This window comes from Mustela lutreola, chromosome 1, assembly GCF_030435805.1.
Source record: "Mustela lutreola isolate mMusLut2 chromosome 1, mMusLut2.pri, whole genome shotgun sequence".
NCBI classification, from domain to species: domain Eukaryota; kingdom Metazoa; phylum Chordata; class Mammalia; order Carnivora; family Mustelidae; genus Mustela; species Mustela lutreola.
The window spans coordinates 7,809,460-7,881,548 of record NC_081290.1 but is presented as its reverse complement, the minus strand read 5'-3'; the positions used below and the strand labels follow the sequence as shown (position 1 = coordinate 7,881,548).

Here is a 72,089-nt window from a genome sequence, read left to right as displayed (position 1 = left end):
GAAATCAATGAGCTCACACGTGTGCTGTTCCTTCCCTCCTTTTTTTCTATTCAGAATATACAGGCGATAAGAGGTGAATTGCAGGGGCGCCTGGGTGGCTCAGTGGGTTAAGCCACTGCCTTCGGCTCAGGTTATGATCTCAGGGTCCTGAGATCAAGCCCTGCATCAGGCTCTGTGCTCAGCAGGGAGCCTGCTTCCTCCTCTCTCTCTCTCTCTACCTGCCTCTCTGCCTGCTTGTCATCTCTCTCTGTCAAATAAATAAATAAAATCTTAAAAAAAAAAAAAAAGAGGTGAATTGCAAGAAACCCATTCCCATGATCAACACCTCTATTTTCCCCACGTAATTTAATATTTTTTTCTCAATTCCAAACCCCTTACATATTTTACTACTTTCTCCTTCTCAAGTAACTTAGGACACATTCTCCCAGGACTTATTCAGGAAACCACTCCCTAGTTTAATGCCCTTCACTAAATAAGAATCAGTGACCTAAACCAAATCCCTACATAACACAAATTCTTCTGTTTGTTCAAGGCCCATTCATTCCAAAAAGATGTCTGTTGCGCCTTCTCTGTGGCAGGCACAGAGACAGGCCCCACCCCCACGGGTGTCTCCTCTGTGTCCCTGGAAGTACCACCAGTCTTCTGGTCATCATGTCAGGAGCCTTAATGCTGACTTCCAGGAGCCAAACAATCAAGTCCAAAGCTGCCCTTCATACCTCCCCAGCAGGCCCTTGGGTTCTCCTCACAGAGTTAAATTAGTGGGATGCTTATTGAGCCATTGATCTTGTAAGTCAGTCACCAAGTAGCATTGCCGTCCAAAACAGCATTCAGAAGCAAAAAGGAGTTTTGAAGTAATTGGATTTCGCAAATCATGGGGAGGGAATACTGAACCATGTTTCTTTCTTCCTTTGTTTCTTTCTTTCTTTGGTTGTTTCCTTCTTTCTTTTTAAAAGATTTATTTATTTATTTGACAGACAGAGATCACAAGTAGGCAGAGGGGGGGGGGGAGGCAGGCTCCCTGCTCAGGGGCTCAATCCCAGGACCCCAGAATCATGAGCTAAGCCAAAGGCAGAGGCTTAACCCACTGAGCCACCCAGGCGCCCCAACCATGTTTCTTAGCGCACCTTTTCTCAGAGCCGCATCTGTCCGCGGTTCTCTCTGCTGTGCCTCTCTTACCCAGACTCCCTGGAAAATTCCTTCCACGGCTTAACCCCATCCCACTCTCCTTCTCCTGCCTCACATTCTCTCTGTTCTTCACCACAAAGACCAAACAACCTAGAGATGCCAGGAGGGGGAGAAGACCCAGGTGACGAGGAGAACAAAGGCCAAAGAAATGTAGACAAAATTTTATTCCTAACAGCCCACAGCCCATAGACAAATATTAGAGACAGGCAGAGTAGGACATTCCTTAAGGAACTCACAGCTGCCTTAACGTTAACGCTTTGCTAGCAACCTCCTTTGACAATAGCCAGACCTCCAGGATCCTATTAGTCTTCTTTCTTTTGGAAACTTCCTTTATCTCTAGCCTTCCCCACCCCAGCCAGCTTAGAAGTTACAACCCATGCTCTTCACAGTCCCAGTGCATGCAGGTTTTCCTGCCCGGGGGTCCTGTCCCTGCGCTTTAATAAAAACACTTTTTGCATGGAAAACGTCTCAAGAATTCTTTCTTGACCATTGGCCGCTGGCCCACCTCTCATTGTAGAAAACATCTATGAGTTAATCACATCACCACATCATGAAAATACAGATTTTTGCCACCTTCTTATATGTCACATTCTGAAGAGGGACATTCCCATCTGTTTGATTTTTTTTTCTTCCTGGAATATAGCTATCTAGCTAGATAGATAATAGAGGGATAGATAGATCTACTAATATGGATCGATCCCAAGAGGAGAAACACATGTTGATATTTAATATACTTACTATTAAATAGATTAATGGTAATATAATTATTATCTATAAACATAAGTGTATAATTATATTTAAACATACAAAACAAATATTTCTGTACTTATTCCCTATATCTTTATATAGATCTCTCCGTAGAGATGGAGATATATAGAATAGATAGAAATAGATATGTAGGGGTTCCTGGGTGGCTCAGGGGTTTAAGCCTCTGCTTTCAGCGCGGGTCATGGTCTCAGGGTCTGAGATAGAGCCCCGCATTGGGCTCTCTGCTCAGCAGGGAGCCTGCTTCCCCCTCCCTCTCTGCCTGCCTCTCTGCCTACTTGTGATCTTGCTCTCTCTGTCAAAAAAAAAAAAAAAAAAAAAAAAAGAAAAGAAATAGATATGTATACATACATAGACCTACAAATATAGAGAGAGGATCTGCTTCCAAATTCTATTTAACAACCTCTTCTCTCTCTCTCTCTCTCACACACATACACACACACACAGCCCTCTGGTATGTGGCCATGACAGGAAATAACACCTCTTGAGACGCCACCTCTTTTCCAGCTTACAGGAGCAAGCCAGCTCTGCAGACCTGAGCACTCCATTTATGAAATGGCCTTCAGTAGATCATCAAATAAGTCACAAGTGTGAATAGAGAATGACCTGAAACTCCTTCCTAGTTCAAATAGCTAAGTATTCTGTGGGATGTCTGGGTGGTTCAGTCTGTTAAGCTTCTTCCTTTCGTATCAGGTCATGATTCCAGGGTCCTGGGATCAAGCCGCGCATCTGGCTCCCTGCTCAGTGAAGTCTACTTCTTCCTCTCCCTCTGCCTCTTCCCTGGTTTGTGCTCTCACTTTCTTTTATTCACTCCTCTCAAATAAATAAATAAAATCTTAAAAAAAAAACAAAAAACTAAGTATACCCCTTTTATCACAAACAGTGGGTATATATGTCCAAATAGTATGACAAGCCACCAGGAAAAAAAAAAAAAAAAAAAAAAAGCATGTATCAGAATAGCTATCTGCCCTCAGGCTCACTGCTTTTCAAAGCAAAACCCTCAAGGAACTCCATTATTACTTCCTGGGGGTACCTGTTAACAGGCAGAATCCTAACCTACAACTTCCTTTGCCTAAAAAAATCAAACTGTTGGCTGGCCATTTTAACAAGCTCTCCAGTTTATTCTTTTCCACACTAACATTTGAGAACCACTGGCTAGCTAGGCTCCAAGGAGAATTAATTTACCTTCAAATCGCAAAATTTGAGATCATATATTCTTTCCTATTTTCAGATCACAATGAATAAGGAAATAAAAAAGAGAAGGGAGTGGAAAAGAGAGGGAGGGAGGCAAAGAGGGCTGGGGACAGAAACACAATCACCAAAATTTGTCTTCCAGAAACTTCAGAACAGACAAAAGACCCCACAATGATGGAAATATGTTAAAGGGACACAAGTGTCAACTGAAAGAGCTCCCATGGCCAGAGTGGAGACAATATAAGCAGTAAATAATTAGCATTGGACTAGAACACAAAGCATAAAATCAATATTCATAAATCCATACTAACATAAATAAATGCTAAAAGGAAAGAAGGAAGGAAGAGAAAGGGGGAAAAAATCTCCCATGCAGAAGAATTTCAAACAATTTGACATTCTACCCTCTAGTTGATGGAGCATAATTTCCCAGTCTTTATGTGTGGAATACACATAGTAACTTCCTTCTACAAAATACATCATGAAAAAGGTAGGGAAAAAAAAAAAAGAGAGTCCCTTTACTGTGGAGAAAGCTGACAAACACTACCTAGGCCAGATGATCAAGGTCAACATCAAGACTGATAATTCAGGTTGATAGTATGTATCCTTGACATGATATAATAAAAATGTCTGTATACTTCCGTGGTTGTCTTCCTAATAACCCACAATCACAGTCTAATCATGAGAAAAACAATGGACATATCCCAACAAAGGGACATTTCACAAAATACTCCTTGAAGTATTCCAGGTCAACAACAAGGAAAGGCTGAAAAACTATCCCAAACAAGAGGAGCCTAAGAAACTGTGAGGACAAAATATAGTGTGGTATCCTGGATGGGAACCTGGCAAAAACTAAGGAAATCTGAATAAAGTATGGTCTTTGGTTAATAAGAACATTTTAATATTGGTTCATTAATTTTAACAACTATACCATGCTAACATAAGACGTTAATAATAAAAGAAACTGAGTGTGAGTGCATGAGAATTCTCTGGACTATTTTTGCAATTTCCTTATGAATCTGTTTTGTTCTAAGAAATAAAGTTTATTTTAAAAAGTGACTTAAATGCAGCCAGTGCGCGTGGGCCGGTTGCACGCCACACTCTTTCTGCCCCCAGAACCAGGACCCTTTCCTGGGATTGTGGACATTTATGGAGTTGGAAGTGACCTTCTGGAACATCGAGCTAGTCTGCTGGCTGGCAAGGGTTTTGCTGTGATGGCTCTGGCTTATCATAACTATGAAGACCTCCCCAAAGGCCTGGAGATCCTCCACCTGGAGTACTTTGAAGAAGCTGTCAACTATCTGCTGGATCACCCTCAGGTAAAGGGTCCAGGAGTCAGGCTGCTTGGCAGCTCCAAAGGAGGTGACCTCTGCCTCTCTATGGTGTCGTTCCTGAAGGGCATCACCGCCACGGTCTTAGTCAATGGCTCCGTGGCCAATGTCGGGGGAGCCTTACACTACAAAGATGAGATCTTGCCCCCTCTGGGCTTAGACCCAAATCGAGTAAGGCTGACCAAAGATGGCTTGGCAGACATTGTGGATGTCCTGAACAGCCCTTTGGAAGGAGCTGACCAGAAGAGTTTCATTCCCGTAGACAAAGCTGAGAGTGCCTTCCTGTTCCTTGTAGGTCAGGATGACCACAACTGGAAGAGTGAATTCTATGCTAATGAGGCCTCTAAGCGCTTGCAGGCCCATGGTAGGAAGAAGCCCGAGATCATCTGTTACCCTGAGACAGGACACTACATTGAGCCTCCTTACTTCCCCCTGTGCTGGGCTTCCCTACACACCTTGGTGGGTGGCCCTGTCATCTGGGGTGGGGAGCCCAGGGCTCATGCCATGGCCCAGGTGGATGCTTGGAAGCTGCTTCCACAAACACTTGGTGGGGAAAAGTTAGGGGGACTCTCCTGAAAATATAGCCCACTATATGAAGGTTAGGAGAGTGAGACTAACATACGCTAGCAGCAACAGCTAAAGACAGTTCACCTGGGGTGCCTGGGTGGCTCAGTGGGTTAAAGTTTTGGCTCGGGTCGTAATCCCAGAGTCCTGGAATTGAGCCCCACATCGGGCTCTCTGCTCGGCGGGGAGCCTGCTTCCCTTCCTCTCTCTCTGCTTGCCTCTCTGCCTACTTGTGATCTCCCAAGAACCCTTGCTTCAAGCAAGACCAAATTAAGGGACATTCTGCAAAATACCTAACCACAATACTCACAACTGTCAAGGTCATTAAAAACAAAAAGTCTGAGAAACTGTCAGAGCCAAGAAGAGCCTAAGGAGACCTGACTAACTGTAATATGATATCCTAGATGGGATCCTTGAACAGAAAAAGGACAATGGGGGAAACTAAGGAAACAGGACGGAATATGGAATTTAGTTAATACTAATATATCAGTATTGGCTCATTAGTTGTGACAAATGTGCCATACTAATATAAGATACTAACAAAAGGGGAAAGTGGGTGCTGGGTATACAGAAACTGTAATTTTGCAACTTCTCTGTAAACTGAAAACTATTTTAAAATAAAAGGTTTGGGGCATCAAAAAAAAAAAGTGACTTAAATGAATCAGACTCTAAATGCAGAGACATTTTAAGAATAGTTTAATTAATTAATTTTTGCCTTATTCTTAAAGAGCTCCTTCAGTAGGAACAAAGTAAGGATTTTATATTAGAAGGTAAGAAAGAAGCTTCTGAACAACAATAATACCTCCTCAACCTAAAAAGCAGGAAAGGATAATAAATTGAAAAAAATCAGATAAAAGTACGTCCTTTATATTAGACACCATATTGTAAGTGCATTTAAAATTAGCTATGCATAACATTTATTCCCTTGACATTTGTCTTCCAAAGAGTTCACCGTGTTTGAGTGTCAATTAAAAAATGATTCATGTGAAATTTTTATTAAACCAAATTTACTGTGAAATTACTGCCCAGATAATACTTTATTCCAATTTTATTGAGTTCCTTCTTAATCACTGAGCCTTTTAGTTAGAGCTCTCAAGTATAGCAAATGCCTTAGAAAGCTGATTTTTAAGTTGCGATTACAATCCCCTAATGGAATCTCAGATCATTTTCCTTCGCTCAGATATGGCGCACAGTAGGCACCTGGTGAAAGACTGAATGGACAAAATTGCTTTCATCATTTCATTTGGCAATTTCATTCTTCTCTTTGTCCATTTCATGCACTGATGTTTATCAACATCAACCCAAGGAAGTTGGGGATGGATTAATTTATTAAATATTTGGTGCAGACCAAGTGTATACAAGGTGCTAGGAATGCCTTTCCAGCCAGACATAGAGGCAGCCCCTGTCCTTTCTGGTGGGAGAGATAGAAACTTTGTGTCAAATAGCGACATAAAGACACCTGAACAAGATTATGGTCACCACGACAAAGGTTAACACACAGCTTATTACAAGTCTATATACAAGAAAGCTCAGCCTACAGGGACCTCAGGGAAGATGACCAGAAGAAGCAACACTGATATTGAGACTTAGAGAAAGGAGAAGGTAAGTGGTAGAAGGAGAATATTATGAGGGGAAGGAACGTTTCTCCCTGGGAATAGTAGGGCTTTGGGTAATTCCGTTGGGCTTAAGCTCTGTATCTACTTCCTTCTCTGCCCAGTGGGGACAGTAGTAGTGCCTGTGTCATAGACTTCGAATGAGCAATGAGCACTTTATTTATAAAGTGCTTAGCCCAGTACCTAGGACATTAGTAAGTGCTTAATAAATATTTTCTGGTGACCGTAACAGCCCAGAGCCACACTTCCCAAGTTTGAATCCTGGCTTGGCCACTTAACTAGCTGTGTGACCTTGGACAGGACCTTCCCTTCCTGTCCTTCTGTTTGTTTATCATGATACTACTATGTACCTGCCTGTAGGGTTGTTGGAGGATCCCATGAGTTCTTATGTGAAGCATGACACAATTCTTGGTACAGAATATGGTACATGTACTAAGCTACATGAATGTTAGCTTCTATTAGGAATAAAGAAATCTCACAGCAGTCCAAAGAGGCATTTAAGAAATTATTTTATGGCTTTTAGAGAGATTGAGACTCAAAAAAAGGTAAGTACAGGCCAAGGTTTACTTAGCTAACCAATTTCATGAACAAACTCAAGCACACAATTTTTTATTTTAACCTCACTCCATGAGGCCTCCCCAAGCCTGAGCAAAAAATCGCCTTTTTGGAATCTCAAGGAAGAATGCTTGACATAATAATATGACTATTGGTAATAATGTCCCTTGGTTCTTTCCAAATCCACAAAGATGCATTTCCTGACAAGTGTCTGAGCCGTGAAGAAACAGATGGGAATTCTCGTCCCTCTGAATGACTTGTGTCAGGATATTTTAACGATAGCACTAATGAAAGTATCCTTATTAACAGAAAATACAGTCTCAGATTTGAATCCGAGCAGTAAGATGTGCGGAGGAAAAACACTTTGACCCCCTCTTCACCTCTTAAAGACAGACAAGAGCTTTTCTAGTCAAAAAATTAGTTGTCACAATCGCCCTATGGAATATGAATCTGCAGGGTCGAAATGCTGCTGGGAAAACACCAGCGCCCAGAGGGGACGCGCACACCCCAGGTCTGTCTGATTCCAAATCCCCTGGCCTGTTGGTCACGCCACTCCCGCCAAAACGTGCAGCCACCAGAGGTCATTTGCCATCGCTCTTTGATGAGAAAGGGGGCAAAGAGGTATAGGAGTGACTGGTGGAAGATGCTAAAATCTCAGGAACTTATTAGGGATGCCTTTAGTATTCATTTAGTCTATCTCGGAAAGGGACCTGTGTGGTTTATGTTTTCATAGATCGAACAATTTCAGATCTGGGGGAGAAAAAGTCACTGAGGCCAAACAAATCCTTAATATTCAGCCTTATCTTTCTATTCTCTTTTGGCTCGGTTTCCATGACAACTCATATTTATTGGGCAATTCTGTGTGTATTCGCTGAAGGCAGGTGATTGCTTTTGCTCAGCCCAGGGGTTGGGGAAGGCAATCTAGAGAGAGGTCTTTTAGGAGAATGTATCTTGTTTTATTTTGTGGGAACTCTCAGGCTAAATTCTTTAAAAATGACTTGAATAAATTTCTTAAAACTTTGTGGTAGATTATCTGAAAGATGAATTAAACTAAAACCAAATCAATTATAAGTGGAGGAGGAGGAGGAGGGAGAGAGATGAGAGGGGTGGGGAAGGGAAGGAGGAAGGGAATAAACACAAGCATGGTGTGTGGACTTCCTCTGATAACACCGGCTCAATTATTTCTTATTATTATTATTTTATTTATGTATTTGAGAGAGAGAGAGAAAGCACGAGCAGGGGGAGAAACGGGAAGTGGCAAGGGGAGAGGCAGGCTCCCTGCTGCGTGGAAAGTTCCATGTGGGACTCGAACCCGGGATCCTGAGATCATGACCTGAGCTGAAGGCAAACAATTAACCTGACTGAGCCACCCAGGTGCCCCAACACCAGGTCCATTCTGGCCAGTTTCATGCTTGCCTTCATACTCCCTGGGCATTTTGCCAACATCCACACCTCTTTCATCTTTCTGCATTTGGATTTCTGCTCCTGTCGCTGCAGCAAAGCAGAAGAGAGAGGCTGGATGACTTAATAGGGAAGCCAGGTGCTGACACGGCCACGGCCACTGGACAACAGGGCCACGGATTTAGAAACACTACCTTCCCCTTCCTTGGAGCTTCCAAATCTCTGCTTCTTGGCCCGAGGGCTTTCTCTATCCTAAGCGAGGGTTTCTCTACTTCTCTGCCCAAAAGTACAGAGGATGTAATGCCATTTCCAGAGGGGACCTTCTGTCAGTGGAGGACCACTGACTGTGGATAAGAGATTCTATCTTGACCCAAATCCTGGTGGAACCCTTCTGAGGGGCATTCTATGGCGTTCTTCAAATGGACACAAGTAGGGTTAAGCTCAGTTGTCTACAGCAATAATTCCCTCACTGACATGCCATTCTGGAGCTTCTCTCAATTCCTGCCTCAGCTGCCTCACTTCTGCACTTGTGTATCCTGAAGCTAGTTCCCAAGTAGACAGGTGCTCCCAAGCTCTCCTGTGAAAGTCTGCTTTTAGGTGAGTTGGACCTAAGGTGCTCAGGTATCCCCTTCTTGGAATCAATGTATCTGGGAAGTAATAGCACTAATTTAAATTATTATTAGTATTCATAATTAAAGCAAAAGGAAGTTGAAGCTCTTTCTTTGGTTCCATCAGAGAAATAGAACCTCCCCCGGGGTTTCACACAGAGAGTTTCACTGTAGGGAATTAGAGGCCTACACAGCCATCGAAAGAGCTGGGGAGTCAGAGGTCAGAAAAGCTATGACTAGAAGCATGTGATTCCCAAGAATACACCTGAAAAACTATGCAAAGCTTATATCTGTCATCTAGCCAGACATTGGCTTACAACCGCCACCAGAGAAAGGCAGCTTTTCTTTTCTTGCACCTTGCAAATCTTGTGCGGGTCGGAAGAGTCTCATCTGGGACTGTAAGAAGAGAGGGCTCCTGGAAAACAGGATCCCAGGTCTCTGGCCTGCAATGCAGAGGGGAGTGTAGAAAAGGAGGGGGGAAAGCTGAGATTACAGCAGAAAAATCCAGCACACACAGGTAGAACACCCCGCAAGCCCCACCTCGGGCAGGGCCAGATAAACACTGACCAATTCTTGCTCTTCATTTTTTCTTTCCCAGACTCCACGAGGATCACCCCATCTCTTATCATTTGATATCATCTAATCATGCAGAGAGGTGCCATGTCAACCAGTTACCTCAGAGGCTTCTGTAACAAGAAGCCTGTACTAAACCTACATACCCCATTGCCTTGACTTATCTGATGCCCCAAGCTGGGCTTGCAGCCAAGTATTGATAAAGCATCTTAGCCTTTACAAAGCCTCTTCTGGAATCAGCAATCATGTTCACCACCTTACCCCACAATGGCCTCCATGACCACTAATACTTGAACCCAGGTCATGTTCCCAGATTCTTTATTTGAGTCCGAACACTGTGTTGAGTATACAGTTGGGTGAAGACCCTCAGTCATCTACTAAGAGCTGACTCTTCCAAACGTTACTCTGAATGGGTTCCCCGCATGTGGGTTGGAAAGGCAACTTCCTATATCGTGTAGAGTAGAGATTATTGCTCTGACTGCTTGAAACATGACTTTTTCTTAGCTTTATCCCAGTGGCAAACGTTGCCACTGGTCACCCACTCCTGATTATGCCCTCTCTCTTTCCCCTTGGGTTTCTTTACAATGCACTTTCTTTGTTCTCCTCCAATCTCTGGTCACCTGCCTCAGAGTTCAGCCTCTGAGACCAGCAGAACACACAGGACAGGAGGATGCCCCCCAGACAACATGGGCAACCTTCCAAAACAATCCAAGGACCCACATGAGGCTGAAGTCCTGTTCCTCACCACCTGCCCACCATCTAAGTAAGAGAAACAGGAGGAGATAGAGGGCCTCTGAGAGCCTGATCTTTGTATTCTGAGGGGCCCAGGAAATTTCTGGATGGAGCTCCTTACCTTACTCATCTGGGCTAAATTTAAACCAGATTGGACATTTAATTAGTTTGTTTTCTCACTTACTAGCATATAAGCATTCAGGAGAGAAAAACTAATTAGTAATGAACCAAATTAATTTATTGGATTTTTTTTTTCCTACACAACCAATCTGGAGCGTGAGTAGCATTTTTTTTCTACTAAAACACTCAAATTTGCATTTCTTTTCAAGGATTTCATAGCACCTTGGAGAGCTAAGACTGCCACTCCACATTCATAGCTTCAGAAATACCAATCACTTGTGATTTTACATCTTGGCAAAATCTGTAAGTTCAATCCTTGTGTATAATTTATATATTGCACCCACTAGCAAGACACTTTAGCTGAGATGTCCGGTAAACAATCTGAAACTCAGTGAATGCACGGCAGAGCCTGTCTTCTCTCCCTAACCTCAGCACTGGTCTCACTTTGCCCTTGCAATCGTGAGCGGGGCATTTCCACAGCCCAATCTCCCTTGCTCTCTCTTGCTCACAGAATCAAAGGCACCTCTGTCTCCTCTCTCTCTCTCTCATTGGTCCCCAACTGCTTCTAAGGCCAGATCTAATGCCAAGTAGATCTCTCTATCCCCTTGTTGACATTATTACAGCACCCCAAGCTACTGGACATCAACATGCAGGATTCTCTTTATGACCCCAGCATCTTCAGTCCGTCTCCAACACTCTTGGATGATACCTCCTGAACCTATTATTTCATGATGGTTTTCTCCTGCTTCAGGCTCGTCTTTTTCTTGACATGGACTTGCTTTGAACTTCGGGTCTACTTTATTTGCTAGCTCCTCTACAAAGATGTTCCCAGAGTCCTCAATCTATTTTTTTTTAAACGGAAGCTGCCATCTCAACTGCTTTTTCCCCCAAGCCTCCACCCCTGCCCGCTCCTTCTCCTCGATCCAGATTTCAACTAATCACATCAAGAGCCACCCCATCATTGTTGTGGAGCTCTCAGTCCTCTGCCTCTTCCTACGCTCACATCCCCCAATTCAAAGATCACGAGATCATGTTGATTCTCTTACCAAAATGCCCTCAGCCTTAATATTTATACCTCCCCAATCCAGCTCCTGTCATTTCTCCTGTCCTTCTGTTCTCAGCTTTCCAGTGTACCCTTGACGATGCCTGCAGAATCATCTTCCTAAATGACATATCTTACCTTGTCACTTGCTTGCCCAGAATGTGTTATCCTTCCTGTCCAGCAAAGTTCACAAATTCTTAGCATGTCATGGAAGGTGCAGTATTATCTTGTACTGTCCCTACCCAACAGCCTCCTCTTTAGGTGTACTCCCCTCAACACCCCATGCTCCACTCTCCCACGCTAGGGTTGTCAGACTTAGCAAGTAAATACAAAATGCCCACATTGATAGCATGTTCGGAAATCCTTACACAAAAATGTTATTTTTTTTGGTTACCTGAAATTCAGATTTGTCTTTCGCTTATACCTCAACATTGTCCCATACAGCCTTCTCCAAATGCGCCCCCACTCACAAACCTGTGGGATCTTGTCATAACGGTTGTTCTCCTCAAGTGGAATTCTTTGCTCAACTCTCTCACTTACTGAATTTCCATCCAATCTAGAGCTCTCTAACCCATAGAGGACATCCAGCTCTTCTCCTTCCTGGGGCATAGACCTCATCTGCAGTGAGTTAAACGCAAGACCTCCCTCTCCTTTCCCCTAAAGTGCTATTTTTTTTAAAAGATTTATTTATTTATTTGAGAGAAAGAGAGAGTGTGTGTGCATATGCATGCAGAGTAGAGGGGATGGGCAGAGGGAGAGAGAATCTTAAGCAGACCCCTTGCTGAGCACAGATTCTGATTCTGGGCTCGATCTCACCACCCTGAGATCACCATAAAGTGCTCTCTTTATTAAAGAGAGAAAGCTTTGTGATGTAACTCGAGTAATACATGTGGAAGACAGAAGGGCTTGTCTAGCATAACAATGCCAAGTTGTTCATTTTCAAAAATAGTGTAAAAATTTCATATTAAAAGGAACTCATTTCTTTGGGAGGGGCATGATAGAGAACAAATTCTCTTAGTGGCAAGGTTTGTTTATTTAGATACTTAATAAGGAAATATTGGAAATCCTCCCTCTCTCTCCACCTTACCTAAGGAGAGGGTAGGAAAGAGCCAGCCAACCCTGGGACAAAGCCCATCCTTTCTTATGAAAAAACACAGACATTTTATGGCTAAGCTTCTAAGCTTGTGAGACCCCAGAAGGACCTGAGGAGACTGAGATCTGATCAAGGAGGAACAGAATCCAGGGGAAGTAGAAAAGAAGCCCTTAAGTACTGGAAAACTTCTGAAGTCCTGGGATGGCCCTGAATGAGGCCAACTTCCTCCCTACCAGTTCTTAGCTTGAACAGTCTGAGGACAACTGCCAAAATCTCTTCAGCGATGGAATGGGTCTGCAATATAGTACACATTTGCTTTCAGGCAAAGTAGGCAAGTGTCCCACTCTCCTGGTCACAGGCTGGCCAGCCATCTCTTCAAGGTGGGCTGCTGAGCTTACTCGGAGCATCTCCGTACAGGCAGTGACCCAGCCAGAAAAGGGTTAGTTTGGTCTCAGCTTGAACTTTCCTTTAGAAATGTCTTCTTGCCTACACTTGCTACCACATCCCACTCAACCTTGCAGGCCGAGATAAAGGTCATCTTTCCTGAGTCTTCCCTAACCACTATAATCCCTAGTACAAACTACAAAGATATTCTTTGTACATGTAAAATTCTTATCCTCTCTACTAGAGAACAAAATTCATGGGGACATGGACTAAGTCTAGTCCAGTCACCCTTTACCCTGAGCACTTGTCACTATGCTATGCATATAGTCAATGTTGACTATTCCGAATGAATGAATTTATTCTGATTTTTCTTATAGCTACTTGTGTGTAAGTCTTTTCTCCTACTTGAAAAATATGCTCTCTTTTGTTCTGTGTGTGTGCCCATCGTCAGCTTTTGGTAATATTTAATTAATTGAATTAGGATCTGAAGGTTAGTTTACAAAAATGATGAGTTTGATTTTAAACACATAACTGATGTCACAGGAGGTGATGATATTACCATGAAAAAAAAAAAAATACAAGATGCTGGGGTGCCTGGGTGGCTCAGTGGTTAAAGCCTCTGCCTTCCGCTCAGGTCATGATCTCAGGGTCCTGGGATCGAGTCCCGCTGAGCAGAGATCCTGTCTCCTCCTCCTCTCTATCTCTCTCTACCTGCCTCTCTGCCTACTTGTGATCTGTCAAATAAATTAAAGAAAAAAATCTTTAAAAAAAATATAAGATGCTGCTGTATAAGTATAATGTTCAATGTACTGGAAAAGCTTATAACACTGAAACCTCCTCTATGGTTTCTACAAAATGCTATTTCTTACTTCTCATGAAGGTAAACATCTGCCTAGCCCATGCCTGAATTGTCCCAAATTTTGGATTGGTGAGGTTTAAACTGATGAAGTTCCATTGAATTCAAGAGACTTAGGCAATGTGGAATTAATTTTAGTTATCAAAAAGAAATCTTAAATTTACATCAGTTTGTACAAACTTTACTAATTATAAAAGATTTAGAAACAGCCATATACTTCCCAGGCTGTTTATCTCTTCATATCGTTCATATCTTTTGTGGTTTGAAAGATTATTTTGGCCCCACTAAATTAAATACTCTCCACTAAGATCACGATATGCCTATGTTAAGTTTGTGTGCATGCCATATCACTCAATCTTCATGTGTTTACTCAAAGTCCTTTTCTCCATTTTCAGATATTTTAACTTAAGGAAAAATAACTAAGGCTAGTAAACTTGGCTGAAGTCTGAGTTTTAAAAACAAACAAATAAACAAATCAGCTAGTTGCTACAGAATCTTCTCATTTGTCTTCTGGTTCGGTTGTTTACTTTTTAAAATGTTTCAAAGATTTGTCAACCATAGTCTTAGTAATCATTTATTTAGCCAGTGGGTAGAGTCTAGAACAACATGTTTCTGTCTCTTTCCGTTTGAAATAGGCAATTTCATTGTACTTTTCTTTCAAGATCTGAGATACCAAGGTTAAGAGGCAGGTGACAAGGATTTACCGGTAGTATGATTTGGCAGGAAACTCTAGCTTCCTGAGCCTTAGGTTTGTCATCAAGGAAATGGGTATAATAATTATTACTGTGCAAACACACTGTGAACAGCAGTCCTGAGAGGCTACACCCAGTCCCCGACCCAAGTTATTTTTACAACTTCCAGTGATGGCAGTATGTGAGGAATGAAGTCCAACTCCCTCTCCAAAAATAATGGACTTATCTCAGCACCATTTAAAAGTATTAGACCTTGAAGTATTTTCACCAGCATTGTAATAATTCTTCTTTAATTTTTCTCATTGGGTACTTTCAAGGAGGGAGAGAGAAAGAATCTAGGGAGAGAAACAAGGCAGTTTCATAGGGCCAGTCCCTGAGTTGGAATTCTTCACCCTAACGACTCATGGCTCATTCAGACAAGAGTAGAAAGATACACCTTTCCAGAGGGATTGTGAATCCTGAAAAATATAGAAGACTTCAGTGTATCAAGGCAGTGACTTAACTTCAGAAAAAGTCTTCCTTGTCTTCCGTAACAGTATTTTGAGAACATCATCACCATAGTCACTACTATTATTGATCATAGTAATAATAACTAAAATTAAGTGGACCCAGACCCAGAGAGTGTTTAAAATATTTTAGGTGCTGAGCTAAGTATTTTGCATGTGTTGCCTCATCGAATCCTTACAGTCCACTCTATTTATTGTTTATTTTTTTGTACTGATGAGAACGATCATAGGGTGAAGCAACTGGCAAGGGCCTCACTATATGTGAGATACCAAAGAGTGAGGCCCAGATTTGTCTGAACGAAGACCTTGTGTTTGAAACCTGTGCATTTTAACAGTTCGAAAGCAAGTTTCCCACATCTCTGTGCTGTTGAGAGAATGATCAGGAGCATTGGTTTGGTTAAGAGTTCAGATATTTTGAAATTCAGAGTTAGGAAGCAGAAGGGTAGAGATCCAATACCCAAGACTAGATTCTCTTTAAGAATAAAATAAACAAAACATGGGCACCTGGGTGGCTCAGTGGGTTAAAGCCTCTGCCTTCCGCTCAGGTCATGATCTCAGGGTCCTGGGATCGAGCCCCGCATCAAGCTCTCTGCTCAGCAGGGAGCCTGCTTTCCCCCTACACCCCTGCCTGCCTCTCTGCCAACTTGTAATCTCTGTCTGTCAAATAAATAAAATCTTTTAAAAAAAAAGAGTAAAATAAACAAAACCAACCAACCAACAAAAAATCACTGTGTACATGATTTTTTTTTTAAGAATTGATAGTTCTGTTTTATTAAGTAAACAAATGTTTTTAGGTGTTAAAAAAGAATAATGCTAGAAACAGGTTTATCAAAATTAGTTTACACCCTTCAGTATTTCAAAAATCATTTTACAGGGTAAGTCAAAGAAAGGTTCTTTCTCACTTATTACTAAAACCCAGCACATGAAAAATCGTCAGCCCCAGCTTGGCTCATAGAGTTTTGGAATATTTTATTATTCTGCACACATCTTACAAAAATAATTACACTTGCTGCAGTGAGTGATATTAAGGACATCTGTGTTTGTGAAGGATTTTGTTTGTTTGACTTCTTTTAAATAGACCAAAGGAGAAGAAAAAAGGAGACTGCTCTTGAGGTACCTCTGTTGCACATTTACTTTTGTGTAACTTAAGCTTGAGAAAGCAAAGTAAAACACGGAGAAAGTCTTTAAAAAATGTCTGGTTACCATTGTTTTTATAATACAAGTTCTGACAGGAACTGTTGACTAAACATACCTGGAGATCCACGCTGAAATTTCCAATAGCAGAAACATTCCTCCTAATTTAGCTCCCCAAAATAATTGCTGACATAGTTTTTGAAGTTGTACAGTTTATTTAGTTTCCTAATACAGAATTTCAGACGACTTCAAACACCAATAGCTAAAAGGCCCTGGGGGAGAATTGGTTTACAGAAGTGCCAACTAGATGTTATTATAAGATACACATTCCCAGGACTTAGTAACTTTAGCAAACAGGCAAGAATAAAGTACTTGCACGTTATGTTCGGCATTAACGCTCAGCTTGCCAAAGATGATCACATGGGAACAGGTTCTTTTTCAGGAAGATTATTTGAAGCATAGATGATTCTTTGAAGAAGAACAGATGCCCAGATGTAGCACCTTATTCATTAACCATGACAAAAAAAAAAAAAAAGCATAAACCAAGATTTTCATACCAAAGAAACATGGTTATACTTTTTTGCTCTTAATAGTCACTACTAAAATAGGTAAATTATTTGGAGATCAAGGGAAATCTGCTAATCCTTTCAAATAATGAGTTCTTCTGTGAGTCCTCCTCTTGCATTTTATGCTCCAAGCCTGTGGCATAGATTACAATTCTAATTAATGGTAACACCCTCTGGATATCATAACTTCTTGGGTATGCCTTGTTTTAAACTCCATGCTGTAAAAGATTATACTCACTGGAATATAAGCTTCATGAGGTCACAGATTGTTTTTAACCATATTCTTCACTGATAAAAGCCCAACACTAAGACACTTGGTACTTAGTAGGCACTTACTAAATATTTTTGAATGAATGACAAATAAGTGAAACCATATGATAATTGACTCTCTCTGCTTGATTTATTTCACTTAGCATAATCTCTTCCAGTCCTGTCCATGTTGCTACAAAAGTTGGGTATTCATCCTTTCTGATGGAGGCATCGTACTCCATAGTGTATATGGACCACATCTTCCTTATCCATTTGTCCGTTGAAGGGCATCTTGGTTCTTTCCACAGTTTGGCGGACCGTGGCCATTGCTGCTATAAACATTGGGGTACATATGGCCCTTCTTTTCACTACATCTGTATTTTGGGGGTAGGTACCCAGTAGTGCAATTGCAGGGTCATAGGGAAGCTCTATTTTTAATTTCTTGAGGAATCTCCACACTGTTTTCCAAAGTGGCTGCACCAACTTGCATTCCCACCAACAGTGTAGGAGAGTTCCCCTTTCTCCCCATTCTCTCCAACACATGTTGTTTCCTGTCTTGCCAATTTTGGCCATTCTAACTGGTGTAAGGTGGTATCTCAGTGTGGTTTTAATTTGAATATCCCTGATGGCTAGTGATAATGAACATTTTTTCATGTGCCTGATAGCCATTTGTATGTCTTCATTGGAGAAGTGTCTGTTCATATCTTCTGCCCATTTTTTAATCTGATTGAATGAATGACAGCAATGCCCCAATGTGTTTAGGCTCTCATAACAAAATATATACAGAATATACTCAAATGAAGGTCTCATTGAGGCATCAGCTTGGTTTTAAATCCATGACACTGAAATGTGTCCTGGACTTCCTTCACAAAATTTTGCACTAACCAGAGCCTTGTCCAAATAGCAAGATAATGTGACCCAGAGCATTATTTTACCCCATTCTCTGTGTAGCTCGCCTACTCCATAAGCAATGATATGAAGTGGGAAATGTGAGAGACCCACATAATCCTCTTCAGGAAGGAGATCCCATTCACTTAATAATATAATATCATTGGAACCAGGAACATCTCACCTGCCAACTCATATGTTCATGTACTTGATCGTATCATGCCCAGAGCATTCTGGAATGAAGCAGAGAGCATTGATTTGTTCTTTTCTCTTAGTCTCTGCTCCTCCACTGCTAGAGCTTCCCAAGAAATTCTATAGAATTTAACAAAGATCCAAGAACTATCCAGCCTGCCCCAGGGGTAGAGACCTTTATTTCTCAAGAACAGTCATCAGTTCAGATGTAATATCCTTCAGGAGCATTCTGCAATGCCTTCTAAGCTGGTTTAGTCATCCTCTTCTCGTATCTTATTTACCTGCAACCTCTCCCAGAGCAAGAAATTGAACTGAAATGATCAGTGAGTAGTTGCTTTTCCCACCAAACTGCAAGCTTCCTTGGGGCCATGTCTCATTCTTGACTAGCATTTGTCATGGTGGGTGGCACAGTGCCTAGAACAGTAGGTATGCAGACAATGCTTGCTGAATTCCATGTTCCCTGCAACCATCCTTTAGAATGGCCATATGGTGAAGATAGAATACAGTTGATAGAAGTGTTCCTCTCCTACAATGGTAGACACTATTTGAAAAACATAACTTGACATTCTGTTTCATAGAAGATGTCATTTCTGATTTTAAAAACTCCAAGGATACCTGGATGGCTCAGTCTGTTGAGCATCTGCCAGGGTCCTGGGATCGAGCCCCACATCAGGCTCCCTCCTTAGTGGGGAGCCTGCCTCCGCCTATTCCTCTGCCCCTCCGCCTTCCTGTTCCCTGCTTATGCTCTCTCTCTCTCTCAAATAAATAAAATCTTAAAAGAGAGAGAGAGAGAGAGAAGAAACTTCTCCACAATCTCATGATGCACCAGAGTTGGTCAGGACCTTTGTTCCAGGTTCCAGAAAATCCAAATAGAACTAGCTTAAGCCAGATGAAGTATTTAATGTAATGATAATATGTCTCATAGAGCCCACAGACAGGAATAGAATGAAGCTAGTACTAGAATTACACGTAACAGGGACTCAGACTGTCAGAAAACTTGAGTCTTGTCTCTGTTCTCCTCTGACCAGCTTCTTTTGCTTTTCTGGGACACGTGAAGCAAAACATGGCCACAATAGCTTCAAAATCCACATTTTTATGTCCTAAGAACCCAGAAAGATTAACTTCTGTTCAGGTTCACAGTCCCCTTGGGAATGATTCCAATTAACCCGACTTCATGAAGTACTCCCCTTAGACGAACCAAATGCTATAGGTGGGGGTCCAAAAATAGGGCCATGCTGTTGGGCAGTCTTTTTTTTCTTAATTTTTTTATTAAATAAAATATATTATTTGCTGCAGGGGAACAGGTCTGTGAGTTGTCAGGCTTACACACTTCACAGCACTCACCATAGCACATACCCTCCCCAGCTGTGCAGACAATCCTACAGGTGTCCACCACACTTCCAAATTCATTAGTTTCTAAGAAAAACCTATAACCAAAATAGATTATTTCAAATGCATGAATTGTAATCTCTATAAAATATAAAAGTGTTTTAAACAATAATCTGGAAATTTATTTCTCTTAATAATTCATGGTACTGATAAAAAAACTTCCAAATAAATATGCTCACTTTGTTTTAAAAATAAATTTACTTTATTATATGATAATGTTGACAGTTTACATAAACAGCATCATTTAGAATATACAAAACAATTATAAAATACATTTTTTAAAAAATATGAAAATCTTTGAAGTTCTTTGTTGATATCAGACCTACCAAATTTTAAGAAACGCCATTTACATTTTAGGATCAAAACAAAATTCCCAAGCCTGACTTGGTTTGAGAGATTCCACTGGTCAACCAACATCAGTTCCGGGAAGGAGAAACATTTTCAGGATTTTGTTTTGTTTTAAAATGCTGTTACAACCATTTGTTTCAAGCACTTTGGTATCAAAGTACACCGAGAAAAAGCAAGGGCATAGATTAGCCCAGAAGACGACTTTTGGAAACAAAGCATATGCAGCAGGAATCCGATGGATATAGTCCTGTTTCAAGGATGGTTATTAAGTCAGAAGGAAAAACAGATTTAGAAGATAACTAGTTGTTTGGCTTAGCGCTTTATATATTTGAGCTATTTCTGTGAAGATAACCTCATTCTCACTCAAAACAGGATATGTGCTAGAAAGTGACATCCAACTTCATCTTCAGTCTGAATTCCCCTCTTCACTTTGTGTATGAAGTCTATGCTGCAGAGTAAAATCTGTTAGGATTCTGGAATAAAACCTGCTTAGCTAGCTTCACAACAGCGTAAGTACAGCAAGTGGGGGACACCTTCCATCGGTTTTCATAAATCACCCACCCAGTCAGTGTAGACATTTTCATATTCTGTGGAATACTGGCTAAATATAGATTTTAAGAGTCTTTATTAAATATATTATGGAGTTGAAGGAACATTTGGCAAGATGGTCCCAAGTAACAGATGCTCACGGTCATGATTTCATTGCATCAACAGTCACTTGAGAGCAATCAAAGGTACTGTTTTTTGGAAGAACAAAAATGAGGCTATGGTCACAGACAGTGTGTGCCTGGGCTCTGCTGTGGTGTCACTGACCATTGCCCAGGAATAAACAACCTCTTCTTCCAGTGCTATAATTTATCCCTTAGTTAGCGTGAACACTTACCTGGGCTTAAAGATGCTCAGGCATTTACTTTCCATCTTTATTCATTACCCTAGCTATGGGGGCAAATCTGTTTGCTTTACTAATGTAAGAATTTATTCATGCCGCAGAGAATTTATAAAGGAGCAAAGGAATATAAAAGAAGTCAGTGCTGCAGAAAACATGATGGTAATATTAACATATACAGCCAGGACTCTCCAACCTGAGTTTCTCCAGGAAAATATCCCCAGCATCTCAGTATCATGGCAAAACATAATGTAGTATAAAGTCTTGGATTATATCAGTGAGTTGGGTTGTACCCACTCTGATCTACAAAAATCATAGTTAAGAACCCAAACTGAAGTTGGGTAACTCTTGGTTCCAATTTCAGCTCCACCAATTCCTACCTCTGTAAATCTGGGTTGCGTTATTTAACTTCTTTGTGTCTTTTCCCATATATGGGAAATGAGGTTCATAGGAGATATTCATAGGTTCTTAAAAGGATTAAAGGAAATGATATACTTTAAACTCTTGGTCCACAGTATATGCTGGATAAATGGCAGCTTTATTTTTAATGCAGTTCCTAAAATCTAAACTCCTTCTCACTCTCCTTTTTTGTTTGACTGGTAATACTGGTAACAAAACTTTAAGTGGACGTTTATTAACATTTCTTAACTGAGTGCTTTTCCCAATTACGAACAATAATAAAATTACTTATTATTATAAAAATAGTAAAAAACACAGATTAACATTACAGACAAAAAGTAAATACATCATTTAAAATTCATTTCTCCTGGCTCTTTTCCTGAGACACATTCTGTCCATTTTCTAATGAGCAAGGCATCTTGAAGCTTGCCACCAGCCTGGAGGTAACTTCATAGCCTGCAGGAATAAGGGAAAAGACAGCAAGCTGGTTAAGAGAAATGTACTATAGAAATTAAAAAAGAAAAATCTAGAGCCAGCATTTTTGTCTTCAGTTCATTAATGATTACTGTCATCCTGTAATAAGCTAAGAGAACATTATGATTTCTCGACAAGCAGTTGCTGTACCCCATGCATCTGCTGGGGTTTCTGGGAAAAGAGATTCTTTCTACTGCTACCTGAGCTATGGAGAGTCACTGCTCTCTCTTGCTGGAGGTGATCAAGGAAGCACGTGGCTCAGTGCTACCACTATGACTTAAGAGGAACTAGCCAAGGATGAAGCCAACTCTTTGATATGTGAGCAGAAAAAGAGAAATAATGTTTCCTGATGTGAGGGCCTCTTGTTCATCCAAGTGTGCAGACTATCTTCCCTCTGGACTGCCAGTTCATGTGAGCCAAAACATGTCCTTCATTTTAAATCAGTCAGATTGGATTTGCCTCTATCACAGCCAAACTATCCCAGCTCACCAATGTTATTAGCCCTCTGCCTTTTGTACCCTAGGAGCCTTTCTCTGCCCACCTCCCTCCCCAACTCTGCACTCCAAGGGGAGGGGCCTGACACATCCCAAGGGCTCCCATGCCTCCACCTGGGTGCTGCTTGGGTTTGGCTAATGGGAGGTACTTTATAGAGAGACCTGAAGGCAGGAGGTGAGAAAGTTCTGCCTTTCCTCCTCTTCCTTGTTTTGGTTCCAGCAGTGGCTACTTCCATCCTCAGATGTAGCTCCTACAGAGTATAGGCCCTCTGGTGGCCAGCCTCTGAGTGCCAAAGTAACCTTCCCCAGCCCTTCCAGGCATGGGAGGGAGCAGCCTCCTGCCAGTGTTAAAATTCCAGGAGCCTTGAAGTTCCTGTGGTTTCCCCAACCCTGCCCTCCCAGTCCCTCACCAAAATCTCCTTCTTGGATCCAGGTGGGATCCTAATTGATGTAACATTTAAAGAGCTTAGAACAGTGTCCGGCATAGCATAAATGCTCAGTAAATGTGGTTATTATTAAAACACAGTTATTAATTTTTAATGTGAGATTATTAAACCAAAATACCTCTTCCTCGCACCCAAAAACGAGGAAGAAAAAGTATAAACTAAGTACCACAACCATGCAGAATTAGAAAAGAGGATGATCTCAGAACACCAGAAAAAGTGTAGGAAAGTCCTCATACCACATGCCCCTCAATGCGGTAACATGCAAAAGAGAGACATGAGAAGGTCTTTTATTCAGCTTCGGAGTCTATGAGAAAAATCAATTTACTTTTAGCTGTTTCTAAGCACAATCAAATTCCAATGATTGATTTATTAAACAAATTAAGCCCCGTTTCACCAGGTAACAGTTACCTGAAGAGCACCCCATCTACAAAACTCATCACACTTACCCTTAAGCAATACTAGTCTCTTGAGTATCTTCATTTATTGGAGTTATATCTTTACCCAGAGTTTCCATTTCTTCTTCCTTCTTCCTTCTTTTACGACGCTTCCGAAGAGGACTTGGAAAACAAAGTGTCAGACATTAGCACAAGCCTGTTAGTTCATGGGAACATATAATCAACCATCAAGAGGGCCTATGATCTTATTTCTAGATGGCTAAAAATTTGTAGGTTCATTTTTTCTTAAATATGTTAAGTTCTCCCTCAACCTATCTCTCTCCAGGCCCAAATGATAGCCACAGTTGGCCAACATGTGAATAGAGTAGAGTTACCTAAATAGAAATACTATGGTACCTAGTTGTTGATGAAGCTTGGTTAGCACAAGCAAAATTTCCGGGACCAGTTATTTTACTAATAAGCACTATTTAGTGCATGAGTAAGAAATAGTACAAATTGTAAAGAGACATAAGAAAACCAAGAGAGTGAGAGTGGCCTCTGGATATGTTAATTACACTTACCGATACATTAAGAAAAAAAAAGTGTGAGATACTCTGGTCTGCAGTCCAGTTTCTTAAAGCATAATTCCACATCGATGTGCTAAAATAGGTCATTTCTCAGCTCTGCCCCAAAACTGGTGTTATAAAAATTCCTTTTTGCCATCAGGCAAGTAAAAGAAATTTTTTAAATAACTTTCCATTTTATAGCTAAAAGGAATCATACAGATTATCTGGTTTAATCATCCTGTTTTACAGAAAATAAAATGCCAGATTAAATATGTTCAGAAGGGGTTCCTGGGTAGCTCAGTCTGTTGAATGTCTGCCTTACATACACAATGGAGTATTGTTAATGACAGCTGCTATACCATACTGACATCCCAGGGACTTCTTTGTCTTACAACCGGAAGTATATCCCTTTGATCACCTTCACACTTTTGGTCCACCTTTTTTTATTTTTTCAATCAAGAAATTTAAACACACTTTATTTATAATTAAAATACTTATGCTCAGTAACATGACAAAAACTATGCATTGTGTGTTTTATCATAAGTAGATACTTCAACAAAAATAATGGCAAACCTCAAAATGTGATTTATTTAAATCATAGCAAAATGGAAAGAAGAAAGAAGAAGGAAGGAAAGAACACAGAGCAACATACAATTTCTCAGATTTACTTAAAAGTAAATTTAAAAAATACTTACTGACAGCATGCGCAGACACCGACCACCAAAATGATAAAAATGACCATAACTGCTATCAAACAAATCACCAAAATCTGCCCTCTATCTCCTCTGAGGTAAAACAAGTCAACTCTCTCACATCTCGCCCCAGTGTAGCCTTCATCGCAGCTGGAAAAACAACACAACAAGGTAAACAGTGCAAGACTTTGAAGAATCTCTACCATTTCTTATTTGAAGAAACTAATACTGTTGTCATTAACTGGAATTAAAAGGCGCAGTTCCTTTAATTTTTTTTTTTTTTTCAAATTAAGCTGTATCCCGCTGTGTTCACAAGTAATTTCACTTTCTTTGCTTGGCTGAAAACCTGTCATCACTTGAATATTAACAATATGGCTAATATAAATAAACAGAGATGACAGCAATTACCAAAACTTAGTTTAAAGATTTAGATTCCGAGCTTGAAAGAGGGGCTGGTAAAATGCCCTTCGTAGCCTTCCCAAGCACTTAAATAATACTATGACAAGGAATTCAAAATCCCCAGGACTTCCCATTCCATTGTAGGGCCCTCAACATGTCCCAGTTCTCTTGCAAATTATTTAAAAATTACACTATTTAATATGATCCAATATGGTAATGGGTGTGAAATTTCATAGACCAATGCCTAACACGTAGAAGCTCGATAAATGTGATTCAACAGGATTCCTCTCTCTCTCTCTCTAACGTCCATCCACCAGTTGTGATTCTGCTACTCAACGTGGCCACAGATGAGGTGAGGCTACACATCACCTCTCCAACCACATCCTTCCAAAACACAGTGAGTCTTATCCTCTCCAGCTCCTTTATCTGATGCTCGAGGGATGCCATGTCCTCCACTGTCCTGTAAGTGGCCCCTTTCTCTGTGGTTGTCATAAAGTGCAGTGACCAGACAGCAACAAATCTCCTAGGGGGATGTTCACTTTCCTCAGTCTGTCAACTCTTTATCAACATAGACTTAGGATATACCCCAATAGAGCAGTTTCCCTTTGACCAACCCAAGACTTGTCTGAGCAACGCTCAAGAAGCTAAAGGCTCAGTGATTTGGGGACTGTCTAAAGTATTCTCTGAATCACGTTAGATGCTTCAAATGTGCATAAGAAGTTTGTTGGAAGACTATTCCCAACTGAAAATATATGTTGTGAAATTTAGTCCCTTAGCATTAACAATGCAAATTCAACCTTTCAGACTCATTCAAAACAAAAGAGATAGTGGTGGCATATACAATCATATAAACCTCAAAAAGATGAAATTCTGCTTCTTAAACAGATTTCTCTGTAACCTAGGTTGGTTTTCTTGGCTTTGTTTATTTTGTTCTGTTTTTATCTTTTAAACAAAGGATCTATTTGCCAGGCCATTCTATAGGTTATGTTTGATAGGAGCAAGGTAGTTAATTCCCACAAAGCCTATCTTGCGCAAGTAAGGAGATCCTTTAACGCCAACATTAAAACTGATATAATGCTTGAAACAACTACAACAAAAACTAGCTCAGCCACAGCCATCAATTGAAAGGTGAGGCTCAATGCAAGCAAAAGAGAAAAGATATCTAATGGCATCTATTGCAAAAGGACCCCAAGGATGTATGAGGGAAAATTGCTTCCTGCAAGATAGCCAGGTATCTTTGTCACAAGGTCAAAATCACAGGAAGAGAGCTTAGAAATATCTGAAATATCAAAAGTCTCTTACACATAGGAAAGGCACTGGAGGGGAAAATCACATTTAATTACATGTGTGAGAGGGATATTTTTTAAAGAGGTTTTTTTTTTTAAGGTCATAATTAAGATCTTACAAATATAGTCTCTTCCAATTAGCTTGTTTCTCTAACAAATTTACTGAATATGGCATTTTTAAACAATAACTTGCCCATAAAATACACAGCAGTTACTTGCTGCTCTTTCAGAATGTTTTTCTAATGATAAGTTCTGGGTTCAGTGGCTTAACCAAGCTTTAATTGAATTTCTCAGTAAGCAGTACTACCTGCAAGCTATAACCTGATAAGGTCATGCAAGAAGGTCAAACATGTCCATAGCCAAGTTATATAGTGGCTCTTATGCTAGTCCCTTCTCAGCAAACCAGTAACATATCAGCTAATGGTGATTTTAGTGGAAGAGAATCAAGAGGGCCAGATCCTAGTAGATGTTTATTAAATGCTGAATAACTGAATACATGAGTTTGTATTTAATAAGCATCTTACAAAATGTAAAATAATTTTTAAAGATTCCCATGACCCTTCAGGATTCTGGCAAACCAGATTTAAGATCACTGTTGTGAAATAATCAACAGACACTATTGTAAGAGACTTGTTAACTATTACATCAGTTGATCCTTATAACATCTTTTGAGATAGCTGCCATTTATTAATAACAGAGATATAGAGAAATTACATGAGTGGGACTGGGATTCAAACTCAGGAAGTTTGACTCGAGTTTTTGCCCCAAGCACATGCAACCCTGCTTAAATGAACTGTGCTGCATAAATAAATAAAAGGTATGTGTCTGGAAACAAATCATCCCCATTCTAAGAAAATACTGAGAAGACTCAAGGGATTTGAGTTATTGGAAACACACCATTTTTTTTTTAAATGTAAAAACAGGAGTCCACAATTCCTGTAATTCCAAGCAAAAGGAGGTACCTCTGGTTTTTCAGGATAGCAGAGTCCCCTATGGCAAGAGGGTTTTGTCTAAACCTATACTATGTCAAGTCACTCAAAAGGTCAAGTCACATCAAATATGTTCCACTCATCTCAGTGGTACAATTTATGGAACGTCTACTCTGTGCTGGGTACTATAATAAGGATTTTTTTTTAACAGATTGCTTTATTTTCAACACCTGAGAGGGCAATATTACTACATCCTTTTGTAGTAGATAAACTGAGGCCCAGGAAAGGTAACAGACCCACTATTAACAGTGCTTATAATTGGTGCAGACAAAAATCTTAACTTAGGTCTACCTGAATCAAAAATCCGTGTCCTGACTCCTATGTTCTTCAGCTTCCCATTGATTCTATAGCTTTTTACCACTAAGAAGCTGTTCTTGGCCCAGAGGAAGTTGTTCTTAGTTTTGACAGCATAACTTTAGATGGACCATGCTAGAGGGACTTATTTACTTATTCACTGGTCATTTACTGAACACCTATTAAATTCTGGCGCTGTGCTTGGCCCTGGAACACAAAAAATGAATAAGCCACAAGACCCACCTTTAGGTGCTCACAGACTCAGAAGGGACTCTCAAAGAAACCAACAGCCATGCTCCAGAGGAAAAGAGTTTTCATAGGAGGGTGACTGGATCTCAGGGAAAGGACATCTAACAGACCTGAGTATGTGTCTGAGAAAGGAAACTCAATGCCAAAGCTGGGGTCCGGGAGGAGCTGATGTCCGAGTTACACCTAAAACATCAGTAATGATAAGCTCTCAGGACTGTGGGAGCTTGTGTGATAAAGCATGAAAAGGAATGTAGGATTTCAGAGGAACATTTGGGCATACAGTGAGAGATATGGCTAGGAAGGTAAGCCAGGATCAGAAGAGCTTGCAGAGGCCATGGAAATGAGTTTTAACCTCACACTGAAGGATATGATCTGTGTTTTGATCTTGGGCAGGTAGATTACACGTTTGGTTTTCATTTTGGAACGTAGGAATATTAAAGAACAATAAATTTGCAGACCTAGGGATAAGTTGGAAAAATGTACTGGGTTAAAGACCATTAATATTTTTAAAACTTGGGACACCTGGATGGCTCAGTCGTTTAAGTGTCCAACTCTTGATTATGGCTTAGGTAGCGATCTCAGGGTTTTGAGATTGAGCCCCGGGTAGGGTTCTGCACTGGGCGTGGAGCCTGCTTAAGATTCTCAACTCTACCCCCCATCAAGAGCCATGCTTGTGTGAGCATGCATACCCTCTCTCTCTAAAAGAAATAAAATAAAAAATAAAAATAAATATTTTTTAAAACTCAATATAGTCTCTTAAGCCAGTGAGCAATTAGAGGAAATTAAAAAAATAAAATAAATAAAAGGAAAGAAAGAAAGCAGCTCTATTCTTTCCCAACACACACACAAACACACACATTTTTTAAAATTTCCTTACATTAGCAATTCTTACTCCCTTGTCAGTATCAACCAGTGTATTTATTTTTTAATTAAATTTAATTTTAATTAAATTTTGATGGCATCCATGACCCTTACATGTTTCACTAAATTAGGGTTTGGAATCTCTGTTCTGAGACACTTATGGGGAAATAAAAAAAAGTATACTGTAGGAAATCCACGTAAAAACATACACATTCTATGAACTTCCGTCAATATTATACTTAAACAATCACGTTGCTCATCCATCAGGAGAGGTCTCAAAAGACACTGAGAGGGACATCTCTTTAGAAGAAAATAATTTTTTTTTTTTTTTTCAAAAAAGTGGTTTGTGCCTGAATAAAATCAAACTCGGCCTCAGTCTCCCACGAGGTGGAGGGAGCAGTGTCCTCCCCGCCGCTTCCTAAGGATCAGCCTTGCCAACCTGCGCTTCCCAACAGGCTCAGTGCCCGGCCCCCAGTGGACGCCTACGAGAGTAGCTTTTCATCGGCAGAAAATCCTCCGTATTGACGCTGACTACGAACTGCCTCGCACGGGCCAGAATTCGCTTCCAGAGGGACGGAGGCTAAAGCGCTCAGGCTGGGCAAGAGGCTCTGCTTGGACGCGGACCGGAGCCCATCCGGGCTCGGTTCAGGAGGAAAGTGTCCCCAGTTTCTCCCCGAGGAGCCGCCCAAAGGGGCCCGAGGCACGTGGCAGGGGTTGGGGTTGGGGTTGGGGGCGGGGGCGGGGGCGGCCAGGACCGGGGAAAGGGGACCCGACCTAGGCTCGGGGGCTCGGCCTCCCTGTCCCCGCACGCCCCGGCCCGCACCTGCCCCTGCGGCGGCTGCGCCCCACTTACGCGCACGACGGCGTCTGCTCGGCCACCACGAAGCGACATCGCCCTTGGATGCAGTAGTGCTTGTACTGCTTGGGGCAGCGCGCGAAGTGGCCCCTCCGCTTCGACCGCGCGGTGGTAGCTGCCAAGTGAGAAAAGGCGCCGTCAGTGCACTGGCTTCGCGGACACCCGTGGGTGGAGAACCCGTTCCCCTCTGCGCGGAGGTTTTCCTGCTGAACCGACTCCAGCTTCTCGGTTCTCCTTCTCTGCGCGCTGGGATACAAGCCAGACTTGCGTGGTCCCCAGATAGCTCTAGAGATAGGGTCTTGGGGATCTTGGTGGGAATGTTGCATATTTTAATTAAGATTTATGTCCAGCCTGGCTCTCAGAAACCTTGGCTTTGCTTAAAGGGGAAAGCATAGTCGCGATGAGAGAAGGCTACTCTTTCTGTGAAGGCTACAGAGACTTTTTTTTTTCCATTAAAAAAAAAAGACCTTCCCTTTCCTTTCCTTTTTTTCCTTAAACATGCACATAACACTTACCAAGCTGGATGCTGGTTATATATATAACCAGCTATATATATTAATATATTATATATTTTAATTAATTATATATTTATATTTTTATTTATATTTTTATTTATTTATATATTATATATTGATATATTTATATATATTAATTAATTAATATATATATAACCAGTATCCAGCTCGGTAAGTATAATATAATAATATATATGTTAACAATGCATATAACAATATAAATTATATAATAATATATATATATGTTAATTTAATGCTTATAACAGCCTTGTGAGGTAAGCATCATCCTAATCTCACATTAACAAATGAACAAAGAACAACACATGAAGGCTAAGTCACCTTCCAAGATCACATGCGAGTTAAAGGGCAGAAGCGAGACCCAGATGCAGTGGGCCTTGCCCCAGAGTCCTTGACTGCCGGACTCTGGCACTCAGCCAAGCCAGCTGTTCAGCAGGTAGCTGTCAGAAGTCAGCACCCAGAAGTCACGCTTGCCTGAATGAGAGATTCTCCCTCATTTAACCCCTGAATGATTTCTCTTGCTCTGAAGAAAGAGGAAAATACTGGAAGCTTCATTTGCAGGATTTGATCCTGCTCCGTATTCCTTGTCTTACCTTTTAGAGTTTTCCTTGCCTAAATTTTTAAACTGGGACAGTAATATGTAAAAGTTTCTCCCCTGCTTGCATGTAGAAGGTTTTAATAGATAAGGATTGACAAAAGAAACAGTACAGAGATAGTGACTTGTGGCCCATGAGCTGATCCACACCAGACGCGTGCCCACACCCAGAACTACAGCCAACAAGCGAGCTCTGACCCAGGGTTGGACTTTTCCACAGTCATGGTGTGACCAGCAGCACACAGGACTCGGACACCTGTGGAGCCAGAAAGACCACAATGTTCACTTCAGAAGGTCATTTCACACAAGCTTTGGTGTGGCACCTGCCATCCCGATGACATTCATAGTAACGACTCCTAAAACTTCTTAATTAATATGATAAAAATGAGTACATATAATTGCCCAGGGCCACCAGGAAGAGGAATTGCCAAGAACTTTGAATGATCTATAACCAGCGAATTCCTGTGATGCCAGGTCACAAAGTTTCAGGGGGTGGCAGAACGTTGCTGAGGAACCGGCTGACCTGGTTTTGGTTGGTGACTTGGTTACCAGCTATGCTGACAGCTTGTGCATGCCAGACATTTGCTCCCACGCATGCCAGTCAATGGGATTCTTACTGAAATTTCTTCCAGAAATAACTGCAAAGTGTCTCAAAAACAAAGATCTGTATGTTTTGGCAAATAAACTTATCAGTCAACTTCCATTCGTACTTTCTATTTCCAGAGCCCTGTAGTAAGCCCTGGAAAACATCAAAAGAGTAAAGCCTATCTCGTCTCTGGGTAAGGTTACGAAGCTGTTTGAGCCTCAATTTCCCCACCTGGACACTGAAGATGATACCATCTACAGTGGAGGGCTGTTGTGGATCTCAAATAAGAACTCATGCAGAACTTCCTAGCAGAGGACCCCAGACCATCAAGTTCTCTGTAACTGAGTTGATTCTAGAATCTTAAAAATCTTGGCAATTCTAAGAGAACTTGTATCATTACAAAGAGTGTTTATCTAATAAAAGAGAAAGTTCTGGAAAATATGGATTGCTTTTTTAGGAGGAGGTAAGCAAGCTGTGCACTTGTGGAGAATGTTGGAAACAAAAGCTCAGAGTCAGGAATACACAAGCCTGATCCAGCAGCAGGAAGGAGGCAGATTTAATGGAGATGTAGGGGACCTGGTGGGGAACAGCTGAGGGCAGCTGTAAATGGAAGTTAGAGACCTCACATCAGTAGGCTGAGGTGTTTACACTTCAAATACAAGACAGGAGAGAGCTGAAGAAGGTTCTTATAGATTAAATTAAATGGTATATGTACGAACTATGCTCTTTGAGTTTAGCATTGTATCAGTGCATTCGTAGGAAGCTGAAGATTGGATTCGAGTAGGAAGAGGCTGGGAGCAAGAAGAAAACCACTGCCTGAGCCATGTAAACACGTGACGTGGGCCTGCAGCAGGGGCACGGAGGTCTAGGAGATGGATTTAAGAAGCTGTAAGACTTAGTGATAGATCTGCTATGGTCCAGAAAGGTCCTTCCTTCTTTGCAACGCAAACCTGACATTAAGCTAAGCTATGTGGCTTTGTTTCCTGAGCTTTCCTACTTCCTCTAGTTGTTGTGCTCCTTTAAATGTAGCCAGCCTTTTAATAAAGCCCCTACACAGCAAGATACCAAAAAGTGCCTTGACCAGCAGCTGCTGGGTGCAGTGACCTGACCGGCCTCGGCCCATCCAAGCAGCACAGACCCAGGCCAGGGAAATGGTTGCCAGGCCCTGTCTGAATTATTCACAGAGCTCTCTCCTTTGCCAAATAAACACGATCTTAAATATCCCAGCATTATTCGGGTTTAAAAGCCCTTCCATGCCACCAAGCAGAAAACGTCCAGTGATTTCTCTATGGAACTTTAAAAACTGGAGAAAACTACATCGCACATACGGCGCGGCCCTCCGCCCACCTCCCCAAACTGATGGGATCATCGTTTCTCTCTGATGGAAATGGGAAGGCTTATCAGCATAACCCTTTCTAAGGGCCCCCTCAAATCCAGGTGCCTTCATCTGTTACTCATCAAGGTCACATTATCTGAAAATTGAACAACTGTGAAATCTAACATTTTCTGCCTATCTTGAGACCTGATGACATTGAGCAAGGGATGGCAAGGCCTACCCTTCCACTGCAGAGATGTTTATCAAGAAGTTAATCCTATGACAAAAGAATAATTCGTCCCATGTATTGTGTTTCTTTGTTGAGAAGCAAATGACCTGGTCTTGAAAACCTAATGTGAAAACTCCCCTCACACTGGAGGTGGTGGAAACTAATTGATCTTTTTTCCCTCCCACCTTACTCTTTTCCAATCCACATTTTCAAAACCAAAACATTCTATGGGAGTAAGTCGGTCGGTCCCACATACTGAAAAATGTCAGCACAAACTCTCAAGCGGCTGGGCGCCGCAGGTAACATACCTCGGTCTCTTCTTGGGATGCCAAGTTCCAAAGATTCTAAAGACAATTAAGTAAGAAACTATGAGGGTTCCTGCAGGTAGGTGTATGACAATATCTAATTCTACGTAAGAACATCTTTGTTTCCATCATATGGGCAGACAGACAAGAAGTGGTTGCCTTCCTTGGGTCCTATGAACATTTAGATGAGATGTGATAGATTCATCTTGGGTCAGACTTCAGTGGAGGAAGAGCACACACAATCAAATGATGTAGTTTAGGGATGGAATTTTTCTCATTTTGATGGATGCTTTGATTAAACAACACAGTTCCCTGATCCTTCTTAGAGATAATTCTTATTCTCAAACCCAATCAGGCCTTGGGATGTTTTATGTTTAAAACTCCTCAGAATTGATACATTAGCTTTACTTTTCATAAAACGTTCACTTAGTTCTTCCAGGTGTGCTCATTATAAATCTATTTAATGATTTTATAAATTATATCAATATCATCAGCTTTTCTAAAATCAGCTTCAAGGGTAATATGTTTTATGTAATTCTCATTACAGTGTGGTAACCGCATAGTATCTCTAACCCCCTAGGTAAATACGCAGTTAAATCTCTGTGCAAGAGATTTAAAAGGCAGGCCTAAATTTTGAGATGAAATTCCCATCCGTGTTAACAATGAGAGAGAGGGAGTAAAATAAACCTATAAATTTTTCTTCCCCCACCCCAATAGATATTCGACCTTAAAAAAGGAGCAGCTAGTGGACAGAGAAGTTTAAGTTTGCAGAGACATATCTTCCTAGTCTATGAAGTAGAGGCTAAGCCTTTAATCTTCTAGTCCTTGACTTCCTGGCAACTTCCCAATAGGGGTTTCCTCCCTTTACAACCTTCTTAAGTCGGGAGGTGAGGAAGAAAGTTTTATATTTTCTAAGTTAATTTTCCTTCTTATCTTGCCAACTATCTCCTGGAGACAGGGGAATATAAATTCATACTGCCCTTGAAGAAGTGCAAAATTTGAAAATCTCTCTTATCTGAGGACTCCTATTTGTGTTACATCCAATGCCGTTTTCCACAGAAATGCAAGAGTTGGTGACTCCAGATAAAGAAAAAAAGATCTCACAGATGTATTTGTTAACCTTCCAGTGTTACTAGAATGTGCTTTTGAAGGGGGTTAATCAGAACAGATCGGCATGTGTTTTAACCCGGAGGGTTAGTCCAAGGATTTCTTAGCTTACAGGGGAGAGCCTTCACTTAGAGCTCCCTTTCTCATTCTATCCCTTTAAAGGAAGAAAAAAATAACTTAGTGTTGGTGTGTGAGTGTATTTGTACATTTAAAATTATTCAGCAGGGGGGCACATAAAGAAAACTGGACAAGAAGAAAACTTGTATTTCTTTTGTTTTTTGAGAGTGCGTGTTATGGGATTCCAGTGTATATAACGCCTCCTTTGCTTGGTCTCCTTTGCTGGTTCTTTCCTGTATCCCCCAGAATCTAAATTTTACAATGCTTTGGGACTCAGTGCTTTCTCATCTCTTCTCTTTACACTCCCTTTCCGAGCATTTCCTGGCTTTGAATGCCTTTATGGTAACAATCCCAAATTTATGTTTCCATTCCAGATGTCTTCCTTCAGTGTCCCACAGCACAATGAACATCTCCACCTGGTTGTCTAACTGACATTTGAAATTGACACTCCCCAAATGGAACACCTGATTCCCCCCCTCATATCTGGTCTTTCCTCATCTTAGTAAACGAAACCTACTTTCTTTCTATGATTCAGGCCACATATCTTAGAGTCACTTCGATGTCTATCTCTTTTACTCTACATTCAATTCGTCAGAAAATTCCATTGGTTGTACTTAAAATATATTCACTTTTCCTTCCATCTCTACTCCTTTGGTCTAAGCGTGACATTTATCTCTAGACCAGAAGTAGTCTCCATGGCAACAATTTCTAACTAGTCTCCCTGCTTCTTTCTGTCCCCGCTCATCTGCACACAGACACTGAATGATGTTATTAAAACTCAGAGCTGAAGGTTTTATAATCCCCAGCAAGGCTCTCCATGACGCTACACTTTACCTCTCTTTCCCCATTACCTCTACAACCTCATCCTTGGTCATGTTGTTCCTTATTGCATCCAGGGTACCTTGAAAAGGGTCTGCTGCATTGCTGGTACACAGAAGCATTGGTAGGAATGAATATTTTCCTTCCTCAAGACAGAAAAGGACAAAATAAAAATGAAATGCTTAGAGATTGGGGCTATTTGAAAATAAAATTATAAAATCATTTAGAAACGAGAACAACTCCTAAAGATCATCTGATTTATTTCTTAATTTTCCAGGTTGCAAACGAGTGTCTCAAAGCTTAAGTGACTTGCCCAAGGTCACACAGACAATATAGACACTATGCTCCTGCTCCACATTAATTCCTTTTCAAGAACAGTTTTTCCCTTTTGGGCTTTACTTTCAAGGATTATTTTCCAGAATTTTCTTTGCATATTCAGCATTGAGATCTTCCCACGTGATTCCAGCAGTTTAGCAAGGTGAATAACAATTATACATTCTAGACCCGATCGTTCCACATTTGTGGTAGGCTACCCCACTTACTGTGTGACTTTAAACAAGCCAACAATCTTCTGCACGGTAAAGAAACAATTAATAGACCGAAAAGACAACCTATAGCTGCTATGGGAAATACTACAGAGAAAAAAAAAATACTGATAAACAGAACTACCATATGATCCAGCATTCCAACCTCTGAGTATTTAACCAAAAATATTGAAATAAGAATCCAAAGACATACTCATACTCCCATGTTTATTGCAGCACTATACACAACAGCCAAGATGTGGAAATAACCTAAATATCCATCAAAATAAGAATGAATGTGGTTTATGCAAACAGTGGAATATTATTCAGCCTTAAAAAAGCAGAAATTCTTGCCATCTGCAACAACACAGATGGACCTTGGGAGCATTATGCTAAGGTAAGTAAGCCAGTTATAGAAAAACAAACACATGATTCTACTTATAAAGGGTATTTAAATAGCCAAATCCACAGAAGCTGAGAGCAGAATGGTAGTTTCCAGGGGCTGGGGGTTGCGGCGGGGGGGGGGGGAGGAATGAGAAGTCGCTGTTTAATGGGTACAAAGTTTGGGTTATGCAAGATGAATAATTTCAAGAGATATACTGTACAACATCCTGCCTATAGTTAACAATCTTATACTCTACACTTCAAATTTTGTTAAAAGTGTAGATCTCATATTTAAATATTCTTACTAAAGTTTAAAAAAAAATAGGCAACACATTTAAGATAATGATGAGGCAGGTTTTTTAATACTCTCAATCACTGGATGACAGAATAATCTCCCAAAAGAAATGTGAAAATGCCATCGCTGAAGCTATTTAAAACTCAACTGAAGATAAAATTTGCCTTATTCTTCTCTCTACATGAGTGACAAGACCCACACAAGCATGACCTAAGACACCAATGGATTCCACATTATGTGGGCACTTTCCAGACCACCTACTAGTATGGAGAAAGAAAGAGGAAGATTGGTCTGGAACTGATGACTCACAACAGGACAACTTGCTCAGTATGTTCCTGGCTCAGTTATGACTTCTGCAGGGTGCTAGGAAAGGAGCACTTAACAACAAGTCACTACCCTCCCAGCTCCAAAAAGTTTCCAGGGAATACAGGAGGCTCTCTCCAACCTACTTTTAGAATTGGCCTTTGTTTTATTTTAAAACAGAAACAACCCCAGAAGACCAGACCATTCAGTCTATAAAAAGGACAGACTAGGGGTCATCAAACTATGGTCCAATGGCCAAATCTGGCCCACAGCTTATTTCTCTAAATAAAGTTTTATTAAAATAGATCTAAAGTTGCTCATTTGCAATGTGTCTATGGCTGCTTTCACAATACAATGGCCAAGCTGAGTAGCTGTAAAAAGGCTGCATGGCCCACAAGACCTAAAATATTTATTATTTGATCTCTTATCAAGACTCATTCTTTCTTTGGACTAATGGCTTTGAGAATACTGAATCAAGCATCTCTAAGGTAAAAAATATGTAAAAGTCATTGCCTTTCCCCCTTCTTTTAAGTTGTGGAATAGAAAAAAAATAATCTGAATAGAATATGCCAACTTTTTATGAATCTATTCCAAGATATTCCATGCTAGAGTCTGGAGGACACATATGTGACACCTAAAATAGTATAATTATTAAAAATGGAAACCCTGGAATCAGAAAGACCTGAGTGTGAATCCCAGATTTGCAATTTACCGGCTCTGTGACTTTTGGCAAGTTACTTAATCTTTTTGGGCTTCACTTTGAAATAAAGTCAAAAATACTATCCAGCTCAGTGGACCCTTGTGAGGAACAAAGGCATTACTATACATACAGCACTTGGCAGAGAGCCTGGGACATTCGTATGTGCTCAAAAAACTACCTAGTTTTATGATTACATGAGTATTAAAAATTAAAATTAAGGAAATCAGCTTTCCAAGATTGCACATGAGGCTGATAAAATACAAATGTATCACTTGTTAAGCATTACCTGCGCAGTTTTCCCCAGGATCTTGACAGAGAAGGCCATCGTTTTCAGGACTCCTGGTTGAATTCCCATCTGCCACAACACAGTGGAGGATCACTAGACCTTCAAGTTCAAAACAGAACCAAAACAAGCATGAAAAGTTGAAAATCTCCTTAATGCAAAGTACTCTACCAAAGTCGTGACCTGTTTATGAAAATAACAAGCCTGTGACTTTCATTTCCAAGGCATTCTGCCACAGCAAGGGGCCTGGCGTGGGAGTGGGTACACAGACCAGCAAGTCTAAATCTTCCACCCTCAAGAACAAGGACAGAAGTTTCAAGCCGACATCCCTTACATGTAACTATGCATCTTGAGTGAAGAGACTTGGCCATAGTTTATGATGGAGACATCACAGAAGCAGAGGAATAGAAAGGGTTCTCAGCTGCTGCACAGATACACGGATAAATCTCCAGGGAGAATGGAGAACACGTGCCCTCTCCATTCCATACCGATTCGACGTTTCTCAGGTACTAACTATTGTTCGTACTTCCTTCTTGAGATATGTGAACTAGATATTCAATTTGTGGAAACTATTTGAAAATTGCACCTTCCCTCAGCTGGGTACTCCTGTTGCTGAGAAGGACAAACCTCATGGAAAGGATGGTGGAGAGCGGAATACTGTGTGTTGGTTAGAACAGTTTAAAATACAATGGGTAGTTCTTGTGTGGACCTGATTCAAGAAAATCAACTGTAGAAAGTCACTAATGAGCTAATCTGAGAAATTTGACCCTGACTAGACATTGGATAATATTAAGGAATTACTACAGATAATTTTAAGGGTGATAATCATATTGTGGTTCAGGATAAAAAACAGAACCCAAATGTCTTAAAGATATAAATTTAAATACTTATTAATGAAATTAATGTTTCCAAGATTTACTTTAAAATAATCCAACAAGGGGCGAAGAGTACAAGATGCTGAGAGACACTTACAGATGTGACAAGATTGGCCACATAATAAGAAGATGGAGAGGGCAAAAGGTAAGGGAGGGCAGATGTGGAGAGATGAGTGGCTTGGGAGTTAGCTAGACCTGAGTTCATGACCTGGTTTTGCCACTTTAGAGTCATGTACCTTATGCCAATTTCATAACCTCTCAATTTCCTCATTGGCAAAATGGAGATAATTATTATCTCCTCTTCAGAGCATTACTGTGAGGATTCAATCAGGTAAGTATACAAAACAACACATTGTTGGCATGTAATCAATGCTCACTTAAATTACTCATTATTATGTACCTGGCAGGAATCGGATAACTTGCCCACTGGGTATATTGACATTTATCCACCTAGCCAATGGTTTCTAAACTGTGCATGTTCTATAATTCAGCTCAGTTCAGCAAACATCCATGAGCATGCAGAAAAACACAGGTGGACAGGACAGACTCTACCCTCAAAGGGCTCCGAAGCTAGTAAGACAGGCAATCAGCTAACCAATTAGCCGTAACACGAAGTGAGACTGTTGCGCCTGAACACAATAGTATCTGGCAAGTTCAAAGGCCAAAGAGTTTTCAAAAAGAATCTTTCAATATGGAGACTCTTTGCTAGGTATCTAATTAGAAAAGTTTCAAAAAAATTTAAAAAGGTGGTAATTAACATTGGAAATAGTGAATAGAAATAGAAACTCAAATCCACTGATATTGGGTAAATTAGCACTTCTTTACTGGAGGACAAATTAGTACTGTATGTGCTAAAAGCAAAAATACCAAAAAAATGCAATTATTTCATTTCTAGTAATTATTCAGAAGGAAATAATCCAAGATACATAAAAAGATGTAACTGAAAAATTCTCTACATAACACGGGTTCTAAAAACTTGGAAATTCCCTAAGTATTTATAAAGATAGAGTTGACTAAATACACGGAACTATTTTCATGCAATAAAATGCCATTCAAGCATAATTCAAACAGTAATAGAACATTTTGATATATTCCTGAGAGAGAGAGACTATAGAATAATAATGTAGTGGGATTTGTGTGTCTGCATCAGTGTGTGATAATAGTATAAAATAGGCCCATATAGATAGATAATCAAAAAGTTGGGTAAGTAAGTAGATAGAGAGTTGTTCACATTGGTTAGGAGACTTTTATCTTAATTTTCCTTATTTACACTTTCTAATTTTCTAGTAGCACATTTTATTTGTTGCAACAGTAAAAAAGGGAATGTCTTCCCAATTGAAATTTACCCCAAAGATAGAGAGGTAGTGAAATGAAGAGCCATCTGTATCTCAGTGTTCAGAGCAGCAATAGCCACAGTTGCCAAACTGGAAAGAACCAAGATGCTTGGTTCTTGGTTCTTCAACAGAGGAATGAATAAAGAAGATATGGTCCATATATACTATGGAGTATGATGCCTCCATCAGAAAGGACGAATCCCCAACTTTTGTAGCAACATGGATGGGACTGGAAGAGATTATGCTGAGTGAAATAAGTCAAGCAGAGAAAGTCAATTATCATATGGTTTCACTTATTTCTGGAACATAAGGAGTAACACGGAGGACATGGGGAGACAGAGAGGAGAAGGGAGTTGGGGGAAATTGGAGGGGGAGATGAACCATGAGAGAATATGGACTCTGAAAAACACTCTGAGGGTTTTCGGGGGGTGGTGAATCTGATGGTGGGTGTTAAGGAGGGCACGTATTGCATGGAGCATTGGGTGTGGTGCATAAACAATGGATTCTGGAACACTGGAAAGAAATTTAAAGAATAAATAAAAATTAAAAAAAAAAAAAAACAAGTATCAGGGGCACCTGGGTGGTTCAGTGGGTTAAGCCTCTGCCTTCGGCTTTGGTCACAATCTCAGGATCCTGGGATCGAGCCCCACATCGGGATCTCTGTTCAGCAAGGAGCCTGCTTCCTCCTCTCACTTTGCCTGCCTCTCTGCCTATTTGTGATCTCTGTCAAATAAATAAATAAAAATCTTAAATATATATATATCAGTATTTTGGTTCAAAAAAAAAATACACACACACAATATGGACACCAAATTTCTAGATTTTTCGTATCTTTTATCCAAACACTGCCACTCTCCTTTCACACTTATAATAAACCAGAAACATAAAATCATTTTGGGCTTTCCAAGCATGTTGATTATATATTTACTCTTCTTTGTAATCCTGGTAACTAACACAGAACACAAATGTTGAAAAAATGAACAGATCAGTCTATAAAAGAACAAAACAACTTTCAGATTAAAAAAATCTTAGTATCTCTTTCTAGTGGAAAATATCAATCAATTTCTTTATTATTATAAAATAGGTTTAATTCATTTTTAAATTCCCATACATGAGCTTTCTCCATGGGCAGAGTCAGGAGGACTTAATTCTGGAGTTACTCTAACATTGGGAATTTTACAAAACACTCTAAATCTTACAGAGATTCCATATCCACAAACTGGGGATGACAATATATTTTTCAAGAGGATATTGTGGAAATAAAATTAGGTAACACAAAAAGGCATGTGGCTTGACATCTAGTATACAATTTTAAGTCCACTCACACTCCTTTCTATCACTTATCATCTAACCCACCATTCTCCACTTCCACCTAACAGAGGGAGTTCTGATTGCCCTGAACCCCTGCGCAGGGCCTTCAAGCACGCTGGCTGGCTGGTGCCTGCGCCCAGACTCTGTTCCGCTATGAATCACTCCACATGCCAGCATTAGCTGGTGAACGGACGCCACTGGGAGCACCCCAGACGGGAACCCTAGGGAGGAGGCTCTCTCAGGCAAACCAAGGCACTGGGGTAGCCCGTGCTCTTCTCCCCACCCACAAACGTCAGGTTATAGTCACAACCTGGTGGCCGTGAACCAAATCCAGCCTGAAGAACCATTTTCTTGATCTGCATGGCTTTAAACAATTGAATCATGACAGCTCATATTAAACCTGGATTTTTCTGCTTCCACTGAAAAAGCAGAAATTCTGGCAACACGGTGTGAAATAGCTTCCTGGCAACAACTGGGTGCAACTAAGCAGCAGGTGACTCCTTTAATGCCCCAGACCATCAGGCTTGCTGTGCTCATTTACTTGACCTGCCTAGACCCTGACAGGAATTTCAAGTTGTGATCTGTACGGAGCAACTCAGGAATCGCAGAAATGCTTACAAAACCATTTACTCAATACTGAAGACTGCTTCACAGAGGAAAGGCATTCCTGTTCCATCCATAATTCAACAAATATTATTGAGTACCATGATACAAGACACCGAAGGCTCAAAGATAACAGATACTATCACTGACCTTAAGGAGCTCACATTCTGGTAAGGAAGGTAGACACACAGATCTTTAAGGTGTAGTGTAGTAAAGACAACAGCAGAGGTGACACAGGATAGAGAGTCAACTCTACTTAACTGCAAAGACTTGAAAGAGAAGATGAGAATTGTGGGGAGTTTTTAATGAGGAAGAAATGATTTTTTAACACATCAGTTAGTGACTTCTAGAAGATAAAAATTGTGTAGGCAAGGTAACATAATCATTGATGTTATTTGTTTCTGCAGTAGATAATATTTATATGATGATAATAATGCAAATACTGATCATTGAAATTATTATATCAAAAATGATAAAAAAAAAAATCAGGGCCAGTAATTAGTTCCACATACACCATGTGGGGAAACAGCGGTGATGAATCAGTATCTATGCTGTGCCAGTTCTTAAATGTTTAGACTATCACCCCTATAGCAATATACTGAAATTATGAGAGTAGAGGAACTCAGTAGGTAAAATCTAAACTTGACAAGTCAATAAATAGCATTACAAGCAAGGTATTTAGCAAGATGGAGATAAATACATAAATACAGAAGAAACACTTAAAATATTCAGAAGTGGTTGCTTCTAAGAGGTGGAGAGGAGGGAAATCATGGTGCCAAGATCTGCTATTTGTTGTTATAAACCTTTTAGCACTATTGGATTTTTAAAAATCTATGTCTATTTATTACTTTATCAAAAATAAAATTAATTTTTAAGAAAATGGTAAATAAAGTTGTAATTAGCCAAGGCATTCTAAACAAAAGGGGCAGCTTGTAAAAGGACACAGTGGAAGTAATACAACTTGTCTAGCTTGTCTGGAGGGTGAGTAGGGATTGTGATGGAGAGGAGGCTGGGGCAAAAATAAATATGACCATCTTAATTACTCTGGATTCTGTTAGGCACCCAGTTTGGGGTCATTGAAATGCTTTAAGTGAGAAACAACATAATCTTTTCATTTGGTTTGTTCTGCGTGTGTGTGTTTGTTTTTTTGAAAAGGTTACTTGAATACCAGCATAGATTATTCAGACACATGTAAACCAAGCGGGTGGCACTGGGTATGGGGAAGAAGAAATGAACACGAGAGATATTCACAAAGTAAAATTTATAAGACTTGGTGGCTAGTGGGACAGAGTGGGAAGTGAGAAAAAAGAAGTCTAGAATGACTCCAGAGTTTGGAGCTTGAATGGCTGAGTGGATTGTGGTTCCAATCACAGACATATGGGACACCAGAAGATAAACATTAGGGAGAAATATTAGTGGCATGGGAAGTATGCAAATGATCTCAGATTACTTTTCAAAGATGTCCAACTGCAAAGGGAAGGGAAAGACTAGTGAACAGATTTAAAAAAAAAAAAAAAAGGAGGGGACTTGTTTTTGTTTTTAATATAGAGAAAATTGATAGAAAGAAGCCAAAGGTATAGGAAAGAGGCAAAAGATGGGCTACCAGTAGAGGCAGAAAAGGTTACAAATCATAGTCTGAAAGGCAGGGTCTCTTCTGCAGTTTTTGATCCTTTGTAGTCAAAGTTAGTAACTTTGCAAATATCACTTCATTTTCAGTGAATGAAAGGTCATTAGAAAATAAGGGCTTAAAGGTATTTTACATTCTATACATCTCATGTCATTGTTCAAAGGAATCTGGCTCAAACTGAATGCAAAACACCCAAAGGTTTCTCAACTTTTACACTATTGACATTTGGGCTGGATAATTCCATGTTAAGGGAAGCTGTGCATCATAGAATAATGATTATCCCTGGCTTTTACCCTCCAAATGCTGGTAACATCCTGCCCCCACCTCTCCCTCTGGTCCTGAGTTGTCACAATCGAACATATCTCCCACCATTGCCAAATATCCCTGAGAGGAAAACTGACCTGGTTGAGAACCACTGCAATTCTCTCCAAACTGTTTTAATATTTTTTGTCCAAAATATACCTTTCATTTTGAATGTGTTGCTTTATTATAAATCAATTAAACAGCCTCAAAGCCTTAAATTTTCACTTCTTAAAGAATTTCTATGGGAAAGGTTCATTATCTTGTGGAAAGATCACCAAACTCAGTCATTAATTCACTGTGTGACCTTGAATTAATTAACAATCTATCCTGAACTTTTTCCTTAAGAAAACTTAGAATCACAAGTTTCCTGCCCATTCCATAATCTGGTTCATGAAAATCAAATGAAATAATATAGTAAAATAATTTATTCAAAAAGATGTTATTAAAATGATCATTATCTTCATCAGAGAACGTATGGATTATACTTTAGAGAAAATGAAAGAAAATATGGTACCTAGATGTGGAAAACAATAAGATTTTCATTCAGAAGAGTCACAATTTTATTAAATTTCAGAATTAGTAAAAACCTTCGAGGAATTAAAATATCCTACCAACCAATTCTCAACTTCCTGAAATCATCCTCTGGAAAAGTTCCTCAACCCTGCCTTCTAATTTCAGCACAGAGTCTTCTCTCTCCTCCAAGCCGTTCCATTTCCGTGAGACCTTCCATCCATTCTTTCAATTGCAGCCATTTCATTCAAAAAGATTATGGAGCTTTTATTTCTAAGGCTCTATAAGTGATGCTTTACATTAAGCTAGTTTTTTGCCTTCCCATAACTTTACTCCACTCACTGGGATCATCTGGAATAAGTCTAATCTCTCTTTCCCATGACAGATTTTCATTATTTGAAGCCAGATACCAAGACTTTCTGAAAGGATTCCTCTTCTTCGGGCTGAGCATCCTGGTTCCTTCAACCACATTTTACCTGTCATCATCAAGACCCTCATAATCCTTGCCATGGTCCCCTAAATGTAAGGTCAAACCAACGTGCCTTTTCACATGGTTCTGGCAAAGACGGAATAGACTGGGGCTCTCCTCCCCCACACTGTAGGCGCTGTATTTCTGGTAATGCAGCCCCGTAGCACATCAGCCATTTTTGGCTGTCTGATTAAATACTGAGGTTTTTAATAAAAGGAAACTCTTACATCTCTTGTGCTACTGGAAAGCAGTGTAATGATGGGATTATTTGTTCTTTTTCATTGTAGCTCTGTTTTGCTTCACTTTTGTTTTTTACTTAAAAAAATGATTTTAGACTTTTTAGAGTTCCCTTTACAATGTGTATTCGGTTTCACCTATCAGTAAAATATTTCATAATCTTTTTGTTTTCTTATTCTTTCATTCAACCTATTTCATGTGACCTGCATAATTTCTGAGAGATGATTAAAGCAATAAAAACAAAATAAAAATGTTAGATTCGTTGTGTCTGCTAAGTGATGAGAAATTGAGTCTATATTTCTGGTGCTAGTTAATAAATATCAACCGTACTCATAAAACTGAAGACAAAAAGGAAAAGAAATCCAATTCTACTTTCATGAGTCAAAGTTCCATTTATGAGATGTTCACATTAAAAATTACAGAATGTATTAAAAGCATTATCCCTGTCAGTCAGCATGGAGAATGAAGTCATTGGGAACAATATGAGCATTGAAAGAGACCCAGTCTGACAAGGAGCATGACCCACTGTCTCATAGTTAACTGCTAAATGCTGAGGTAAGTTGTACACCAGCTGGGTCAACTATTTAAAAGATCAAATGTGACCAACATCAACAGTTTTGTAGGTTGTATTTGCCTCATCTCTGAGCTGAATTTTCCATTTTTACAGCCAAGGGCATTTTTTATTTTAAAAATAAAAATAAATATAACATTATCAAAAAAATAGCCATTCATCTGTATTCTGATGACTTAGGAATCTTCAATATCTTAGCTTCTATTTGTATCTACCAAATCCAGGGATTTCTTATGATATTGTACCCATCTCATTTTAGGATTTGAACCACACCCCACACCCCGTTAGAAAATCCAACTGTAAATCAAAGGAGAATTTATTAATCTATGATTATAAGCAGAAATTGGGAGAACATCTCATAGTCAAATCCCTAAAATTCTGTTTATATAGAAGAAAGCAGTGTCTATTAATGGGAAAAAGATAAAGTGGGAGTCAGATGGCACCAGATTTGAATCCTGGTTGTACATTCTAATCACCAGTTTTGCGATTATGATTAAGTGACTCAACATTGAACTTAAGGGTCCCCATATGTAAACTGAGGCCCATACTGAGTAAACAACATGGTAGATCTAGCTATATGCTTTAAAAAAGAGAAAAAATAAGGTATGAATTATTAACCTTGGTAATGCCTGGCACAGGGTAGGTCCTCAACCCAATAGCAGCTATGAAAGAGCTGAAGCAAAAAAAAAAAGACTCTAATTCCTCTGGTAAAACAGTAGATTATCATTCCCCTAAATGGATATTGACAAATTTCTACATATATGCTGTGATTTGATCCATATGTAAAATATGGCTATGAAACAAAATATGAAAGCTAAATATGTATACATATACATATACATATACATATACATGTACACACCACATTCCTATAGTGTGCTTATATGTATGTACTTAGTGAGGCAAAACAACATGTTGGCCTTTCTATAGGCTGCTTCTCTCCAGAGTTTTTAAAAGACATTGGAAGTGAATGCGCCTCAGCTGATGAACAGAAATATGGCATCTTGTATGGTTCTTTGTATTCTCAGGACAGTTCTGCCAGTGACTCAGCATACTGAGTATGTCTGCCAGGGCTACTGATTCAGTGGGTTGGTTAAATGATTCAGTGATACAAACACAGTAGACCAAGTCAGATCTTGGATGGTGCTGTCTGACAACCAAGGGGATTGTAAATCATAGCTCCAATTTTAGAAAAATAAAGTTAAAAAAGGTTTAAAAATTTTAATCAACATTTGGAATATAAAAACTATAAGGATCTGGGGGATTTTTTTCATTGTATCTCCATTGTCAAGAAGAGAAACAGAACCCTGAGTATACATACTATACAGAGAGCATTTTCTAAGTCTGAAAAGAGATTACATCTAACATGCAGTTGGAGGGGCTCATGGGTGGCTCGGTCAGTTAAGCATCTGGCTCTTAATTTCAGCTCAAGTTGTCATCTCAGGGTAATGAGATCAAGCCTCCAGTCAGCTGAGAGGGTGCTTAAGATTCTCTTGGGTGCCTTCTGACCCTCCCCCACTGCTCATGTTCACTCTCTCTCTCCCTCATACTCTCTCTCAAAAAAAAAAAAAAAAAAAAAAAAAAAAAAAAAGAAGAAGAAAAAACATGCAGTTGAAAAAAATATTGGGGATTGGAATGATGTTTATCATTGTGGGCTTGTGATTGACTGAGACAAAAACTAAAAGAGGTGAAGTTTGACATTAGCATTCTCTTCCATCTATTCTTGTTAACTTTTTTTCCATCTTTTTTTCATTGCTGTTTTGCCTTCCTATAAACCAGTATCTTTGTACTTCCTTGACATTCCCCCAAATAGAAGATAACTTTTAAACATAATTTCCTTTCCAAATGCGTTTGCTTTCAAAGCAGATGTGCAAGGAGAGAAATTAAGTAACTCAAATATTCTAAACTCAAGTGCTTCAACCTGGGTCTTCTAGAAAGCAGAACCTGAGATATATATGAAGGGATTATCACTTTATTTAGGAGGCCCAAGCTCTGGAGTCACAAGAATGAAGAGAAAAAAAAAAAAAAAAGAAAGAAAGAAATGAAGCAAAGAAGGCAAAGCAATGCAATGTATGTACCCATCTCACAGATGCAGCTCCAGAGTACGCCACAAAGAGACACCAAACTTTGCTCGGACCACATGTCCACTCATACAGAAGCTATATAAAGCATTTTAAACAAACAAACAAACAAAAAAACTCTTCATCTTAAAGTAGTTCGTGGCAGAAAGAATGAAGGAGAAATACGTCTGCCGCAATCACTTTCATCACCCATTTCCTAGACAAAATTCCAAGTAAGGGGTGATAATTGCCTCAACCTCTGGCCCTTTGCTGAATGAGAGGCTAGAACTTGTGCCCTGGACATGGCGTTTTCCATGTCCAAAACAAGGGACAACTCACTATAGGTAGGGAGCTGGGCAAAGAAAAAGGAAATAGTCAAAGGGCTCTTCAGAGGGGTATATTGTTTGTGGCCTGGCCCAAGGAACATTTGAGGCATCAGGACATCTCATGGACAACCATGTTCTAAGAGAAGGAGGGACCCTTCAAAGGTCTCTCAAATCATATCATCTGAAAAACTGCCCATACTGTCAAACTTAAGATAGGCTTCTGGATTTTCAGGACTAGGAAAGGAAGTTCTAAGGGGTTCTTCATAGTTTATGTTCATTCAAAATCAGGAAAGTAACATATGAACTCTTTCCTCTCCACATGTAAAATTTTATCCCAAAAGGTAGAAACAGTATCTTGGTGTTTAAGAAAAGCTAAGAAGGATGGATAACACTTTTTTAACTTATAAAAGTACTCCAGGGGGGCGCCTGGGTGGCTCAATGGGTTAAAACCTTAGACTTCAGCTTGGGTCATGATCTCCGGGTCCTGGGATCAAGCCCTGCATCAGGCTCTCTGCTCAGCGGGGAGCCTGCTTCCTCCTCTCTCTCTCTCTCTCTGCCTGCCTCTCTGCCTACTTGTGATCTCTGTCTGTCAGATAAATAAATAAAGTATTTTTTAAAAAAAAGTATTCCAGGGACACCTGGGTAGCTCAGTCGATTAAGCCTCTGCCTTTGGCTCAGGTCATGATCCCAGGGTCTTGGGATCCTCCTGCATGGGGCTCCTTGCTCAGAGGGGAGCCTGCTTCTCTCTCTGCCTCTGCCTGACACTCTGCCTGCCTGTACCCTCTGTCTCTCTCTTTCTCTGACAAATAAAAAAAAAAAAAATCTTAAAAAAAAAAAAAAAGTACTCCACAATCTTAAATTTTTAAAGCCCAGAGAGGTAAGTATTTTAGCCACCTGTGATACATAAACTACTTCATATATCTGAAAATTGTCAACACTGCAATAATGTCTTTGCCAGTAAATCAACCTCTTTTTTTTTTCTCACCATGACCATTATTAAATCTGTAACAACAATGACTAAATTGAATGGGAATTCCATAATAACCTAGAGCTAGTTTCTTAGAAATCATCAGTTGTCAATTGACTTTCTGATTCCCATTCCTTTATGATAAGACCATTCCAGACAGTCAGACATTACAATACTTTAAATGAAAAGCTCTGGGCTCACTGAATTTCCATAATAGTTCATAGACAGGAGGAGAAAGGAACCAACCAAAAGAACAATTTGTTATCAGGGAGGATTATCCGATTGCAAAATGAGGAGAGACTGTGGAGTTGGCCTCTGGATTTAGTGATAACACAGTCTCTGACCCATGAGGTAACAGTCATCGAACTTTAATAATGGTAAGGGAAAGAACATAGAACTTAAGAGTAGATGCTTACCCAACCTGAAAAAGCCCCAGAATTTAGGCTCTTAAAATGAGCTAGGGAAAGCCAATCCAACTTAACATTAATCCATTATTATCTTTATCAACAAAATGATTTGCAGAGAGTAGAAGTAGAAAGAAAGGGGGGGAAAGAAAGAAAGAAAGAAAGAGAGAAAGAAAGAAAGAAAGAGAGAAAGAGAGAAAGAAAGAAAGATAGATAGATAGATAGATAGATAGACAAGGTAGTATATTTTAAATGTCAGGTATATAGAAAATGGAGACTATTGGAATCCCAAAAAGAAGCAATGTGTTGAGCTGGAAAAACCATAGGGAAAAGTTTCACAGAGGTTGGGAACAAAACTGGGTCAAAGGCGTTGACACAGAAATGAGCCTAATGTGTTTTGAAGATACTGAGTCAAGCTGCCCAGCTGCAGTGAAGAATTCTGGAGGGTATTAAGAACAAGGGCCTTCTTGAAGTGTCTGGTGTGACTGTGAAATGATTCAATTGATTTTCCTGTGTGACCTATGAAAGTAAGACACATGGAGACATGGTCACACCACGTATTTCCAGCTGAAGCTCTGAAGTGTCATTTGCCACATCCAAAAGACAGATTCCCAGTAAAGAATCTGACTAGTCTAGAAAACCACTTAAGAAGTATTTAACAGTGGTGAATACTGTTGGGTAGAAATCACTGAGAGAGAAGGGGATGCATTTCCTTTGGCAGGCTCCTGCAAACGCAAACAGAACTGTAGCTTATTTTGGGGGTGTAGTTCCATCTTGCATCTAAATCACATATTCAGTCACTCTTCTTGCCCTCCATTTCAGGACAATTGTCATGTATCTAAAAGTGATCAGAGAATTTTCTCATAGAAGCTTTCTATCAAAGGATGGCAATGTTGAAAATATGTCTCCTGAAATAACCAAAAATCACATTTGACGCCTTTGTCAGTATCATTTATCAATTATAGTTATGCCAGGGTTTTTTTCCAATTCATAATTGAATCCTCACTGATAAGTTATTATCCTAATAAATGGTAAAATAAAAGGTCAAACCTGAGCTTGGGGCATGGGATTAGTACTAAATCCCAAGATATCCTCTTATCACATCATGTGAGGAATATGTTATATCCACATGACATCACTGGTGATGTTAACCTTGATGTCTCATTCATGAGAAGACCAGGTCACTGTATACAGTAACCTCAAATTACTTTTCAAAATTTTTTACCATTGGTTGACAAGTTCTCAAGGGTCCTGCCTATTTTCTTTCCAGAGAAGTCAGTTGACAGTGGCTTACTTTGAAACCCTGTTCTTCCAAACTCCAAAGCCTTCCCAAATGGCAATGACATCATGCTGTGTTTGTAGAGACGCAAGAACCCTCAATGGTCATTTGGCACACCTCCTATCTAACTCAAGAATCACCTTACACAACTTCCATAAGTGCCACCAGACCATAAACTTGTCTAGGCATGGAAAGCTCACCACATCCCAAGCCACTGATCCCATTTTTTTCAAAGTTCCACCTGGGAGAAAATTAAGGTGAGAGTGGCCTTCCTGGAATTTTAGTTCATCAATCCAAGTTGTGCCCTCTGAACTATACAGAGGAAACCTATTTTTTTTTTTTTCAGTCTTGATCGTATTTTTTTTTTAATTTTTTTTTATTTTTTATAAACATATATTTTTTATATACATATATTTTTATCCCCAGGTCTGTGAATCACCAGGTTTACACACTTCACAGAGGAAACCTATTTTGAGACAAAGAGGGTTTTCAATGACTTGAAGTTGACTCTTATAAACCAAAATTTTCTCTTTTCTACACACCACTCCAACTTCTATCCTCTCAGTCGTGTGTGTGTGTGTGTGTCTTCTTCAGTTACCACCAATGTCTTATCACTGGCTTTTTAAGAACACCATTGATTTCCTGTAATTCACCCACCAGTGGCCTCTTCCTGAGCCTCAGCCCCCTCCTTCAGCAGTATTTGATATGGTTGCCCTTCCCAAATCTTCCACCTAAAATCCACCCCTATTCTCAGCTTCCTGACTCGTCCTTCCCTCTTTACTCAACTCTTCCAGCTCTTTTTCCAACTCCCACACCACATATTTGGGTGCCACCAATACTCTACTCTCAGATTTCTATTTTTTTTCAAATGTTTTCATTGTGGTAAAACACTCATGACACAAAATTTCCTATCTTCACTATCTTTAAATGCTCCGTTCAGTAGTATTAAGCACATTCATACCATTGTACAATCATCACACCATCCAGCTCTAGAACTTTTCATCTTGAAAAACTGAAACACTATACCCACTAAACAGTAACTCCTCATTCCCTCCTCTCCCACCTCCTGGCAACCACCGTCCTACTTTCTATCCCTATGATTTTGCCTTTGTATTCTTTTCCATAATGCCATTTTATGTCACAAAACACCCATGGTCTGAGCATTTAAATAAATATTTACTTAGAATTTATCACTAGGCACTGTGGTAGATTCTGAAATTACAATCAGCTAAATGACTACTTTCTATTTTCAGCCCTATTTTCTAACCAGGTGATTGTCCAAACAGACTAGCCATTAGGACCTCCTGTAGGGCTTTTTTTGGGCCAAACTTTTTATTTTGTGATAATTTTAGATTTATAGAACAGCTGCAAAATACAAAGCATTCCTGTACCCTCCTCACCCTCTTTTTTTTCCTCTAATGCCTCCATGGTACATTACCGTGGCACGATCAAAACAAAGAACCAATATTGGCACATTACTGTTGACTTAAATTCAAGACTTTATTCTAACTCCACAAATTCCCATTAAAGTGCTTTCCCTGGGTCAGGATTTCTAGTCTCCTCTGGTCTGTGATGAGTTCTCAGTCTTTCTGTATTGGCATTTTTTGTTTTGGTTGTTGTTGTTTGTTTTTTTAATGATATCATTGACAAATTTGAAGTGTCTGGTCAGGTGTCTTATAGAATGTCCTTCAATTTTGGGTTTGTCTGATATTTTTATAATGTTTGGACTGGGTTTATGGGTTTTAGGAGCAAACTCTACAGAAGGGAAGTGTTCCCCTCATCACACTACGGGGGGGGGGGGGGGTGCATGACATCATTGGTGACTTTGACCTTGGCCACTTCGTTAAGGTAGTGTGTGCCAGATTTTTAAACTGTAAAGTTACTATTTCTTTTCCCTTTGGAAACCAGCCTACACCCAAAAGGACCTTCTATATGGGGGAATATCAATATATATTATTTGCAATTACTCTGAAAGGAAAATTGGCTTTTTCTCTTGGAAGGCCTTTAAAAATTTAGATTGATGGGGACATCTCAACCAGACTTCAGTAGGTCTGGGGAGAGGCCTGATAATTTGTACTTTTTACATTTCTTGGGATAGCAATCAGATTTGGGGTCTACTGTGCGAGTTGAAGCCAACCACCATATTTCCAAATGCTCAAAAGACATTTGGATATCTCAAAAGCATTTTATATTACAGCCAAAAAAAAAAAAAAAAAAAAAAAAAAGCAGCTTTCTTTTACATACAGCAGCATAAATTCTTTTTCTCTCTCAGGTTAAGAGTCTTGGAGACAGTTTTAATTCCTCTTTCCCCTTTCTTACCTACACATGACTTGTTTTCAGACCCCCAAAAAATCTCACTTAGAAGCATTTATTGGATTTATTCTTTTCTTTTTATGGCCTGGTCCAAACCTTTTAGGCTACTTCCTAGCCTAGAACAGCAGCTTTCTTTTTACTTGCTCTCATTTGTCTGTCTTCATCTGCACGTGAAAACCTATCTTAAAAACCAGTGCTTTCCTTGGGGCACCAGGATGTCTCAGTCAGTTAAGTGTTGGACTCTTGATTTTGGCTCAGGTCATGATCTCAGGGTTGTGAGATGGAGCCCCTGTCAGGTTCTGTGCTGGGTATGGAGCCTGCTTATAATTTTCTCTCCTTCCTCTATGCGTCCACTCTCTCACCCCTGCTCTCTCTAAAGAAAACAAAACAAAACAAAACAAGCCACTGCGTCCCCTGTATTCATTCCCTATTGAAAATGCGACAATAGCTGCCCATTATTCATTATGATTACACTCCCGAGAAGGAGGCCTTCTGACATGAGTTAGGGATAAAATGACATCTTCGAGGTTAACGAATGGAGCTGTCATTGGAAGGGGCTGGTGGAGGAGAAGGGGGAGTCACTGAAAATAAAGCTCATTAAATTTGTTCCCATCTGTTTTTCTCTGTGGCCAGGAGCTAATTCTCTTGAATTAGTCCTCTTGGATTAGTCTCTTTCTCCAAATGCAATTGGTGCTCTAAACGGGCCTGGAGCTACCTCGTGATCATGAGCCACCCCCAGCCTTGGGAAGCCTAGCAGCACATGGTTAGAAGCCATGAAGCAAACCACTGGGGTCAGCTTCTAGCAAGATCACCCCTAAGCAAAGGTGAGGCCAGCTCTTCACCAAGCTACAGGGCACACAGTAAAATGGAATCTGGATATTTCCCCAGTAATCGAACAACTCCACAGGTAGACCATATAACTTTTTAAAGTAAAGTCTTTACCTATAACTAAATGCATGGATTTATCTAAATTAGAAAATGTCCTGGCTCTAATTCCTAGGAAATCCTGAGAAGATGACATTGCATCAAGAATTCAGGGTCCTGACTAATGTTCTCATTCTGGAAACCAGGTCCTGACCCAGTCAGTATTCCCCTCGATACCACACAAAATTAACTCTTTGTTCTAGGCATGTGGGTCTGCTCACTCTCTGACACACACACAAAGGAAAGGTCATTATTAACTTGTCCACCTTCTAATCTTTCTCCCATTGTTTTCTCCATTGTTAGTTAGAAAAACTAACTCAAGTCCTTATTTCCCTGATTTTTTTTTCCCTAATCACTCCAGCCCATAACTTCTCCTTCTGAGGTCATATTTAGTTTTCACTATGAAATTTAAACTGTTAGGTATTCAACTACTATACAATGTTTCATTTCTGATAAACATTTTGCCCAATATAATGCAAATTCTTTTTGGAAAGACGATGACATACTTAGACAATTCTCCTTAATGCTAAACACAGTATTAGACACACTTTTATAATAGTATTAGACAAACTGTAAAATAGCAAACAATTTTAGATATGTCTTCCTTATTGTTATTTGTTTTAGAAATAAAGACTATTTACCAACAGCCCACCCCCAACACTATGCCATGGGAGAAGGAGTCTTGTGTTTGGATAAGTTCATGTTTTGCTGGTGGTGGCAGTCAATACCAAAATTTCATGAACAAATCTCATTCTCTCAAGTCAACCTACTCAGTAAAACCAGGCATAGCTACCATCTAAGTGAAGAACTGCCTAAAATAAGTCATTTTTTTACAAATTCAGACATTAAAGATGGAATATAAAGAGTTATTGGGAAATATGAGGGTTCTTTGATTTGACTATGGAAGCTGGTGTGTGTGTGTGTGTCCCTGTATGCAAAGTTTACATCATGATCTTTGTGACTGACCATGAGAAGCTACTGGTCCAGGAGGATGCTTATGCTACATGCACTGAGATTCATTTATTGGACAAATATTTAGTGAGCACTTATCATGTAGGAGCACTGTTCTAGGCCCTGGGAATACAGCTGTAAATAAATCAGGCAAAAATTTCTGCCGTCATGGTACTTACATTCTAACGAAGCAGTTAAAGGCATTATTGAAAGCATGGTTATGAGGGAGCAAATTCCTGCCTTTTTCCGTTTGCTTCCAGTGGTGAATACTACAGCAATTTCCTTTGCTCAAAGCACAAAAACACCAACACTCCAACTGGTGTAAGGAATGCAATCATTCTGTTTCACCTTTTTAGTCAATACCTATGAAATAATTTTAATTATCTACATAGTTATGAAAGTGAGAATATTAATAACACATTGAACATTAATTAGCCAATTATTCTGCTAAAATCTTTTCCTGAATTATCTCATTTCATCCTCAAAACAATCCCGTGTCACCAAAGATAAGCATTATTATCATTGATACCATTCTCTAGATGAGACGACACAGCACGAGGAGATTAAATAACTTTCTCGATGCTACAGTATTCAATGATTAAATAACTTTCTCGATGCTACAGTATTCAATGATTAAATAACTTTCTCGATGCTACAATATTGTGAAACAACAACCTTTATGCATGGCTGTCTACTCTTTATAATCTGAAAAAAAATTATTTTGTCATAAGAAACAATCTCTGTTTATTTTTCCATTTTTCTGATTTTTAGAAACAAATTTTGACAGTGTGTTATCATTCATTTTTCCACAGTGACAGACTTATTTCTTTTTAATTAGATAATTATTTATTTAACTCAAATAAATGAGATAACCCCATTTTGATAAGATTACCTAAAACATTAGAATTATAACCTAAATATTTTATTTTTCTCTGCTAGTGCAAGCTGACTTTTGTGTCTGGTCCAACCTTAAGATGTTGGTCTTGGGTGTCAATGCCAGGCAAATGCTATAGAGCTTTTCACTGCATAAAACTAGGATCAAAATTGGCAGATGAGGAAGAATCTATAGAGACATTTTTAGAAAGCAGATATGCATTTTGCTTTTGCAGAATTATTTTTTACATTTGTTCCTTTCTAACAAAACCAGTCAAATAGAACTCTTTTGAGAATTTGTATCTATTTCCTCTTTCACAACTAGTGGGAGCAGGAATTTGAGAAATAAAGGCAAGAGAAAGTTTTTCTATCAATTAATAGACCCTGGTTATAATAAGAAAGTACCCAGAAACAAAATGTCCACAGTCTAAAAAATATGCTGATTATAATTAGTGATTTCTTCTGTACTTTCCTGTTATCTATTATAATAGCTCATGTTTATCCAGAACTTACCATGTTCCAGGAACATTTTAAGTGCTTTGTGCTGTAACTAAGCTAGTCCATACAATAGCCTTGGTTCTGTTTCTATGGGCTTTTATAGATGAAGAGACTGAGGCCAAAGGGGTTTAAGAGATTTGCCCACCATCAAGGAGTTACTAAGTCACAGCACCAAGAGGTCATGAATAGACATAGCCTAGCTCAGAGTCTACACTCTTGACCACAGCATCATACCACTTCAGGATATGCTGTTTAGCCATCATCAGTCAAGAACATCATCTCACCAACTGTTCACTATTGGTTGGGATAGCCTGTGCCTAGGATATAAGAAAGCAGGTTTCCTGGCTGGGATGAAGAACCAGGAATCCAAGAACCTACAGCATATCCAGAGCTGGGGATGCCACAGATATATAGGTCAGTATCGGGGAAAGCAAAGCTGGTAGGAATAGCTAGGATGAACTTCAGTGCTTTTTTCAATAAGTCAGAAGAAGTGGGTCACTCTTCAGTGCCATGATATGTCATTGCACTGCACGTCAGTGACCCGTCTCCTCTTGTCTACCTCATTCAACAACAAGTATTTATCTACTATGTTCCAGGCTTTATGGCCTCATCTTCAGAGCTCATGCTCACAAAGCGAGAACCTTAGACAAGTTATTTAATGCCTTTGTGTTTCCTATCCTCCTAATAAGTGGGAATGATAATAATGTGTAACCTGAGTGTTCTATGGATAGTGTTATATGGATACAATGAGTTATCAGGTTCTTAGAACAGTGCCTGGCATGCATACGACAGAACTGCTCTCTTATGATTTTGGGTGTAAAGATCAATGAGAAGATGATATTAAAATGCTTTTTTCAACTGTAAAGGTCCCCCAAATGTAAAGGTTATGTTGAGATTCCATAGGAAAGGTCAAGCAGGCATCTGCTTGTGTCATCAGCAATATCTTGTGTCAGTCACCCTAGGAGATGGGACCAATCAAGTTTCAGAAACTCAGAATTACATCCCGGTGGGGAGGTGGTCATGAAAAAGTCAAGTCTCCATCTCCTACAACTGCCTCATTCAGCTCTGAAGAATGATGACAATTTTTTGGTAGTTGTACTAGGCTTCCTGGAGTAAGAAGCAGAAGGAAGCTGTCTTCTCCTGCTCTGGAAAGACCTGGACCATGTGACTCACCACAGGGCAGGGGACCACCAAGAAATCCAGACCATCGATGACTATGAAATATTTACATATAATGTTAGATTAGTTAGGGATTTCTCAACATTAACATGTCAGACTGCAGTCAGCCTCGACAGCCAACCTGTCTCAACTTCTATAGCATCCACCATAGGTTTGATTCCATTTAATACTGAATAGAAACCATGAACAAAGCAACTTGGTTACTCCCAGCTAATGAAACGTGTGTAATAGAAAAAGTTATAATCATCATTAAGGAGGGCATGTGATGTAAGGAGCACTGAGTATTATATAAGATGGATGAATCACTGGCCTCTATCTCTGAAACTAATAATATATTTATATTTTAGTTAATTACATTTAAATTTTTAAAAAAGAAAGAAGAATGGCTAAAAAAACAAAGAGAAAGAAAAACTTATAACCAAACAAGTCAGCAAATTACCTCACACTTTACAGAATTCAAAGGTCATTTTTTAACGACCTGTTGGAGAATGCCCTTTCTGCACCCATTAAACATTTATTTTAAAGCCCCTATTCTGACTGAGGAGATGTGCCCTTGAAGCAAACACTGAGAGACAAGGAGCACTCCAAATCCCCCATACAGAACATAAGAAACAGAAGTAAACTTACTACTTGCAAAACGAAAGTCCTTTGATGAAAGGATCTCTAGCATTACTGGAAGCAAGTCCCAAGTGAAAAAAGATGAAGAAGCAGATCTCTCTACATCTCTGAATTGTGTGCATGTTTTGCCAGCAAGAAACAGAACTGTTTTCTCTATCCAATCTGCTGTTTTTTTAATGACTGGATACTGTCAAGAATTTACATTCAGTCAGTCAACTAACAGCTTTTGAGGTCCTACTATGTGCCAGGCACTCTTTGTGCATCCCCCAGCCAAAAAACTAAATAAGGCTAAATGAATGAATAAATCCAAGCCTTTGCAGTGAGGGAAATACTAAATTAATAACCCATCCTGTTATACTATCAACTCAGGCACTTTTAAACTAAAAAAAGGCTGAACACAAACATTGCTATAGCTCGATTACACTTTTCATCACCATTTTGGAATCCATGCCTTTACTCTCCCAGTCAAGTAAATAACACACTACATATCCTCAAAAAAAAGTAAAGAATGAAGAAAAGTACTCCGTGGCTATTGGAATTTACCTCACTGATAATTAAAGTAGGTTATTGCCTAAGTGAACTGAATTAAGATTAAATACACTCTCTCCAACCATTAAAAAAAAAAAAAAACTCTCATTTCTTTAAATTTAACAATTAGAGATTCATTTAAGCTACCAAATTTCCTCCCTTAAGATAAAAATATGTCTGGGAAGACTAGCTAATAATAGCATTACAAAGCATACCCATTTTAATCAGATCGCTTTCTTCTTAGATTTTACTTCGGTGCTCTCCTGACCCCGACTGCTCCCCCCACCCACTCACAGATTCTTTGGGGATCCAGGGATCCGTCATGGTCATTTTGGAAGGGTTTCAAGATAATGGCTTAGGCTTAACTGCATGCAGCCTGGACCCTGGCTTGTCTGGACCCTCCTGGAAGTTGCTAATCCTAATGGAGAGTTTACAAGTATGGTCCATTGTTCATAGAGTTGATTAAAAGTAGAGCGTGTTGCCTGTCCCCTCTGACTGTCCCCCCAACTGTCCTCCTCATGACATTCATGTCTGTGTCCCAGCATGAGCCGACTACAATAAAAGGGTGGAAAAAAACCAAGATGAGGTTCTTGCACTGGGCTCTCTGAGGACTCACGGGCACCCAGGCACTGGGGTGAGCAGTGTCTGCAGAGACCCTGAGACAGACATGGAGACTGTCTGTCCTCAGGGCCTTTGACTTCAGCACATACATGGGCAGCCCAAAGCATCCGCAGGGGCACCTTGAGCTGGGTGTAACAAGGCATGCTTGCAAGTGGTGGGATCTTCCAGGATTATTTGGGAATTTCCACACAATGACTGAGAATGGAGAAAAAGCAAAAATCAATTTGTAACAGCTGCTTAAGTGCAAAACCTGGGATTTTGAAAAAGGAAAAAACACTCCTAATGTTCTTCTAAGCCAGAAGTATAACTGGAGAGGCAAAGCCTAAAATCGTTCAGCTTTTGGGGTTTCAGTGACTTCATTTGTACAATGGGAATTTTACCTGCTGTCACCCACCTGCTTGGTGACTTGGAAGCTGGATCCGTAGTATGATCACACTCATATTCTCAGGCAGAACTTAAACCGACCCACAAATATTAATGATTTCAATTTTAATGAGGAGGGGAATATATTTTTAGTCTTAAAACTAAGGAGAATTTTTTTTTAAAGATTTTATTTATTTATTTGACAGAGAGAAATCACAAGTAGATGGAGAGGCAGGCAGAGAGAGAGGAGGAAGCAGGCTCCCTGCTGAGCAGAGAGCCCGATGCGGGACTCGATCCCAGGACCCTGAGATTATGTCCTGAGCCGAAGGCAACGGTTTAACCCACTGAGCCACCCAGGCGCCCTTAAAACTAAGGAGAAATTTAATACAAAATCAAAAAAGATACTCTGATTTCTTTGAGATAGAAAAAAAAGATACTTTAAGCAAAGTTATTGCCTTTTTTAGAGATTTATTTGCTTATTTTATTTGTTTAAGATTTTATTTATTCATTAGAGAGAGCAGGAGCAGAGGGTAGAGGCAGAGACAGAGGGAGAAGCAGACTCCCTGCCGAGCAGAGAACCTGATGCTGGGCTGGATCCAGGACGCCAGGATCATGACCTGAGTGGAAGGCAGATGCTTAGCTGACTGAGCCTCCCAGGTGCCCCTAAAGAGAAAGAGAGAGAGAGAGAACAGGCAGGTGTGCAGGACCTGGGAGAGGGGCAGACAGGTAAGGGAGAGAAAATCTCAAGCAGATTCCCTGCTGAGCCCAGAACAGGAAGCTGGGCTAGATCTCACAACAATGAGATCATGACCTGAGCTGAAATCCAGAGTTGGATGCCTAACCAGCTGAGCAACCCAGGGGCCCCAAAGTTATTGCGTCGTAAAGTTATTGCGTCGTTACCATATTTCTCAAAGAAATAAACATCCATGGTTCTCTCTATTATGATAAATTCTGCATGAAACAAAGATCCCATTACAAAGTAAATGAAAGTTACAAAGTGCTCAAAAATTTCTGTTGAACTTCCCAGTGGAAATGTTAGTTAAAGATGAGTACAATGTCAAGTTGCTGAGGGCCTTGGGCCATCTAAAGCAGCTCCCTCATTTTACAAATGAGAGAAACACTGTTCAGAAATTGGACATCTCAGTCACAGATCGGCAGAGCTGGAACCAGACCTCATGTCTGCTCCATGCCTGATCTCAAGGCACTCCCTTCTCCCACTGAACCCCTCCCCTGCCACACACACAAACACACACACATGCACACATTAGTGCATCATACAGTACATTGCTCACATTTTCTTCAAAAAGTAACTAACATTTAACATGTGATTTAACTCAGGAATGAGACTGAAAAGTCAAGCGCATGTGAGAGAAATAGAACCACTTTATGGGACCACTGATGCCAACAGATTACAACCTTCGGGATTTTGCCTGCAGTGGGGCTCTTAGGGGATCTGGAGACTGAATTCAGTTCCCTAAGCCAAACATTCAACAGGGCAGTTGCCCAATCAGGTTACCATGAGTGTGCCACGGAACTGGGTTGGAATTTTGTTTTGTCTTTTCCTTTCTGCCTTGTGACAAGGTTTGAGAAAAACATAAAGCATTACGTGATAGTAAAAGGGAGAGGATATCTATCAACCTGGAATCATCACTTCTACCACAACATTTCTGCTGCCACAGTGCCCTTACCTAGGCCTTAATTATTCTTAGTCCATGGATTATATCTGAGACAACCAGGTCCTCTGGCCCCCAGCTCCGTCCCTCGCCCCCACTGCACCCTGTATCTTTGGCCTCTCCTGCCTATTTCAAATCCTACCCAAGCGTCAAGGCACCCACTCATGTCCTTCACGCAACTTCTCCTGCTGCTCCATTCTCCCCGGTGAGCTAGTCCTTCTCTGTCTGCTTTTATGAATGTTGCTCTTACTGTTTCATATTGGTTAGTCTTGCATTCCCACATTCAGAATAACATCTTCTTCCTTTTTTTTTAAAGATATTATTCATTTGGGCTAGAGAGATAGAGCAGGAGTGGAGGGGAGAGGCAGAAGCAGACTCCCCGCTGAGCAGGGGTCCTGACACAGGGATCCTGACCTCAGGACCCCCGAGATCATGACCTGAACCAAAGCAGGGGCTTAACCAACTGAGCCACCCAGGGGGGACCTCAGCATAATATCCTTCAGGCAGGCCTCATGTCTAGGAATCTCTTGAGCCCTCTTCCCAGCCCTATCCCCATATGCGCTAACATCTTGCTGACTAGAGCAGATTTTCAATCAATACTCTGTTGGAAAATCCAGACGAGGTGGAGGAAGAAAACAGCTGCTTCCTCCCAGTAATGCAGCCCAGAGCATCAGCACTGTCTCTGGACCCAAGGCTCTCTACCTATGGCTCTTTGTGGACTCCACGTGATGCCCCTACCTACTAGTTGTCACTCCCTTCTTTCTCCGCTGGGTTCCTTCAATCAGTCCCTTCTCCGTAATCATGACGCGAAGTCAGATCCACTTCCAGCCAAGGTCATGACACATTTTAGCCACCTCTCCTACTGCAAGGCCCAAAGCCAGATGAAAGTGTCCGCAAAGTTTTCACCTCTTTCCCCACCACGGGAGAAATCCAGTCGTTCCCAGGCTTGAAGGTAGAGGTGATATCTTGGAGACACTTAAAGCTGCGGAGACCCCCCCTCCCCGCTCCCACATCAACCCCTCAAGCCCAGGTGCCCCTACCCTCAGCTCACCTAAAACTACAAAATATTGCTTCCCCCTTCCCCTACCTGCCTCAAAATGATCATGGTGTAGAAGGGATGTCTTGATGTAGTAGGATGTGCCCACCTGCGTGCCTTCCTTGGTCCCTTCCCACATCCAGCGGCAAGAACTGTCCCCGCACCTGCGGTCCCGCGCGCTCTGCCAACACCGCCTCCGAGGAAGCGCGGCGAGCCTCTAGCGGGTCCAGGGGTCCTGCTCCTCCAGCCCCCCACTCCGCCCTCGGGCCGGGCCGCACCCAGAGCTCCCGAACCGAACAGCCCAAGTGTACTTTTTCTCAGTGAAGGAAAGTTTTCTCTCCCCCATGTCATCCTAAAATGGGAAAGAAGAAGTTCCAAGTGGAACATCTCCGCATTGCTTAGCCAGCGCGCTCCGAGAAACAGGCCATGTCCCTTTCCCTCTCAGCAGCTCGGGACTGAGGTCGCAGGAGCTGTCTTCCACTCTCCTCCGGCTCCTCCCCACTGTCCTGACAAGGGCCGGGGGTCTTAATCCATTCCTGCCCCTCTAAGAGTCGCCCCCCTATCTCTCGCACACCCAAGGCCCACACACGCCCGCCGATTGCTCTCCACCGTCCTCGGCAGTCGCGGGCCCCATGTTCAGCCACCTGTTCCCTCTCTTCTGCCTCCCCCAGCGGTCCTTCTCCGTCCAGGCTCCCCTGCCACCCCGTCACTCGCGGGCACCTGCGCCCGCAGCCGAGCCGCGGGATCCCGCCCGCCCTCGGGCAGCCCCAACAGGTGCAGCCCTAGGTGCCAAGAGCCGAAACCTGCACCTCGCGCCCGCCCAGGGGTCAGAGAGCTCCGCCTGGGCTCCGACAGCGCCCAGCGCGCCCTGGGGGCCCAGACGTGCGCGCGGTGCAGGCTCCCGCTCCCTGCCACTCCGCCGCCGACTTTCCTGCGGGGGCTGCGGCGTCCGGCGCTCCACTTACCCAGGGCGAGGGCCAGGAGCAGTGGCAGGGAGCCGGCGCCGCTGCCCGGGGCGGCCCGGTCCATCAACCCCACGCTGCGGGGCCGGGCAGCCCCTGGACGAGTCCCCCTCGTCCTGCGCCCCTTCCCCGGCCGCGGGCGCCCGAGGGCGGGCCTGGAAACTACTGTCTCCGGCCAGCCGGAAACGAAACTACTTCTCGGCCTGGCACCCGGGCCTGGGCAGGCAACACCCGGGGCGCGGGCGGCTCCGGGAGTGCAGCCCGGGCGGAGGGAGCCTCCTATTTATCCTCGCTCTGCCTGCACACACCCCAGCCTCGAGGCGCGGGACTCCGTCGGGGTAGCCTCCACGCTGCTCCCACCCAAGTTGCCCCACACCCACACCCACACTCAGGGACGTGCTCGAGCTGCCCTCGGGCCAGCTCACCCGCTCCCCCTGCTGGGTCGCACCTGACTCTCCGCTTCCCTCCCCTTTGGGGACCGAGCCAGGTACTTCGGTAGCGGAGGGAATACCCTCGAGGGCGGTTAGGGGCCGGGCCTGCGGGCGGTGCTTCGGGCTCTAAGCTCCTCTAAGCTCCTGCAGGGCGCTGGGGGAGCCTCAAGCCCCACGCGTGCCCTGAATTCTAGCTTCCCTCATTTCAACCAGCTGTTGGTGTCTCCGAGGGACCGGAGCCAACACTCAGTGTGATAAACCTTAGGGCTTTGACAACTTACAAGCCTTTCCTTTACCTACATCATTTGTTGCATATCTGGGAGTTTAGCTCCCCAAGAGCTACGTTAACAATTTCATTTGTTTTCTTATGTATCCATTTACTCCTTGATTCACTGCATTCTCCTTTATTTCAAAAATTCACGTACTGCATTGGTTCTATAAAAATAGGGAGAATGCGTTTTGCCTGTGGCTTGCCAAGCACTCTCCCTCCTTCATCTCACCCCCTCTTCATGGAGAGGGGCATCCAAGGGCTCTGCACCAAGCATTTTCTGGAACACAAGGGCACCCTCACAGCTTTCAAAGATGGGAAGCAACATCCAATGCTACCTTATGTAATTAATATATATGCCTCTAAAATAACTAAAGGTTATTTAGTTGTTTAGAATATGGACCACCTGTTTTCATGCTGGTCCATATCCCTCTTGCAAGATCACTACGTGATCACGCCCCCCCCCCCCCAGTCCAGACTTGTGTTTATATAGTATCCAAAAGTCCAATAAACATTCATTAACATATGAAATGCAGTTCAAATGTCTGTCCCTTCCTCTCCATTGTTTAAACTAAGCAAATTATGATGCACTTTTCTTCCACAAGTGACATTTCATTTCAAAACCAATTCATATTATTTTAGTGCCCCAGGCAACTGATACATCCAGGAGAATAAAAATCAGCTGTTAATTTCCCGAATCCCGTTCTAGCCCTCACATGACAGCTCATAAAACATTGATATGGTAGGCACGGGGTTCAGAGAAATCTAAGGTTGTGGGATAGAAGGTCACTACAGTCCAAATCAAATGGGCAGGGGCAGAGAAGGCAAGGGGTCTGACATCATCTCCCCTCCTCTCCCTTTTCTGATGTTCTCTCCTCCCTCCAGTGCCCCATGCTAAAGCATCTTTCTCTCTGCGATGGTACCCTATCAAGGAGCTGTCCTGCTCTCCGCAGCAGAACATCACTGTCTTCTTTTTCCATAGATACTAATAAAAAAAATAAAGCACACTTAGACAATAAATAAATAAATGAGTCTAAATGTTTGTTGGGTATCGTAAAGTGCCCGGATGTGATGTAAGTGTTCATCGTTTATGCCATTCAAATGGTAAATTAACTTTTTCAGGCCACTAGAGTATGAACCAGTGTAATTTAATATAGAGATTAAATTAATAGCCTTTCCTAAGGGCTTTATTTAATGCCAGAAATAAAATATGTATTCTGGAGAATATGGCTTCCCAATTTCCTGGCACTGGAATCTCAAGGTCAAGCCACTTCCTTTATCCTTCCTTCCTTCCTTCCTACCCCTTTCCTCTTCCTCCTCCTCTTCCTCATCTCCCTCACTCTCTCTCAATTCATTCACTCATGGAGGAAGGTAAATCTTTGATCCAATTACAAACTTTGGGAGAATCTGACCCTTCTGTGGCCTCATTCAGGGAACTGGGGTGTGTCTCGAGGCTTTAGATTTTAAGCTGAGCTGTTACTAAGGAAAGAGTGGGTCAAAACTGCACCAAAGTCACAAGGGAGGACTGGCATCCCCTCTCTCCCCAGACAAGGGATTTCTTGAGGGCGTGTTCCGTGTGCCAGCTTTAGGCAGGTAAAACCAGCCCTCCCTAATCTGGTATGAAGCTTGAGTGGATTCCTTTGGAAGGTCTTTGTAACATGCATCTCCTCCCACAGAAAGCGGCCTCCAGCTGGAACACACCTCCCCGCCTCTGGACAGGACAATGTAAGCTTGTGGTTATTTCTGGGACACAACACATAAGCAGACACGCATGTGGCAGAAAAGAAAATTTCAGAATGTATTCATTCTAGGTCAGCTTGCATTCTCCAACCTGTTGCTTTAAGGCACTCAGTAGCACAAGAAGACTTCCTAGTGGTCATTAACATTCTCTAATTCCCTAAGAGGGAGTGAATGAAAAGAGACAGGAAGGGTGAAAAGCTCTTTAAAACATAATATTTTGGGGCACTGGAGTGGCTCAGTGGGTTAAAGCCTCTCCCTTCGGCTCAGGTCATGGTCTCCGGGTCCTGGGATCAAGCCCCGCATCAGGCTCTCTGTTCCATGGAGAGCCTGCTTCCTCCTCTCTCTCTGCCTGCCTCTCTGCCTACTTGTGATCCCTGTCTGATAAATAAAAAATCTTTTTTTAAAAGTTTTAAAAATAATATTTTGGAATAATGATAATATTTTGCATTGTAGATTATTAAAAATTAAAAGCACGATGTATGTAGAGGGCTTTCAAATATTCCACTTGAAGTCCCTGAGCTCATCTCTAAGGAAAACCAGTGAAAAATCACTTCCTGAAAGCTGTATTCGGGTGATTTCATTTTACACTAGTTTTTCTGGGAGGAGAGGATTATTGTTTTTGGTTTTGGTCCCCCCCCCCCACCCTTGTCTGTTTTATTATACCTTCTTCTTCAGTCTCTCAGGGATCCTTTTTTAAATTAAGTTTGTTATTTTTATTGCAGTGTCGAGAACAGACAGGCTTCTATTAGTCTCAGGCGTACGGCAGAGTGATGAGACACTTCCATACACCACCCTGGGCCCATCGTGACGAGCGTACCCTCAAACCCTATCACTTAATTCATCCACCCCCCACCCACCTTTCCGAAGGATCCTTTTTGTGTTTAATATATATGCCTCAATATGTTTGACTTGCCATATTTTTTCAGTGGCAGCTGAATACAAATCCAATGATCTAAGCTATAATCTTCTCTGCCATATTATACCTAGAGTTTTAGTTCATCATAGTGATTGTTTCCTTTACCCATATTCACATCTACGCCAAAAAGATAACTTCTGATTTTTTTTAAAAAATCTGGGCTTTTGTGTTGGCTTCGTGTAAGGCTAAGTAGGCAAACACCTATGTGGCATAATTTTAATGCTCTAATATGGCAAGGGCCTGGATATCCCAACCCCATAAACCTGCCGTCATGGCTTCACCCCTTCCTCCGTGGTCCCAGCCACTCCTCCAGGTAAGACAACAGAGGTGGAATATTATGTACAACTGGCTTGGGACTCTGTTTATTCTGTTCAGATTGGGGCTGGGTCACCAGACGCATGGTCACAAATGACTCATCTGTCTGAGCCCAGTGTCCTCATCGATAAAATGTGATGGTACTGATTTGCAGTGTTTATGGTTCGCAAAGATATATCTCTGTAAGGCAAAAATCTCACATATTAGAAATTATTCAGTGCAAATAGCTGTCATATTACTATTAAACCTATTTATAGGTACATAGAAAGTAGGAACTGGTTTCCTTCACTATCACTCTCGCACTAAGAGTTGTAGTGGACAGAAGGACAGCACCCAGAAAAGCCCTGCTGGGAGAGAAACACTGAACCTAAAGTTGAGGGGCTCTGGGCACTCTCTGCCTCTCCATACTCCCTTAGACTCTTCTGACCTGCTTCTCCCTCCTTTTCATCCCTCCTCTCTCTTTCAACTCTACGGAGAGACCAAGATGACATATAACCCAGGGTGTGATATTTATTAACCAGTAAACAGAAAGTACTGTTTTGAAGGTTTACATAAATGAACTCTCTAGTTTTCCAAAGTCCAGAAAAATAAATCAATCTTTTAAGTCGAACAAATTAATCTTCAATGAGCTTATAAAAAAGTCAGTAGAATACGAATCTTCCAGGCTTTAGATGCTCAGTCTCTCTCCTCCCTCCAACCCCTTAGGAAAGTAACAGGAGAGAGTAAGGAGTCAGAAGCAGCGAAACGGGGAAGGAGAGGGGACTTACGTCTGAAATAATTCTTTAAAAAGATCTTTCATGGAAGCAGAATGGTATTTTCAAGGGGTGGTTTAGTACAGAAGGTGATATTTATCCTTATACCAAGAATGTTTCTCACTTTTCCTTCATTTTAAGGTGAAACATCAGGATATTTGTTATTAACCTCAATATAATTTAGTGACTCTTCTGATTCCTACAAACAACTCAGTTATGTCCTAACTTCCTAATCCTTGGAGTTTAAGTTTTTTCAGAGATAACCGTGTGTGTTCTTTTAATGATGGCTTTGAATTGCTTTTATATTTCTCATAGTCCCAGGATGGAGACTCATGGTATGTCTAGCTCCGTGCTCAGTGGGGGGCCAGCTTCTCTCTCTCCTCTACCCTTTCCCCCACCCATGGTGTCCCTCTCTCTCTTTCCCAAATAAATAAAAAAGTCTTTAAAAGAATACTCACAAGTGACTTAGCAGGAAATATTTCATGCCTGCAGAATATTCTGTCATTTTTGTCTTCTGCTCCTGGTATATTGAAATTTTTTATTGTTTCTTCTTTTTTTTTTAAGATTTTATTTATTTAATTTGACAGACAGAGATCACAAGTAGGCAGATAGGCAGGCAGAGAGAGAGAGAGGAGGAAGCAGGCTCCCTGCTGAGCAGAGAGCCTGATGCGGGACTCGATCCCAGGACCCTGAGATCATGACCTGAGCTGAAGGCAGTGGCTTAACCCACTGAGCCACCCAGGCGCCTTTATTGTCTCTTCTAATGAAAGAATACATGTGTGAATCCATATCACATTAATTTGTTGTTTTGTAAGACATTATTTACCATCAGAGAAAATGATACTCTTGCTAACCTTGGTTCTAGGCTGAAATCTTAATCAGATGACATGTATGGAAATGCTTTGACAATATATATATATATATATATATATATATATATATATATAAGATTTTATTTATTTATTTGGTAGACAGAGATCACAAGTTGGCAGAGAGGCAGGTAGAGAGAGGGGGAAGTAGGCTCCCTGATCACAGAACCCTGGGATCAGGACCTGAGCCGAAGGCAGAGGCTTTAACCCACTGAGCCACCCAGGCATCCCTGCTTTGACAATATAAAGTTAGACACAAGCATGAAATACTGTGAACATTTCTCATTTAACTTCATGCACTGAAAAAATGCATATTTAAAATGGAAACATTTACCCCTAAAAATCATAATGAATTTAGACTTTATCAGTCCTAAGCTGCATAGTTTTTTTTTTTTTTTTTTTTTTTTTTTTTTTATAAACATATATTTTTATCCCCAGGGGTACAGGTCTGTGAATCACCAGGTTTACACACTTCACAGCACTCACCAAATCACATGCCCTCCCCAATGTCCATAATCCCAACCCCTTCTCCCAAACCCCCTCCCCCCGGCAACCCTCAGTTTGTTTTGTGAGATTAAGAGTCACTTATGGTTTGTCTCCCTCCCAATCCCATCTTGTTTCATTTATTCTTCTTTTTTAATGTCTTCCCATCATTGACCTCCGCCTGGATCTGTGCTGTTGTCAGGCCACAGCTATGGGGAAGTTGCTATGGCTTGTGCATAGTCTCAAAGTCTTGGAAGAAAATCCTGTAGACCAAGGGAAACATCCTTTTAAGTAATATGACATCACCAACCCTTTTAAAGGCAGAAAGGAAAATAATGTGTGGAAAGACAAAAATACCAATGATTTCAAAGTTGAGAGTGATTAGGAACAGTAGGACTTGGAATTGAGAAAGTCTCAGGGGTCACTTGGGTGGCTCAGTGGGTTAAAGCCTCTGCCTTCAGCTCGGGTCATGATCTCAGGATTCTGGGATGGAGTCCCACATCAGGCTCTCTGCTCATCAGGGAGCCTGATTCCTCCTCTCTCTTTTCTCTCAGCCTGCCTCTCTGCCTACTTGTGATCTCTGTCAAATAAATAAATATAATCTTCAAAAAAAGTCTCAGAAATATATTAACCAATTTATTTCACTTATTACTTGTTCCTTTTTATGTATACATAATCTAACATATACATAGTAACAATTATGTATAAATATAACACGTATACTAAGAATCCATGTCTAAATAAAACTAATATATCTCTTTAAACTAGGGTAAAATTAAAATTCTAAGTAATAAGAAAGCATTGGTCATAGTTTAATTTTTTTTTTATTTTTTGTTTTTTATAAACATATATTTTTATCCCCAGGGGTACAGGTCTGTGAATCACCAGGTTTACACACTTCACAGCACTCACCAAAGCACATACCCTCCCCAATGTCCATAATCCCACCCCCTTCTCCCAAACCCCCTTCCCCCAGCAACCCTCAGTTTGTTTTGTGAGATTAAGAGTCACTTATGGTTTGTCTCCCTCCCAATCCCATCTTGTTTCATTGATTCTTCTCCTACCCACTTAAGCCCCCATGTTGCATCACCACTTCCTCATATCAGGGAGATCATATGATAGTTGTCTTTCTCTGCTTGACTTATTTTGCTAAGCATGATACGCTCTAGTTCCATCCATGTTAAATGAATTCTCCTTAATTGTCCTAAAATAATGGTGCATTTTATCAATGACAATATATTTTAGATAAAACATGGCATTTTGGACTCAAAATTATTTTTAAGGAAGATTTTATTTTATTTTATTTTATTTTATTTTATTTTACTTAGAGATTTATTTATGTATTTGAGAGAGAGAGAGCAGAGGGAGAGAGAGAATCTGAAGCAGACTCCCCGCTGAGCGTAGAGCCTGATGCGGGGCTTGATCTCTGTACCCTGAGATCACAGGAAACCAAGAGTTGGAGGGAGGGTGCCACCCAGGCACCCCAGACTCAAAATCATGAACTCCTCAGTACCCTCTCGTCTGGGCAGCACTCCTCCAAGAGATACTCTAGTGACTCAGATTTGTGATTTCAGGGCTCCCCAACTGAGCACTCAAATGGTTTGCTAAAATTCTCCTTCACTAAAATTACGTTCTCCAGTGAATAAAATTGCTGGAGAGGCTGATAAAAGGTTCAAAGTTGTTCCCTGAGAAAGCTAACGCCTTGAGGCATTAATACCATTTATCACCACTTAGTTTCAATGAACTAATTTCGTACAAAAGGTGAGATGGGACAAGTAATTCCTGATTGCTACATAAAGCATCATTAAAGAGTACTGGTTGGGATGTTAGTCTCAAACATTAGGTCAGCTGGCTGTGACAAAGGAATGCGAGAAGGGAGAAAGATCCCAGTAAAAGCTCCAGGGAGGGAGGGCCGAGACAAACTTTACTGACTCTTCTTCATTTTGCTTATGGTCCTCTTTGGCCTGCAGGGTACAGTTTCTTCCAGTCCTCCATTAGCAGAAAGATCTACAGAATTTCGCTGAAAATGCAAACCCACATTCTAGCTGGGGTAGAGATGAACCTGGGGAGAACAGGTCTTTCTCCTCTGCCCGCTATTTACTCAGGTAAAACCTGATTAAGATGAGCCTTGTAACGGTGTGAGTATCTGTGACTGATGTTATAAAGCCTTCTCTGTGTGGATAATATGCAAAGAATCTATTGCTGTATTTTCTCATTTAATTTTCATCATAACCCTACAAGGTGTTTCTTCTCCCACCTTAAAGATTTAAAAAAAAAAAAAAATACACACACACACACACACACACACACACACACACAAACAACTACTAAGTCTAAAGTAAGTTAAATGACTTGCTTATGGACATGGAGATGGCTTGTGACATAAATAGTCCTCTCAGGGGCTATGGTTTAGAACTCCAGACTTTTTAAAACATAATATCAGGCCTCCCTTTCCGTTTGCAGCTGTGGAGGTAAAATAAAGTCATAGGGGACATAATACGGGTAACTACATACTTGCATTCTATGGATAGTGCCCTACATCCCAACAATGGAATGTTGTAGGCCCTTGATCAACTTTCCTTCCTGAGCCTGGATGTGGGAGGTCTGCAATGAAGGTAGAACATCCTACCACTACAGCCCCAGTAGAAAAGTATTTAACCTTCTTAGTAATCTTAGACCAACTTTATAGACTACAGCAAAAAACATAGGACTCTATAAAGCTTGACGAATCTGTATTTGAGATTTTCCAAATCCAGATAACTAAAATTCAGAGGACCTTCCAGGAATAATCTCAATGACTAATTCTTCCTTTGTGGGGAAGCAAAGTTTCTGAAAAACCTGTAAAAAAAAGTCTAGAAAATGTATTACACCTTCCAACTTCTAGATTAGTGCTCAAGAAAAAGACAGGTACTATAAAAATTTAAATGTGGAAACAAAGGAAAATATATCAAATGTCAGCAAACTCCTGGTCAACTGAAATGGTACCATAATTGATTCATCATTTCGTTACTCTGTTAGCAGATTGTCCTGGGGAACTTACTGAGAACCGAGCATAGTGAATCTAAAGAATGATAGACGTAATTTTCTCTTTTGTACCTTTTTTCTAGGTCACATCCTGATACTGTCCTTTGAATTTTATCAGAGAGTTTTTAAGAGGAAGTAAGGAGACCAAGCCATTTCCCCCTAGAAAGAAAGCCATTTCCCCCAGATATAGGGCAAAGTTGGCCTTACCTGTCCACCTCCTTTACTCTGTGCCGTATCTTGGTCTTATGATAAGTCCAAGTCTTCTCCAAACTAGTACATAGTACCACGATGGAAATAACACCACTGACCCCTTGCTCCTCAAATCTTCATCTCTTAGCGTGATGGCTCACTTGTGAAGGTTGGGGGGACCCCATATCTTTGGCTCACCTCAACATTCCTTCTTTAGAATATAGTACAGATGGAGTACAGAGCAGCCCCTAGAGATGAATGTAAGTGACCAACACTTAATCCACCACTATAAATTCCATGAGGGAAATAATTTAGAAGAGTTTTTAGACCACAATGTGTTATATGTGCTA

At 40.8% G+C, this 72,089-nt stretch overlaps 2 protein-coding genes across 3 annotated transcripts; one reads left to right on the top strand and one right to left on the bottom strand.

The window, feature by feature from the left end:
* The first annotated feature begins 4,205 nt into the window (after positions 1-4,205).
* On the top strand, positions 4,206-5,048 carry LOC131820775 (acyl-coenzyme A thioesterase 1-like). Its single transcript, XM_059156496.1, has one exon. It carries the CDS (start codon positions 4,206-4,208, stop codon positions 5,046-5,048), a length of 843 nt encoding a protein of 280 aa, XP_059012479.1.
* Positions 5,049-20,589: 15,541 nt separating this feature from the next.
* BTC (betacellulin) lies at positions 20,590-63,192 on the bottom strand. Of its 2 annotated transcripts, XM_059159071.1 has the most exons (6): positions 62,756-63,186; positions 37,341-37,439; positions 29,240-29,357; positions 24,312-24,458; positions 23,123-23,233; positions 20,590-21,718 (listed from the first exon to the last, which is right to left on the bottom strand). In XM_059159071.1, exons 1-5 carry the CDS (start codon positions 62,817-62,819, stop codon positions 23,125-23,127), a joined length of 537 nt encoding a protein of 178 aa, XP_059015054.1. In that variant the 5' UTR covers positions 62,820-63,186; the 3' UTR covers positions 20,590-21,718; positions 23,123-23,124. The 2 variants fall into 2 exon arrangements, with proteins under 2 accessions (XP_059015054.1, XP_059015060.1); XM_059159077.1 differs by lacking the exon at positions 24,312-24,458 and having other exon boundaries at positions 62,756-63,192.
* Between the last annotated feature and the right edge of the window lie 8,897 nt (positions 63,193-72,089).

Coding starts and splice junctions, on each gene's coding strand:
- LOC131820775 (XM_059156496.1), top strand. CDS start 4,206: ATGCAGCCAGTGCGCGTGGGCCGGTTGCACGCCACACTCTTTCTGCCC.
- BTC (XM_059159071.1), bottom strand. CDS start 62,819: ATGGACCGGGCCGCCCCGGGCAGCGGCGCCGGCTCCCTGCCACTGCTC. Junction 29,358..37,340: donor TCCTGGGGAAAACTGCGCAG/GTAATGCTTAAC, acceptor CTCACTTGGCAG/CTACCACCGCGCGGTCGAAG. Junction 24,459..29,239: donor GAGCAGACGCCGTCGTGCGC/GTAAGTGGGGCG, acceptor TTGTTTTTCCAG/CTGCGATGAAGGCTACACTG.